This window comes from Helianthus annuus, chromosome 4 (genome assembly GCF_002127325.2).
Source record: "Helianthus annuus cultivar XRQ/B chromosome 4, HanXRQr2.0-SUNRISE, whole genome shotgun sequence".
Lineage (NCBI taxonomy): Eukaryota > Viridiplantae > Streptophyta > Magnoliopsida > Asterales > Asteraceae > Helianthus > Helianthus annuus.
The window spans coordinates 74,911,621-74,983,709 of NC_035436.2; positions in this window are offsets into that span (position 1 = coordinate 74,911,621).

The window sequence follows — 72,089 nt, forward strand, 5'->3', positions numbered from 1 at the left end:
CATCCTTGTTCACCACATGGCCTAAGAAGTGGACTTCACGAAGCCAGAAGTCGCATTTAGAAAACTTTGCATACAGTTGCTCCTTTCGAAGAAGTTCCAAGATAAGGCGTAAGTGCTGCTCGTGCTCCTCCTGACTCTTGGAGTAGATCAAAATGTCGTCGATGAAGACGATAACAAACTTGTCGAGATAGGGTTTGCACACCCTGTTCATAAGATCCATGAAGACTGCTGGCGCGTTCGTAAGCCCGAATGGCATGACAAGAAACTCGTAGTGACCATAACGAGTTCTGAAAGCAGTTTTGGAGACGTCCTCATCCCGGACTCTCAGCTGATGATACCCTGACCTCAAATCGATCTTGGAATAGTAACACGACCCTTGCAACTGGTCGAATAGGTCATCTATGCGCGGAAGAGGATAACGGTTCTTCACCGTCACCTTGTTGAGTTCACGGTAGTCTATACACATTCTGAACGTACCGTCTTTCTTCTTCACAAATAACACTGGAGCTCCCCAAGGCGAAGAGCTTGGACGAATAAAGCCCTTTTCCAAGAGCTCTTGCAGCTGTTTCGACAGTTCTTCCAGTTCGGTTGGAGCTAAACGATATGGTGCGCGGGCTATTGGCGCTGCTCCAGGTGCCAATTCGATCTGAAACTCGACTTGACGATGAGGCGGTAAGCCTGGTAAATCTTCAGGAAACACCTGAGGGAAGTCACGTACAACTGGGATATCCTCCAGCTTCTTTTCCTTTGCTGATGCATCAGTAACGAGAGCCAGAATGGCAGTATGCCCCTTTCGTAAACATTTCTGCGCCTTCAAGTAAGAGATGATGCCAACCACAGCACCACTCTTGTCGCCCTGAACTTCGAGAGGTTCTTGACTGGAGCGAGGAATACGAATAACTTTTTCCTTGCATAAGATCTCTGCGTGATGTTGAGATAACCAATCCATGCCGATGACGACGTCGAAGCTACCCAAGACTATGGGTATAAGATCAATCGTGAAAGTCTGACCCGCTAGAACAATGCTACAACCCTTGACTACATGTGCGGCTTCTACACTTTTACCATTTGCTAGTTCTACGACGTGTTTAGTGTCTAGAGGTGTTGGTGTACGTTTTAATAAGTTACTCATTTTCATGGACATATAACTTGTATCAGCACCCGAATCAAATAAGACAGTAACGTAAATATCGTCGAGAAGGAACTTACCCATAACTACGTTAGGATCATTCACTGCATCTCCTCGACCCAACACAAATGCTCGACCACGAGCTTCATTGCCGTTGTTGTTGTTGTTGTTGTTGTTGTTGTTGCCCCCATTATTGTTGTTATGGTTCCCGTTGCCCTGATGGTTGTTGTTGCGGTTCTGGTTCAACTGTGGGCAATCGCGTTTGAAGTGACCTTCAGCCCCACACTTATAACACCCCCTGTTGCCCTGTTGCTGATTCTGCTGGTTCTGTGGAGCTGGTTGCTGAGGCTGCTGATTCTGATTTGCAGGGCGAGCGCTTCTACAATCTTTGGCCTCGTGACCCATCTTTAAACACCTTTGACAATGGCCCTTATTGCACTGGCCGCTGTGATGCCTGTTGCAGTTGTTACACTTTGGAAGGTTTCCTCGATACCCTCCCTGTCTGTGGCTGCTCGATGAGTGCTGACTGGGACTTTGGTAACTATCCGTCTTTCGCTGCTGAGACTGTGACTGTACCGATGCTGATCCCTTGCTAGAATCCCCCTCCCATTTTCTCTTACTTTCGCTGGGAGTGGCAAGTGTAGTAGTAGCAGTAGCGGTAGCGGTAGCACTGATACGCTTTGGCAGTTTGCCCTGGTCTACTGCCTGATCTGTGATGCGATGAGCGAGACGCTGGATTTCCTGGATGTTGTTGAGGTTAGCCGAGGTAACGTGGCTCTGTATTTCTGGTGCCAAACCTTTGAGATACAACTCGATTCGCTTGTATGGAGGGTCCACCATAGTTGGACATAACACAGCCAACTCATTCGATCTTTTGGTGTAAGCTTCGATTTCCGAACCAACCATTTTCAAGTTATACAACTCATCCTCCAACTTGTGGATGTCTTCTCTAGTGCAGTATTCCCTCTTGATCAATTCTTTGAAATCATTCCAGGGTGTGGCGTTAGCAGCTGCCAACCCTAAGATCTGCACTTGTGCGTTCCACCAAGTGAGCGCAATCCCTTCAAGTGTGCCAGTGGCGAACTTCACCCTGCGAGCCTCAGGGCATTCACACATTTCGAAAACCGACTCGAGCTTTTCAAACCAGTGGAGGAGTCCAACTGCCCCCTCCGTGCCACTGAACGAGCTAGGACGACAGTCCATGAAATTCTTGAATGTGCACCCAGGTTGTTGCTGAGCGGGTTGACCTATTGTGTACGAATAGGGCAAAGTTAAGTACGAGAATTAATGTAGGATCTAAAGATCCTAGTGTCTATACTGCAGGGTATACTACCTGCTTGGGCGGCTGCAACTGCCGCAGCAACGAGAGCCTCTAGCTGGGCTTGAGTCATGGTAATTCGTGCGGCCATTGATCTTCACATCAAAGGCAACATAAGTGAGAAAGGTTCGCGAATAGTGCGATGACAGAAGAGTGTAAGCACATAAGTATTCTCATGCAATGTCAAGTTGTGAGCAAGTAATGTAAGCATACTACGAGCAAAGTTCTATGCAAATTCTAGCATGTAGGCAATAAACATAAACCTTATTACCTAGGGAGTTGAGTCTTGCACGTGGAGCGAAGCGTCGTTGTGGATCGTTGAGAGCACTGTTCTGGTTATAGTCTGGTTTTAATAAAAACGTGTTCCCATATTAAAACCAAGTTCTCTATAACCAATGGCTCTGATACCAATCTGTCACACCCCCAAAATCCACACGCGGAGTATCACCGCTTGGGAGCGTGACTGACCAGGATCAAGCCACCAATCATATTGAACATGCATATAGTATTAAGTAAGATAAAAGAAAACCATCCGTTCAATACAAAAGGTGTTCAAAACATGTTATTGTTTTAAAGTGTAGCGGAAGCATAGTAATAATCCAACCATAGTAAATAGTTCAAATGTTATAATAGTTCAGCATAGAAACCACGAATCCTTGTCCACAACGACCCGCTTCTCCAGTGCAAGCTCCAAGTACCTAACGATCTGCAAGGCATGTAACAGAATGATCAACAAACTAGTTGAGCGAGTTCACAGTAAGTAAATGTGTAACAGTAAGTAACAGGTGGCTCTACAGGGCCGATAGTAAGTTATGCTGGTGGGGGCTTCCCATGTTAAGTTACCACTAGACTATTCGTATTATTATCCCTGTTCTTCGTCCGAGAACAGAAGTGTGTATAAAGTGTGCGTAGGTTTTACGCACGTATCCTTCGTAACCTGAGGATAGGAGTAAGTAATGCGTACACGTAGGTTTTACGTGCGTATCCTTCGTAACCGAGGATAGAATGGCATGTGAACCCGTAGGTGTTATCCCAACCTACGTAACCGTCCTGACATCCGAGGACATGATAGGTGACAGTCTAGTAAAGCATATGTACGTTCCTTTCAATAACAACCTTTAACCCATTCCCACAACCCGGGAATCCCATGCCTTAGTAGGAGTGTGAACTCACCTTGGTTTGCTCGGTATGCTAAGTTATGCACTCACAAGTAATTAATCACGTCCTAGTGTATGCACGTATAACGAATCAGTTCATGTTCACAATTGTACGCATGCAGTTAATTGTTCACATAGCAGTCAGTTTGCATATCGGCACAACACGTAGTATTACACGAATATGTTCATCACCAAGCATGGCATGACTATTAATACAACATATGTTCTACTGTTCAAAGCATTATCAAAACCCTAATATCTTTCGATTCATAATTCATCCTTCGACAGTCCATTATCACCATTTTCCTTCGGACCGAAGGTTATGCTTCGGACCATGTCTATCTTTCGGTCCAACTATCTTTCGGTCCAACTATCTTTCGGTCCAACTATCTTTCGGTCAAACTATGGTTCGGTCAACAAGTATCCTTCGGTCAAATAATGGTTCGAACAGCTAATATCTTTCAGTCAATATCAGTTATGTTTATCCATTAACACAATTTTCACAATTTAGTAAATATCAACCAGATCAAACAAGCATGATTCCCACGTTTATCAAGAACCCTAATCTGATTAACAAGCATAACACTTTATCCTATACGATTCCGTTTTCAAGAACAGTGAACAATAACAATCCGTAGTGTATACATCACAACCAATCCACAAGCTTTATCATTAACCCTAATCACAACAGATCCAATTTGCATACAAATCCGATGAACATCCAAATCCTACCAATCATGCACAACCGATTAACATACAACCCTAGCATCTTTCAAAACATCCATACTAACCGATCACGATATGAACAATTCGATTAACATATATCCGATTAGTATACGTATCCGGTTAATCATACAGTCAACATATTGCAAGTAAATTGGTAAATCATGAAATCACATACACCTTAAATACTAACCGGAATTGAAAGCAAAAAGGGAATCGTTCAGCAAGAAATCTCCGGTTGGTTGTGATTGCCGTCACACACACAATGAAAACTAGGGTTCTTAGAAAAACTGCCGACTTGCATGTAATACTCGTATATAAACATTTTACATGAATGGGCCAAGCCCATTAGAATAACTGGGCCGAAGGATATGTTTCGAGATTCATCATTCCGAAGGATGATCTTTCGGATCGAAGGATGTGTTTCGACATCCTTCGATTCATGCATCATGTTTCGTGGGACATCCTTCGAAAGTTGGGCCATGTTTCACACTAACTAGTTAACACATAATACAAGTTTCACAATATGGCAATCAAATGTGCAATTAAACAATTAGTCAATACATGTTCGTGTAATACATATGAAATCAAATCTTGGAATTTCGAGTTGTCACAGGATACGCCTACTACTCCTACTGAGGTTCGTTCTTTTCTTGGTCTTGCGGGTTATTACCGCCGCTTCATCGAGAACTTCTCAAAGATTGCAGTTCCTCTAACTGCTCTAACTCAGAAGAATAAACCCTTTGAATGGGGTTTTAAGCAAGAAGAAGCATTTCAGACCTTGAAGCAGAAGCTTTGTGATGCACCTATTCTGACTTTGCCTGAGGGCAATGATGATTTTGTTGTTTACTGTGATGCATCGAAATCGGGTCTTGGCTGTGTTCTGATGCAAAGGAACAAAGTCATAGCCTATGCATCAAGGCAATTGAAGGTACATGAGAGAAACTACACCACTCATGATCTTGAGTTGGGTGCAGTTGTCTTCGCTCTCAAAATCTGGAGACACTATTTGTATGGCACAAAATGTGTGGTTTTCACTGACCACAAAAGTCTCCAGCATATCTTCAACCAGAAAGAACTCAACATGAGGCAAAGACGTTGGGTCGAACTCCTAAACGACTATGATTGCGAGATTCGCTACCATCCTGGTAAAGCGAATGTTGTGGCTGACGCATTAAGTCGTAAGGAACGTACTGTGCTTCATTTTGTTTGTGTTCAATCTGCTATTCAAGCTCGATCTGATATCCAAGCACGCATTACTCAGGCTCAACAGGCTTGTGTTTCACAAGACATGATGGGTAAGGAATTACCCTATCACATTAAGCCTGATCTTGTGCTGAAGGAAGATGGATCGTATTATTTCATGGACCGTTTGTGGGTCCCAAGCAAAATGATCTTCGCACTTTGCTTATGGATGAGGCCCATAAGTCTCGTTATTCTATTCATCTTGGCTCAGATAACATGTATAAGGATCTTCGTACTCAGTATTGGTGGCCTGTTATGAAGAAAGACATTGCCTTGTACGTTTCCAAATGCCTTACGTGTCTCAAGGTTAAGGCTGAACACCAACATCCTTATGGTCTTTTGGAGCAACCTGAGATCCCAGTTTGGAAATGGGAAAACATTTCTATGGATCTCATTACTAAACTTCCGCGCACTAAGAAAGGTCACGATGCCATTTGGGTAGTTGTTGATCGTCTTACAAAGTCAGCGCATTTCCTGCCGATCCGTGAGAATCTATCTGCTGAAGATCTGGCTAAAATCTATGTGGATGAAATTGTATCTCGACATGGTGTTCCTTTGAACATTATTTCTGATAGAGATGCTCGCTTCTCTTCTCGATTTTGGAGAACCATGCAATCTGCTATGGGGACCCAACTCAATTTGAGCACAGCTTATCATCCACAAACAGATGGCCAAACTGAAAGAACAATCCAGCCTTTGGAGGATATGCTTAGTGTCACACCCCCAAAATCCACCTGCGGAGTATCACCGCTTGGGAGCGTGGCTGACCAGGATCAAGCCACCAATCATATAGAACATTGTATAAAGTAAAGATAATTGTAATTAAACCAAACCAAAACCATATGAAAGGTGTTCTAAAACATAAGTAAGTTATCACTGTTTAGCGGAAGCGTATAATAAAAACCCAACATAATTGAGTACGAAAAGTCATAAGTGTTTAATAAGACAATCACGATCCAAGCCCACAACGACCAGCTCCTCCCTGTGCAAGCTCCATGTACCTAACGACCTGCAAGGCATGTAACAGAGGATCAACAACTAGTTGAGTGAGTTCACAGAAAGTAAGTGCGTAATAGTAAGTTCGTTGGTAACATGTGGCTCTACTGGGCCGATAGTACGTTCTATAAGTGGGGGCTTCCCATGTTGTATAACCACTAGACTATTCGTAACCATAAGTGTTCTACATATCCCGAGAACAGTAATACGTACAAGTTTACGTAGGTTTTACGTAAGTAATCCTTCACAACCGAGGATAGGGGTACGTGGGGGTTTACGTAGGTTTTACGTAAGTGCCCGACACAACCGAGGCAGTAGCGAGTATAATTTCACGTAGGTTTTACGTGAGTATCCTTCACAACCGAGGATAGCGAGTAGCATAAGTATACGTAGGTTTTACGTATGTGTCCTGCACAACCGAGGACGATGGTATGGTAGTCTAGTAACAGTGTATGTACGAATCCAGTCAATCCCATTCCTTCAATCCCATTCCCAAGCCCTTGGGAATCCCATGCCTTAGTAAGGGTGTGAACTCACCTTGGTTTGCTCGGTATGCAAAAGAAATACACACGCTCACAGTTAATTAATCACGACCTATAGTACGCACGTATGTATAATAAGTTTCGAACTCGAAATGTTTCACAGGCAAATCTATGTCATAAGGTGCTTAGCAATTAATATCATATGTCACGTAAGCAGTTAAATCAATTAACAGGTTTAACAGAGTTAACATACCACAGAATTAACGTATCAACAGAGTTATCTTTCTAACAGGGTTATACAACTTAACCGAGTTTAACCGAGTTAACAGAGTTACTAAACTAGAAATGTTATGTACCTAACAGTGTTAACATGTTTGTCAAAATCAAATAACCTAACCGGAGTTAACAAGTTAACAAGGTTAATGACTTAACAGAGTTTGTACAATTAACAGGGTCGACAACTAACAGAATTAAAAAAACTAACTGAGTTAAATAGATTTACATAGACTACAGACATTAAATCGAAAACACTTTTGGGCCGAAAACAACATTGGGCCGAAATCACTTGGAGCCGAAAACACTTTTGGGCCGAAACACTTGGGCCACGAAATCCCCAAGGTGTTTTCGTCGGGCATGAGTGTATGGCAAAAACACTCCTTGTGTTTTCGTCTGGCCCTTGTTTTCGTCTACATCACAGCAACAAACATGACAGTTACACAAAGCCGAAACCCTGATCATCACCTACAGTTACATCATCAATCATCACGAAATCATTGAATCAAGTCATCAACGTATTCACAAAACAGTAGCACAATATCATACAATACTCAAATAACGTAACCCTCAAACATTAACTAGCCTGAACAGTTGCTTAACAATCCTCAGACCTGTTCATACAACCAACCTCCCTAGCATGTATTACAAGTTAACAGATCGTTGTTTCACATAAACCGTATCATTCAGTCAAATATGATTAGTGGTGCAATAAAATCAGATCTGGCCTAATGATTCACAACAGCAAATGTCACCCTATCAACAACCCAATAATTTATCAATCTGATATAGCAACCTCGTCATCTAAACGAACATAATACACAGCCATGCATTGATTTTCTAAGAAACCATACAAGAATCCGGCAACAGTGTGAACTAACCGAGATGGGAAAACTAATTGATGGATCGAAAACGAAGGCTCCGTAGGCTTGCAGTTGCCGTCAAAGTCAAAGAGGTGCTCTAGGGTTTTGCCGATCCCGAGTTATCACGTAAAGTCTCAAATCAAAACATATATACTAAATCGGAAGTGGGCCAAGGCCCATTTGGTTTTCGTTGGCCACCATTTGGGACGAAAACACTTAGGTGTATTCGTGAGGTGTGTGTTTTCGACAGTAGCAGTGGGCGAAAATAGTTAAAGTGTTTTCATCACTTGGGTTTACGTGGGTAGGGGGTTGGGGCATTTGGCTATGGCTCCACTTTATTATTAAATCTAGTTATTGAGTGAACTAACAATATAACCATACAAACATATATCAACAAATGCAGTTATGTTGCACCACAAATACTCAAATCAAACACAATACGATTGAACGTATTACAAACGTGTACAGTTGTGAAACAAACCAGTCGTGCAAACAAACAAACAATTAGTGTGCGATTAACGCAAAGTGTAAATCTTGGAAACTCGAGTTGTCACATTATCCCCAATTTGAAAGAAATTTCGTCCCGAAATTTAACACGTGGTTACTGAGGAAGCTAGGTGAGTTGTATCGTTCACTGGTTTTCCTGGGGTGTCACATCATCTCCCCGTTGATTTGGAATTTCGTCCCGAAATTCAGTAGTAGTAGCTTCAGCCTCAGTAGTGGTTGTATTGGTTTCGAATAACTGGGGATACTTATCTGTCATCTGGTCTTCGCGTTCCCAGGTGTACTCTGGGCCACGACGGGAGTTCCAACGAACTCGAACAAGAGGGATTCTCTTGCTTTTGAGGACCTTAACATCCCGGTCCGTGATTTCAACTGGTTCCTCGACGAACTGCAACCGCTCATCAATAGTGAGTTCCTTAAAAGGAACTATGAGAGTCTCATCTGACAGACATTTCTTTAGATTCGACACGTGGAATACGTTGTGAACTGCACCGAGTTCAGCTGGTAAGTTTAGCTTGTAGGCCACCTTGCCTATTTTCTCAATGATCTCGAACGGTCCGACATATCGCGGATTCAATTTGCCCCTTTTGCGAAAACGAACCACACCCTTCCAGGGTGAGACTTTAAGTAAAACCCGGTCCCCGACCTGAAATTCCAAAGGCTTCCTACGCTTGTCTGCGTAGGCTTTCTAACGGTCGCGTGCTGCCGCCATGCGTTGTCGTATCTGTGCAATCTTTTCCGTGGCGTCCACTACAATCTCTGGACCCGTGATCTGACTATCCCCCACCTCTGCCCAACAGAGAGGTGACCGGCATTTACGTCCGTACAATGCCTCGAATGGAGCGGCTTGTATGCTAGTGTGATAGATGTTATTGTATGAGAACTCCACCAAAGGGAGGTGCTTTTCCCAGCCGTTGCCGAAATCAATAACACATGCCCGAAGAATGTCTTCAAGAGTTTGGATCGTTCGCTCAGACTGCCCATCCGTCTGAGGATGATATGCTGTGCTCATGTCTAATCGTGAGCCAAAAGATTTGTGCATCGCTTGCCATAGCTCTGACGTGAATCGTGCATCCCGATCCGAAATGATGCAGGTGGGCACCCCGTGCCTCGAAACAACTTCTTTAAGATAAACGTCTGCGAGAGTGGAGAACTTATCCGTTTCCTTAATAGCCAGGAAGTGTGCAGACTTGGTGAGTCGATACACGATCACCCATATAGTGTCATTCCCACGCTGGGATCTGGGTAGGCCTGTAACAAAATCCATGGAAATTTCTTCCCATTTCCATTGCGGTATCTTGGGTTGTTGAAGTAGGCCCGCTGGTTTCTGATACTCCACTTTGACTTTTGCACATCTCAAACACTTGCCGACGTAAGTAGCGATGTGGGCTTTCATGCTAGGCCACCAGTATGTAGTTCTGATGTCGTGGTACATTTTATCCGAACCTGGATGTACCGAGTATTGGGACTTGTGAGCTTCGTCCATTACCAGCTCGCGTAAACCGCCAAAAAGTGGGACCCAAATACGCCCCGTTACATAGTAGGCGCCGTCTTCCTTTTGTTCTAATCGTTGCCTTGAGCCATGTAAAGCTTCAGCCTTTACGTTTTCCGGTTTCAATGCTTCCACCTGAGCATCTCGTATCTGTGCAGGAAGTTCAGACTGAATAGTGAGCTGCAAAGCTCGCACACGCCTAGGTAGAGTGTCTTTTCGACTGAGAGCATCCGCCACAACATTGGCCTTGCCTGGATGGTACTTGATGGCGCATTCGTAGTCGTTAAGTAGCTCGACCCATCGTCGTTGACGCATGTTCAATTCCTTCTGCTTGAATATATGCTCGAGACTCCTGTGATCGGTGTAAATAGTGCACTTGGTACTGTACAGGTAGTGTCGCCATATCTTGAGCGCGAAAACAACAGCTCCCAGCTCTAAATCGTGCGTCGTGTAATTCCGTTCATGCATCTTGAGTTGACGAGAGGCGTAGGCAATAACTTTGTCCCGTTGCATCAATACACAACCAAGCCCCTGTATCGATGCGCCACAATAGACCACAAAATCATCCGTGCCCTCTGGCAATGAGAGAATAGGTGCGCTGCATAGTCTATCCTTCAGGTACTGAAAAGCAGTTTCCTGTGTATTACCCCAACGATAGGTAACACCTTTCTGTGTCAGCATAGTAAGTGGCTGTGCGATCTTGGAAAAGTCTTTGATGAATCGTCTGTAGTATCCCGCCAAACCTAAGAATTGGCGTATTTCTGTTGGTGTACGCGGTGCTGGCCAGTTCCTGATCGAATCTACCTTGGATGGATCGACATGAATCCCATCCCTGTTCACCACATGGCCCAAGAAGTGGACTTCACGAAGCCAGAAGTCGCATTTTGAAAACTTGGCGTACAGTTGTTCCTTTCGAAGAAGTTCCAAGATAAGACGTAAGTGCTGCTCGTGTTCCTCCTGACTCTTGGAGTAGATCAGGATGTCGTCGATGAAAACAATGACGAACTTGTCTAGATAGGGTTTGCACACCCTGTTCATAAGATCCATGAAAACTGCAGGCGCGTTCGTAAGCCCAAATGGCATGACCAGAAACTCGTAGTGACCGTAGCGAGTTCTGAATGCGGTTTTGGAGACGTCCTCATCCCGGACTCTCAGCTGATGATAACCAGACCTTAGATCAATCTTGGAATAGTAACTCGACCCTTGCAACTGGTCGAATAAGTCGTCAATGCGAGGAAGAGGATAACGGTTCTTCAATGTGACCTTGTTTAGTTCGCGGTAATCAATGCACATTCTGAAAGTGCCATCCTTCTTTTTCACGAATAACACTGGAGCTCCCCAAGGCGAAGAGCTTGGACGAATGAAGCCCTTATCCAAGAGCTCTTGTAGTTGCTTAGACAGTTCTTCCAGTTCAGTTGGAGCCAAACGATACGGTGCGCGAGCTATAGGTGCTGCTCCTAGGGCTAGCTCGACTTGAAACTCGACCTGGCGATGAGGCGGTAGACCAGGTAAATCTTCAGGAAACACTTGAGGAAAGTCGCGTACCACTGGGATGTCCTCAATTCTTTTCTCTTTCGTCGATGCATCAGTAACTAGTGCCAAAATGGCAGTATGACCCTTTCGTAAACATTTCTGAGCCTTCAAGAAAGAGATGATGCCAACCACAGCACCACTCTTGTCGCCTTGAACTTCGAGAGGTTCCTTACCCGAACGAGGAATACGAATGATCTTCTCCTTACAAAGGATCTCTGCCTGCTGCTTGGATAACCAATCCATCCCAATGACTATATCGAAGCTACCCAAAACTATGGGAATGAGATCAATCGAGAAGGTCTGACCCGCTAGAACGATGTTACAACCCTTGACTATGTGTGTGGCTTCTACACTTTTACCATTTGCTAGTTCTACTACATGTTTGGTGCTTAGGGGTGTTGGTGTACGTTTTAGCATTTTACTCATTTTCAAAGACATATAACTCGTATCCGCACCCGAATCAAACAAAACAGTAACATAAATATCGTCGAGAAGAAACTTACCCATAACTACATTGGGATCATTTCTGGCATCACCCTGCCCCAACACAAATGCACGACCCCTTGCTTCATTGCCATTGTTGTTCCCACCGTTGTTGTTGTTGTTGCCATTTCCCTGATTGTTGTTATTGTTGTTGTTGTTCTGGTTCCTGTTTAGCTGAGGGCAGTGCCTTTTGAAGTGCCCTTCTGCGCCGCAATGAAAACACCCCTTGTTGCCCTATTGCTGATTCTGCTGTGCTTGTGGCTGCTGCTGATTCTGGTTCGCAGGCCGAGGGCTTCTACAATCTTTGGCCTCATGACCCATCTTGAGGCATCTTTGACAGCGACCCTTGTTACACTGGCCACTGTGGTGTCTGTTGCAGTTGTTACACTTTGGGAGGTTCCCCCGATATCCGCCCTGCTTGTGACTGCCTGAAGAGTGCTGACTGGGACTCTGATAACTGTCAGTCTTTCGCTGCTGAACCTCTGACTGAACTGAAGCTGATCCCTTGCTAGAATCCCCATCCCATTTTCTCTTGTTGTCACTGGGAGTAGCAAGTGTAGTAGCAGTGGTAGCGGTAGCAGTAGCGCTGATACGTTTAGGCAGTCTGTTCTGATCCACTGCCTGATCTGTGATACGATGAGCGAGGCGCTGAATAGCCTGAATGTTGTCAAGATTAGACGATGTCACATGGATCTGTATCTCTGGCGCTAATCCCTTGAGGTACAACTCAATGCGCTTGATTGGAGGGTCCACCATAGTTGGACACAGCACAGCCAGCTCGTTCGACTGTTTAGTGTAAGCTTCGGTTTCTGACCCAGTCATTTTCAAATGATAAAACTCATCCTCCAGCTTGTGGATGTCTTCCCGAGTGCAGTATTCACGTTTAATCAGTTCCTTGAAGTCATTCCATGGGGTGGCGTTAGCAGCTGCCAACCCTAAGATCTGCACTTGCGCGTTCCACCAAGTTAGAGCAATCCCCTCTAAAGTACCAGTGGCATACTTGACCCTGCGAGCCTCAGGGCATTCACACATCTCGAACACAGACTCGAGCTTTTCAAAACAGTGGAGGAGTCCAACTGCCCCTTCCGTGCCACTGAATGTGCTAGGACGACAATCCATAAAGTTCTTGAAAGTGCAGACGGGCTGCTGAGCGTGTTGACCTATTGTGTACGAATAGGACAAGGTTAAACACAAGAGTTAATGTAGGATCTAAAGATCCTAGTGTGAGTCTAAACTACAGGGTATACTACCTGCTTGAGCAGCTGCAAGTGCCGCATCAACTTGTTCATTAACGAAAGCCGTCAGCTAGGCTTGTGTCATGTTAATTCGTCCGGCCATTGATCTTCACATCAAAGGCAACATAAGTGAGAAAGGTTCGCGAATAGTGCGATGACAGAAGAGTGTAAGCACACAAGTGTTTTCAAGCAATAACAAGTAACGAGCATTGAAATCTTAGCATACTACGAGCAATGTTCTATGTAGTTCTAGCAAGCAGGTAATAAACATAAACCTTATTACCTAGGATGTTGAGTCTTGCACGTGGAGCGAAGCGTCATTGTGGATCGTTGAGAGCACTGTTCTGGTTATAGTCTGGTTTTAATAAAAACGTTTTCCTATATTAAAACCAAGTTCTCTATAACCAATGGCTCTGATACCAATCTGTCACACCCCCAAAATCCACCTGCGGAGTATCACCGCTTGGGAGCGTGGCTGACCAGGATCAAGCCACCAATCATATAGAACATTGTATAAAGTAAAGATAATTGTAATTAAACCAAACCAAAACCATATGAAAGGTGTTCTAAAACATAAGTAAGTTATCACTGTTTAGCGGAAGCGTATAATAAAAACCCAACATAATTGAGTACGAAAAGTCATAAGTGTTTAATAAGACAATCACGATCCAAGCCCACAACGACCAGCTCCTCCCTGTGCAAGCTCCATGTACCTAACGACCTGCAAGGCATGTAACAGAGGATCAACAACTAGTTGAGCGAGTTCACAGAAAGTAAGTGCGTAATAGTAAGTTCGTTGGTAACATGTGGCTCTACTGGGCCGATAGTACGTTCTATAAGTGGGGGCTTCCCATGTTGTATAACCACTAGACTATTCATAACCATAAGTGTTCTACATATCCCGAGAACAGTAATACGTACAAGTTTACGTAGGTTTTACGTAAGTAATCCTTCACAACCGAGGATAGGGGTACGTGGGGGTTTACGTAGGTTTTACGTAAGTGCCCGACACAACCAAGGCAGTAGCGAGTATAATTTCACGTAGGTTTTACGTGAGTATCCTTCACAACCGAGGATAGCAAGTAGCATAAGTATACGTAGGTTTTACGTATGTGTCCTGCACAACCGAGGACGATGGTATGGTAGTCTAGTAACAGTGTATGTACGAATCCAGTCAATCCCATTCCTTCAATCCCATTCCCAAGCCCTTGGGAATCCCATGCCTTAGTAAGGGTGTGAACTCACCTTGGTTTGCTCGGTATGCTAAAGAAATACACATGCTCACAGTTAATTAATCACGACCTATAGTACGCACGTATGTATAATAAGTTTCGAACTCGAAATGTTTCACTGGCAAATCTATGTCATAAGGTGCTTAGCAATTAATATCATATGTCACGTAAGCAGTTAAATCAATTAACAGAGTTAACATACCACAGAATTAACGTATCAACAGAGTTATCTTTCTAACAGGGTTATACAACTTAACCGAGTTTAACTGAGTTAACAGAGTTACTAAACTAGAAATGTAATGTACCTAACAGTGTTAACATGTTTGTCAAAATCAAATAAACTAACCGGAGTTAACAAGTTAACAAGGTTAATGACTTAACAGAGTTTGTACAATTAACAGGGTCGACAACTAACAGAATTAAAAAAACTAACTGAGTTAAATAGATTTACATAGACTACAGACATTAAATCGAAAACACTTTTGGGCCGAAAACAACATTGGGCCGAAATCACTTGGAGCCGAAAACACTTTTGGGCCGAAACACTTGGGCCACGAAATCCCCAAGGTGTTTTCGTCGGGCATGAGTGTATGGCGAAAACACTCCTTGTGTTTTCGTCTGGCCCTTGTTTTCGTCTACATCATAGTAACAAACATGACAGTTACACAAAGCCGAAACCCTGATCATCACCTACAGTTACATCATCAATCATCACGAAATCATTGAATCAAGTCATCAACGTATTCACAAAACAGTAGCACAATATCATACAATACTCAAATAACGTAACCTTCAAACATTAACTAGCCTGAACAGTGGCTTAACAATCCTCAGACCTGTTCATACAACCAACCTCCCTAGCATGTATTACAAGTTAACAGATCGTTGTTTCACATAAACCGTATCATTCAGTCAAATATGATTAGTGGTGCAATAAAATCAGATCTGGCCTAATGATTCACAACAGCAAATGTCACCCTATCAACAACCCAATAATTTATCAATCTGATATAGCAACCTCGTCATCTAAATGAACATAATACACAGCCATGCATTGATTTTCTAAGAAACCATACAAGAATCCGGCAACAGTGTGAACTAACCGAGATGGGAAAACTAATTGATGGATCGAAAACGAAGGCTCCGTAGGCTTGCAGTTGCCGTCAAAGTCAAAGAGGTGCTCTAGGGTTTTGCCGATCCCGAGTTATCATGTAAAGTCTCAAATCAAAACATATATACTAAATCGGAAGTGGGCCAAGGCCCATTTGGTTTTCGTTGGCCACCATTTGGGTCGAAAACACTTAGGTGTATTCGTGAGGTGTGTGTTTTCGACAGTAGCAGTGGGTGAAAATAGTTAAAGTGTTTTCATCACTTGGGTTTACGTGGGTAGGGGGTTGGGGCATTCGGCTATGGCTCCACTTTATTATTAAATCTAGTTATTGAGTGAAATAACAATATAACCATACAAACATATATCAACAAATCCAGTTATGTTGCACCTCAAATACTCAAATCAAACACTATACGATTGAACGTATTACAAACGTGTACAGTTGTGAAACAAACCAGTCATGCAAACAAACAAACAATTAGTGTGCGATTAACGCAAAGTGTAAATCTTGGAAACTCGAGTTGTCACATTATCCCCAATTTGAAAGAAATTTCGTCCCGAAATTTAACACGTGGTTACTGAGGAAGCTAGGTGAGTTGTATCGTTCACTGGTTTTCCTGGGGTGTCACATCATCTCCCCTTTGATTTGGAATTTCGTCCCGAAATTCAGTAGTAGTAGCTTCAGCCTCAGTAGTCGTTGTATTGGTTTCGAATAACTGGGGATACTTATCTGTCATCTGGTCTTCGCGTTCCCAGGTGTACTCTGGGCCACGACGGGAGTTCCAACGAACTCGAACAAGAGGGATTCTCTTGCTTTTGAGGACCTTAACATCCCGGTCCGTGATTTCAACTGGTTCCTCGACGAACTGCAACCGCTCATCGATAGTGAGTTCCTTAAAAGGAACTATGAGAGTCTCATCTGACAGACATTTCTTTAGATTCGACACGTGGAATACGTTGTGAACTGCACCGAGTTCAGCTGGTAAGTTTAGCTTGTAGGCCACCTTGCCTATTTTCTCAATGATCTCGAACGGTCCGACATATCGCGGATTCAATTTGCCCCTTTTGCCAAAACGAACCACACCCTTCCAGGGTGAGACTTTAAGTAAAACCCGGTCCCCGACCTGAAATTCCAAAGGCTTCCTACGCTTGTCTGCGTAGGCTTTCTAACGGTCGCGTGCTGCCGCCATGCGTTGTCCTATCTGTGCAATCTTTTCCGTGGCGTCCACTACAATCTCTGGACCCGTGATCTGACTATCCCCCACCTCTGCCCAACAGAGAGGTGACCGGCATTTACGTCCGTACAATGCCTCGAATGGAGCGGCTTGTATGCTGGTGTGATAGCTGTTATTGTATGAGAACTCCACCAAAGGGAGGTGCTTTTCCCAGCCGTTGCCGAAATCAATAACACATGCCCGAAGCATGTCTTCAAGAGTTTGGATTGTTCGCTCAGACTGCCCATCCGTCTGAGGATGATATGCTGTGCTCATGTCTAATCGTGAGCCAAAAGATTTGTGCATCGCTTGCCATAGCTCTGACGTGAGTCGTGCATCCCGATCCGAAATGATGGAGGTGGGCACCCTGTGCCTCGAAACAACTTCTTTAAGATAAACGTCTGCGAGAGTGGAGAACTTATCCGTTTCCTTAATAGCCAGGAAGTGTGAAGACTTGGTGAGTCGATCCACGATCACCCATATAGTGTCATCCCCACGCTGGGATCTGGGTAGGCCTGTAACAAAATCCATGGAAATTTCTTCCCATTTCCATTGCGGTATCTTGGGTTGTTGAAGTAGGCCCGCTGGTTTCTGATACTCCACTTTGACTTTTGCACATGTCAAACACTTGCCGACGTAAGTAGCGATGTGGGCTTTCATGCTAGGCCACCAGTATGTAGTTCTGATGTCGTGGTACATTTTATCCGAACCTGGATGTACCGAGTAGTGGGACTTGTGAGCTTCGTCCATTACCAGCTCGCGTAAACCGCCAAAAAGTGGGACCCAAATACGCCCCGTTGCATAGTAGGCGCCGTCTTCCTTTTGTTCTAATCGTTGCCTTGAGCCATGTAAAGCTTCAGCGTTTACGTTTTCCGGTTTCAATGCTTCCACCTGAGCATCTCGTATCTGTGCAGGAAGTTCAGACTGAATAGTGAGCTGCAAAGCTCGCACACACCTAGGTAGAGTGTCTTTTCGACTGAGAGCATCCGCCACAACATTGGCCTTGCCTGGATGGTACTTGATGGCGCATTCGTAGTCGTTAAGTAGCTCGACCCATCGTCGTTGACGCATGTTCAATTCCTTCTGCTTGAAGATATGCTCGAGACTCCTGTGATCGGTGTAAATAGTGCACTTGGTACCGTACAGGTAGTGTCGCCATATCTTGAGCGCGAAAACAACAGCTCCCAGCTCTAAATCGTGCGTCGTGTAATTCCGTTCATGAATCTTGAGTTGACGAGAGGCGTAGGCAATAACTTTGTCCCGTTGCATCAATACACAACCAAGCCCCTGTATCGATGCACCACAATAGACCACAAAATCATCCGTGCCCTCTGGCAATGAGAGAATAGGTGCGCTGCATAGTCTATCCTTCAGGTACTGAAAAGCAGTTTCCTGTGTATTACCCCAACGATAGGTAACACCTTTCTGTGTCAGCATAGTAAGTGGCTGTGCGATCTTGGAAAAGTCTTTGATGAATCGTCTGTAGTATCCCGCCAAACCCAAGAATTGGCGTATTTCTGTTGGTGTACGCGGTGCTGGCCAGTTCCTGATCGAATCTACCTTGGATGGATCGACATGAATCCCATCCCTGTTCACCACATGGCCCAAGAAGTGGACTTCACGAAGCCAGAAGTCGCATTTTGAAAACTTGGCGTACAGTTGTTCCTTTCGAAGAAGTTCCAAGATAAGACGTAAGTGCTGCTCGTGTTCCTCCTGACTCTTGGAGTAGATCAGGATGTCGTCGATGAAAACAATGACGAACTTGTCTAGATAGGGTTTGCACACCCTGTTCATAAGATCCATGAAAACTGCAGGCGCGTTCGTAAGCCCAAATGGCATGACCAGAAACTCGTAGTGACCGTAGCGAGTTCTGAATGCGGTTTTGGAGACGTCCTCATCCCGGACTCTCAGCTGATGATAACCAGACCTTAGATCAATCTTGGAATAGTAACTCGACCCTTGCAACTGGTCGAATAAGTCGTCAATGCGAGGAAGAGGATAACGGTTCTTCACTGTGACCTTGTTTAGTTCACGGTAATCAATGCACATTCTGAAAGTGCCATCCTTCTTTTTCACGAATAACACTGGAGCTCCCCAAGGCGAAGAGCTTGGACAAATGAAGCCCTTATCCAAGAGCTCTTGTAGTTGCTTAGACAGTTCTTCCAGTTCAGTTGGAGCCAAACGATACGGTGCGCGAGCTATAGGTGCTGCTCCTGGGGCTAGCTCGACTTGAAACTCGACCTGGCGATGAGGCGGTAGACCAGGTAAATCTTCAGGAAACACTTGAGGAAAGTCGCGTACCACTGGGATGTCCTCAATTCTTTTCTTTTTCGTCGATGCATCAGTAACTAGTGCCAAAATGGCAGTATGACCCTTTCGTAAACATTTCTGAGCCTTCAAGAAAGAGATGATGCCAACCACAGCACCACTCTTGTCGCCTTGAACTTCGAGAGGTTCCTTACCCGAATGAGGAATACGAATGATCTTCTCCTTACAAAGGATCTCTGCCTGCTGCTTGGATAACCAATCCATCCCAATGACTATATCGAAGCTACCCAAAACTATGGGAATGAGATCAATCGAGAAGGTCTGACCTGCTAGAACGATGTTACAACCCTTGACTATGTGTGTGGCTTCTACACTTTTACCATTTGCTAGTTCTACTACATGTTTGGTGCTTAGGGGTGTTGGTGTACGTTTTAGCATTTTACTCATTTTCAAAGACATATAATGTCACACCCCCAAAATCCACACGCGGAGTACCACCGCTTGGAGGCGTGACATGACCAGGATCAAGCCACCAATCATATTGAACATGTAATTAAATAATAAAAATCAATACGAAAGGTGTTTATCAAAACCAACATAAGTAATGTAGCGGAAGCAATTATATAAGTCCCAACATAAGTATTAATGTTGAAATGTCATAAGTGTTTAATAAGTAATCACGATTCCATCTGCCCACAACGACCTGCTCCTCCTTGTGCAAGCTCCAAAAGTACCTATGGTCCTGCAAGGCATGCATCAGAGAGTCAACAACTAGTTGAGCGAGTTCACAGAAAGTAAATGCGTAACAGTAAGTTCATGAGTATCAAGTGGCTCTACTGGGACAGTATCGGTTTCTATTGGTGGCGGCTTCCCATGTTATTAATCCACTAGACTATGCGTAACCATATGTGTTCTTCACAACCGAGAACAGTAATACGTACAAATTTACGCAGGATTTACGTAAGTATCCTTCACAACCGAGGATAGGGTACGTGGGGGTTTACGTAGGTTTTACGTAAGTGCCTGACACAACTGAGGTTGTAATGAATATCCGTTCACGCAGGTTTTACGTGAGTATCCTTCACAACCGAGGATAGCGAGTAGCTTAGTTATACATAGGTTTTACGTATGGGTCCTGCACAACCGAGGACGGCGGTGTGGTAGTCTAGCAACAGTGTCCGTATGAATCTATTCAACCGTATCCTTATCAATCCCATTCCCAACACCCCGGGAATCCCATGCCTTGGTAAGAGTGTGAACTCACCTTGGGTTGCTCGGCAGATACACATTAAAGGGTTCTTGAACTAAAGTGGTCAACCACGTCCTACCAGGGTTACCATACAAGTCAGGTTTTGACATCTAGTTATGCACGTATGTATCACATAGGTTAACACGTTACAAACACATATAGCTCATGGCAACAGTTTATAATCAAAGCGGATCCATTCAACTTGTGCAAATAATCATTAGCCCAAAAGTACCCCGGCCCAACATATAAACAGTCCAATCAGCAGATACGTAAACAAGTCCAAATACTTGGCCCAAATCAATTGGGCCTGTGATAGTGTAGGTCCAAAACAGTGTGCGTGTATAACTGGTCTCGAGTCACAACCAGCGATCTCGAGTCGCAACAGGAGGTTTTGAGTCGCAAGAGCTGGTTTCGACTCGTCATGGTCCGGTCTCGAGTCGCAACAGGACTCGCAACCGTGGTCTCGGCTTGTCATGGTCCGGTTACGAGTCGCAACGGGACTCGCAACTGTGGTCTCGGCTCGTGCTGCTGTGTCGGTGTGAGGTCCTGAGTCGCAACTGGACTCTCAACCCTGATTTCGGGTTATGCTGCTTGTGGTCTCGAGTCGAGATTATGAGGTCTCGACTCGCAATCTATGTCGCAACTAGGTGTGTAACTGGTTTCCATAATTCATGCAACAATTATTCCATGATTCTAGCAAACATCTTTGGCAGTTTCGAAAATCAGATCAAATCAATTAGTATTCCATAATCAAACATGTTCATGATCATCATCAATCAACAATTTACAGTTTCATAGCATGCTAATACCCGATCAAATAATCAATGATATTACTAACTCGTATGAACCCTAATCAATTCATGAACAAGATCTTAACAATTCGAATGAACATGCAACCGATTAATCCCTATAACCCGAATCACTAGCACGATAACAAGTTAACAATACCAATCCTTCAAACAAACGGTGGTTCGATATCTAAATCTAACCAGTTCATATCATAGCCGATTGCTTATTTATTCGGTAATATCACAAGATCATCAATCCTTATGTAATTCATACATGACATTTAAGCAATCCAAATAGCAAGAACATCAACAGAACTCAAACATCATCACTCGCATGCAAGGCATAGCAACATCAAACCGGTTTTAATAAAATCATGCAATCACAACATCATTTAACAAGACATCAATATCAACACTAACCGATAACAAAGAGGGTGAGCAAGGATTGATCCAACTTGTGATCTTGTGCCGTCGGCTTTCAAGCAAAACGAGAGAGGGAGAGAAAATCGTCTAGGGTTTCTTGTGTGTGTTGTGATTTTGTAAAAAGTGGAGAATGGTTACAACTCTCCTAATTGTTATTCGGTTAGGAGAAGTGGGCCGAACCCACTTGGGCTTCCCTAATGGTCCGCATGCAAATGTAACCCACTTGTGCAATCGGGCCATAACATACATACATATAATATATACACAACACACGTAACACATCATTAAATCACATAATTTAGCTCACATAAGAATGTAACGTTACACGAAGTAAGTCTAAAGTACGAGTTGTCACATTATCCCCAACTAAAAAGAAATTTCGTCCCGAAATTTGGTATGCACTCACTGAGGAAGCTAGGTAGATTATAACGTTCACTGGTTTTCCTGGGGTGTCACATCCTCCCCCCGTTGATCTGGAATTTCGTCCCGAAATTCCGAAGTAGTAGCTTTAGCCTCAGTAGTGGTTGTATTGGTTCCGAAAACTGGGGGTACTTTTCTGTCATCCTATCATCGCGTTCCCAGGTGTACTCTGGGCCACGTTTGGAGTTCCAACGTACTCGAACAAGAGGGATTCTCTTGTTTTTGAGGACCTTTACATCCCGGTCCGTGATTTCAACTGGTTCCTCGACGAACTGCAACCGCTCGTCGATCGTGAGTTCCTTAAAAGGAATGATGAGGGTTTCATCTGATAGGCACTTCTTTAGGTTCGACAAATGAAATACATTGTGAACTGCACCGAGTTCAGCTGGTAGGTTCAACTTGTAGGCTACCTTGCCTATTTTCTCAATGATTTCGAACGGTCCGACATACCGCGGATTTAGTTTGCCCCGTTTGCCAAAACGTACCACACCCTTCCAGGGTGAGAATTTATGTAAAACCCGGTCCCCGACCTGAAATTCCAATGGCTTTCTACGCTTGTCCGCGTAGGCTTTCTGACGGTCGCGTGCTGCCGCCATGCGTTGTCGTATCTGTGCTATCTTTTCTGTGGCGTCCACTACAATCTCTGGACCCGTGATCTGACTATCTCCCACCTCTGCCCAACAGAGAGGTGACCGGCATTTACGTCCGTACAATGCCTCGAATGGAGCGGCTTGAATGCTGGTGTGATAACTGTTATTGTACGAGAACTCCACCAAAGGGAGGTGCTTTTCCCAGCCGTTGCCGAAATCAATAACGCATGCCCTAAGCATGTCTTCAAGTGTTTGAATCGTTCGCTCAGACTGCCCATCCGTCTGAGGATGATATGCTGTGCTCATGTCTAACCGTGAGCCGAAAGATTTGTGCATTGCTTGCCATAGTTCTGACGTGAATCGTGCATCGCGATCCGAAATAATGGAGATGGGCACTCCGTGCCTCGAAACAACTTCTTTAAGATAAACGTCTGCGAGAGTGGAGAACTTATCCGTTTCCTTTATAGCCAGGAAGTGTGCAGACTTGGTGAGTCGATCCACGATTACCCATATGATATCATTCCCACGCTGGGATCTAGGTAGGCCTGTAACGAAATCCATGGAAATTTCTTCCCATTTCCATTGAGGTATCTTAGGCTGCTGAAGTAGGCCCGCTGGTTTCTGGTATTCAACCTTGACTCTTGCACAGGTCAAGCACTTTCCAACGTATGTAGTGATGTGGGCCTTCATGCTAGGCCACCAATAAGTGGTTTTGATGTCGTGGTACATTTTATCCGACCCTGGGTGTACCGAGTAGCGAGACTTGTGTGCTTCGTCCATCACAAGTTCGCGTAGACCTCCATAAAGTGGGACCCAAATACGCCCCGTTACATAGTAGGCGCCGTCTGCCTTCTATTCTAACCGCTGTCGTGAGCCGCGTAGGGCTTCTGCCTTAGCGTTTTCTGGTTTCAATGCTTCTACCTGAGCATCTCGTATCTGTGCAGGGAGGCTAGACTGAATCGTAAGCTGTAGCGCTCGCACGCGCCGTGGTAGAGTGTCTTTCCGACTGAGGGCATCAGCCACAACATTGGCTTTGCCTGGATGGTACTTAATAGCGCATTTGTAATCGTTCAGTAGCTCAACCCATCGTCGTTGACGCATGTTCAAATCCTTCTGCTTAAGAATATGCTCGAGACTCCTGTGATCGGTGTAAATCGTGCACCTGGTACCGTACAGGTAGTGTCGCCATATCTTAAGCGCGAAAACAACAGCTCCCAGCTCTAAATCGTGCGTCGTGTAGTTCCGTTCGTGAATCTTAAGTTGGCGTGAAGCGTAAGCAATAACCTTGTCGCGCTGCATCAATACACATCCAAGACCCTGGATGGATGCATCACAATATACTACGAAATCGTCTGTGCCCTCTGGCAAAGAGAGGATAGGTGCACTGCAAAGTCTATCCTTTAAGTACTGAAAAGCAGTTTCCTGCGTGTTGCCCCAACGGTAGGTGACACCCTTCTGTGTCAGTAGTGTAAGTGGTTGCGCGATCTTGGAGAAGTCTTTGATAAACCGTCTGTAGTAACCCGCCAAACCCAAGAATTGGCGTATTTCCGTTGGCGTACGCGGTGCAGGCCAGTTTCTGATCGAGTCTACCTTGGTTGGATCGACATGGATCCCATCCTCGTTCACTACGTGGCCTAGAAAATGGACTTCACGAAGCCAGAAGTCGCATTTCGAGAACTTAGCGTATAGCTGTTCCTTCCGAAGGAGTCCAAAATAAGGCGTAGGTGCTGCTCGTGCTCCTCCTGACTCTTGGAGTAGATCAGAATGTCGTCGATGAAAACAATGACGAACTTGTCAAGATAGGGTTTGCACACCCTGTTCATAAGATCCATAAATACGGCAGGCGCGTTCGTTAACCCGAACGGCATGACAAGAAACTCGTAGTGGCCGTAGCGAGTTCTGAATGCTGTCTTGGAGACGTCCTCTTCCCGGACTCTCAGCTGATGATAACCTGACCTCAGGTCTATATTCGAATAGTAACACGACCCTTGCAACTGGTCGAATAAATCATCTATGCGTGGAAGAGGATAACGGTTCTTCACCGTCACCTTGTTCAGTTCCCTGTAGTCTATGCACATTCTGAACGTACCGTCTTTCTTCTTCACGAAAAGTACTGGAGCTCCCCATGGCGAAGAGCTTGGACGAATGAAGCCCTTTTCCAAGAGCTCTTGTAGCTGCTTTGACAATTCCTCCAATTCTGATGGAGCTAGACGGTATGGTGCGCGAGCTATGGGTGCTGCCCCTAGAGCGAGCTCGATTTGGAATTCGACTTGGCGATGTGGCGGTAAACTGGGTAAATCTTCAGGAAACACCTGAGGGTAGTCGCGTACAATTGGAATATCCTCCAATTTCTTTTCCTTCACTGATGCGTCTGTGACGAGTGCCAGAATGGGAGTGTGCCCCTTTCGTAAACATTTCTGCGCCTTTAAGAAGGAGATGATGCCAACCACAGCACCACTCTTGTCGCCTTGAACTTCGAGAGGTTCTTGACCAGAACGAGGAAAGCGAATTATCTTCTCACTGCATAAGATTTCTGCCTGGTGTTGGGACAGCCAATCCATCCCAATCACGACGTCGAAGCTCCCCAAGACTATGGGAATAAGGTCGATGGAGAAAGCCTGACCGGCTAAGACAATACTACAACCCTTGACTATCTGCGTGGCTTCTAAACTTTTACCGTTAGCTAACTCTACTACATGTTTGGTGGGTAAAAGTGTTGGTGCACGTTTTAGCAGTTGACACATTTTCACAGACATATAGCTTGTATCCGCACCCGAATCAAATAAAACAGTAGCGTAAATATTATCGAGGAGAAACTTACCCATAACTACGTTGGGATTGTTCACTGCGTCGCCTCGACCTAGTACGAATGCACGACCCCTTGCCTCGTTGCCGTTGTTGTTTCCCCCGTTGTTGTTGTTGCCGTTGCCCTGATTGTTGTTATTGTTGTTGTTGTTCTGGTTCCTGTTTAACTGAGGGCAGTGCCTTTTGAAGTGACCTTCTACCCCACACTGAAAACATACTTTGTTGCCCTGTTGCTGATTCTGCTGTGCTTGTGGCTGCTGCTGGTTCTGGTTCGCAGGACGTGGGCTTCTACAATCCTTAGCCTCATGACCCATCTTGAGGCATCTTTGACAGCTACCCTTGTTACACTGGCCACCGTGGTGTCTGCCGCAGTTGTTACACTTTGGGAGGTTCCCTCGATATCCGCCCTGCCTGTAACTACCTGAGGAATGCTGGCTGGGACTCTGATAACTGTCAGTCTTCCGCTGCTGGGCCTGAGACTGAACTGAAGCTGATCCCTTGCTGGAATCCCCATCCCATTTTCTCTTACCGTCACAGGGAGTAGTAGGAGTAGCTGAAGTAGTAACGGTAGTAGTAGCGCTGATACGTTTAGGCAGTTTGTTCTGATCCACTGCCTGGTCTGTGATGCGGTGAGCGAGGCGTTGAATATCCTGGATGTTATCAAGATTAGCCGAAGTAACATGGCTCTGGATCTCTGGCGCCAACCCTTTGAGATACAACTCAATGCGCTTAATTGGAGGGTCCACCATAGTTCGACACAGCACGGCCAGTTCATTTGACCTTTTGGTGTAAGCTTCAATCTCTGATCCAGTCATCTTCAGATGGTAAAACTCATCCTCCAGCTTATGGATGTCTTCCCGAGTACAATACTCCCTCTTGATCAGTTCCTTGAAATCATTCCAGGGTGTGGCGTTAGCAGCTGCCAACCCTAAGATCTGAACTTGGGCGTTCCACCAAGTTAGTGCTATTCCTTCTAGCGTGCCAGTGGCGTATTTCACCCTGCGAGCCTCAGGGCATTCACACATCTCAAACACAGACTCGAGCTTCTCAAACCAGTGGAGGAGTCCAACTGCTCCTTCAGTGCCACTAAAGGTACTTGGACGACAGTCCATGAAGTTCTTGAAAGTGCAGACAGGTTGCTGCGCGTGTTGACCTATTGTGTACGAATAGGACGAGATTAAATACGAGAGTTAATGCAGGATCTAAGGATCCTAGGATGAATCTATACTGCCGGGTATACTACCTGCTTGAGCAGCTGCAAGTGCCGCAGCAACTTGAGCTTGAACGAGAGCCTCTAGCTGGGCTTGAGTCATGTTGATTCGTCCAGACATGATCTTCATAGTAAAAGTAACGTAAGTGAGAGTGGTTCGCGAGTAGGGCGATGACAGAAAAGCGTAAGCACGTAGGTATTCTCATGTAATAGTATCATGTGTATCTAAACGTAATGCGAGCAAGTTCTATGTAGTTCTAGCATGCAGGCAATAAACATAAACCTTATTACCTAGGATGTCGAGTCTTGCACGTGGAGCGAAGCGTCGTTGTGGATCGTTGAGAGCACTGTTCTGGTTATAGTCTGATTTTAATAAAAACGTTTTCCCATATTAAAACCAAGTTCTCTATAACCAATGGCTCTGATACCAATCTGTCACACCCCCAAAATCCACACGCGGAGTACCACCGCTTAGAGGCGTGACATGACCAGGATCAAGCCACCAATCATATTGAACATGTAATTAAATAATAAAAATCAATACGAAAGGTGTTTATCAAAACCAACATAAGTAATGTAGCGGAAGCAATTATATAAATCCCAACATAAGTATTAATGTTGAAATGTCATAAGTGTTTAATAAGTAATCACGATTCCATCTGCCCACAACGACCTGCTCCTCCTTGTGCAAGCTCCAAAAGTACCTATGGTCCTGCAAGACATGCATCAGAGAGTCAACAACTAGTTGAGCGAGTTCACAGAAAGTAAATGCGTAACAGTAAGTTCATGAGTATCAAGTGGCTCTACTGGGCCAGTATCGGTTTCTATTGGTGGGGGCTTCCCATGTTATTAATCCACTAGACTATGCGTAACCATATGTGTTCTTCACAACCGAGAACAGTAATACGTACAAATTTACGCAGGATTTACGTAAGTATCCTTCACAACCGAGGATAGGGTACGTGGGGGTTTACGTAGGTTTTACGTAAGTGCCTGACACAACTGAGGCTGTAATGAATATCCGTTCACGCAGGTTTTACGTGAGTATCCTTCACAATCGAGGATAGCGAGTAGCTTAGTTATACATAGGTTTTACGTATGGGTCCTGCACAACCGAGGACGGCGGTGTGGTAGTCTAGCAACAGTGTCCGTATGAATCTATTCAACCGTATCCTTATCAATCCCATTCCCAACACCCCGGGAATCCCATGCCTTGGTAAGAGTGTGAACTCACCTTGGGTTGCTCGGCAGATACACACTAAAGGGTTCTTGAACTAAAGTGGTCAACCACGTCCTACCAGGGTTACCATACAAGTCAGGTTTTGACATGAAGTTATGCACGTATGTATCACATAGGTTAACACGTTACAAACACATATAGCTCATGGCAACAGTTTATAATCAAAGCGGATCCATTCAACTTGTGCAAATAATCATTAGCCCAAAAGTACCCCGGCCCAACATATAAACAGTCCAATCAGCAGATACGTAAACAAGTCCAAATACTTGGCCCAAATCAATTGGGCCTGTGATAGTGTAGGTCCAAAACAGTGTGCGTGTATAACTGGTCTCGAGTCGCAACCAGCGATCTCGAGTCGCAACAGGAGGTTTTGAGTCGCAAGAGCTGGTTTCGACTCGTCATGGTCCGGTCTCGAGTCGCAACAGGACTCGCAACCGTGGTCTCGGCTTGTCATGGTCCGGTTACGAGTCGCAACGGGACTCACAACTGTGGTCTCGGCTCGTGCTGCTGTGTCGGTGTGAGGTCCCGAGTCGCAACTGGACTCGCAACCCTGATTTCGGGTTATGCTGCTTGTGGTCTCGAGTCGAGATTATGAGGTCTCGACTCGCAATCTATGTCGCAACTAGGTGTGTAACTGGTTTCCATAATTCATGCAACAATTAGTCCATGATTCTAGCAAACATCTTTGGCAGTTTCGAAAATCAGATCAAATCAATTATTATTCCATATTCAAACATGTTCATGATCATCATCAATCAACAATTTACAGTTTCATAGCATGCTAATACCCGATCAAATAATCAATGATATTACTAACTCGTATGAACCCTAATCAATTCATGAACAAGATCTTAACAATTCGAATGAACATGCAACCGATTAATCCCTATAACCCGAATCACTAGCACGATAACAAGTTAACAATACCAATCCTTCAAACAAACGGTGGTTCGATATCTAAATCTAACCAGTTCATATCATAGCCGATTGCTTATTTATTTGGTAATATCACAAGATCATCAATCCTTATGTAATTTATACATGACATTTAAGCAATCCAAATAGCAAGAACATCAACAGAACTCAAACATCATCACTCGCATGCAAGGCATAGCAACATCAAACCGGTTTTAATAAAATCATGCAATCACAACATCATTTAACAAGACATCAATATCAACACTAACCGATAACAAAGAGGGTGAGCAAGGATTGATCCAACTTGTGATCTTGTGCCGTCGGCTTTCAAGCAAAACGAGAGAGGGAGAGAAAATCGTCTAGGGTTTCTTGTGTGTGTTGTGATTTTGTAAAAAGTGGAGAATGGTTACAACTCTCCTAATTGTTATTCGGTTAGGAGAAGTGGGCCGAACCCACTTGGGCTTCCCTAATGGTCCGCATGCAAATGTAACCCACTTGTGCAATCGGGCCATAACATACATACATATAATATATACACAACACACGTAACACATCATTAAATCACATAATTTAGCTCACATAAGAACGTAACGTTACACGAAGTAAGTCTAAAGTACGAGTTGTCACATTATCCCCAACTAAAAAGAAATTTCGTCCCGAAATTTGGTATGCACTCACTGAGGAAGCTAGGTAGATTATAACGTTCACTGGTTTTCCTGGGGTGTCACATCCTCCCCCCGTTGATCTGGAATTTCGTCCCGAAATTCCGAAGTAGTAGCTTTAGCCTCAGTAGTGGTTGTATTGGTTCCGAATAACTGGGGGTACTTTTCTGTCATCCTATCATCGCGTTCCCAGGTGTACTCTGGGCCACGTTTGGAGTTCCAACGTACTCGAACAAGAGGGATTCTCTTGTTTTTGAGGACCTTTACATCCCGGTCCGTGATTTCAACTGGTTCCTCGACGAACTGCAACCGCTCGTCGATCGTGAGTTCCTTAAAAGGAATGATGAGGGTTTCATCTGATAGGCACTTCTTTAGGTTCGACACATGAAATACATTGTGAACTGCACCGAGTTCAGCTGGTAGGTTCAACTTGTAGGCTACCTTGCCTATTTTCTCAATGATTTCGAACGGTCCGACATACCGCGGATTTAGTTTGCCCCGTTTTCCAAAACGTACCACACCCTTCCAGGGTGAGACTTTATGTAAAACCCGGTCCCCGACCTGAAATTCCAATGGCTTTCTACGCTTGTCCGCGTAGGCTTTCTGACGGTCGCGTGCTGCCGCCATGCGTTGTCGTATCTGTGCTATCTTTTCTGTGGCGTCCACTACAATCTCTGGACCCGTGATCTGACTATCTCCCACCTCTGCCCAACAGAGAGGTGACCGGCATTTACGTCCGTACAATGCCTCGAATGGAGCGGCTTGAATGCTGGTGTGATAACTGTTATTGTACGAGAACTCCACCAAAGGGAGGTGCTTTTCCCAGCCGTTGCCGAAATCAATAACGCATGCCCTAAGCATGTCTTCAAGTGTTTGAATCGTTCGCTCAGACTGCCCATCCGTCTGAGGATGATATGTTGTGCTCATGTCTAACCGTGAGCCGAAAGATTTGTGCATTGCTTGCCATAGTTCTGACGTGAATCGTGCATCGCGATCCGAAATAATGGAGGTGGGCACTCCGTGCCTCGAAACAACTTCTTTAAGATAAACGTCTGCGAGAGTGGAGAACTTATCCGTTTCCTTTATAGCCAGGAAGTGTGCAGACTTGGTGAGTCGATCCACGATCACCCATATGATATCATTCCCACGCTGGGATCTAGGTAGGCCTGTAACGAAATCCATGGAAATTTCTTCCCATTTCCATTGAGGTATCTTAGGCTGCTGAAGTAGGCCCGCTGGTTTCTGGTATTCAACCTTGACTCTTGCACAGGTCAAGCACTTTCCAACGTATGTAGCGATGTGGGCCTTCATGCTAGGCCACCAATAAGTGGTTTTGATGTCGTGGTACATTTTATCCGACCCTGGGTGTACCGAGTAGCGAGACTTGTGTGCTTCGTCCATCACAAGTTCGCGTAGACCTCCATAAAGTGGGACCCAAATACGCCCCGTTACATAGTAGGCGCCGTCTGCCTTCTGTTCTAACCGCTGTCGTGAGCCGCGTAGGGCTTCTGCCTTAGCGTTTTCTGGTTTCAATGCTTCTACCTGAGCATCTCGTATCTGTGCAGGGAGGCTAGACTGAATCGTAAGCTGTAGCGCTCGCACGCGCCGTGGTAGAGTGTCTTTCCGACTGAGGGCATCAGCCACAACATTGGCTTTGCCTGGATGGTACTTAATAGCGCATTCGTAATCGTTCAGTAGCTCAACCCATCGTCGTTGACGCATGTTCATATCCTTCTGCTTAAGAATATGCTCGAGACTCCTGTGATCGGTGTAAATCGTGCACCTGGTACCGTACAGGTAGTGTCGCCATATCTTAAGCGCGAAAACAACAGCTCCCAGCTCTAAATCGTGCGTCGTGTAGTGCCTTTTGAAGTGCCCTTCTGCGCCGCAATGAAAACACCCCTTGTTGCCCTATTGCTGATTCTGCTGTGCTTGTGGCTGCTGCTGATTCTGGTTCGCAGGCCGAGGGCTTCTACAATCTTTGGCCTCATGACCCATCTTGAGGCATCTTTGACAGCGACCCTTGTTACACTGGCCACTGTGGTGTCTGTTGCAGTTGTTACACTTTGGGAGGTTCCCCCGATATCCGCCCTGCCTGTGACTGCCTGAAGAGTGCTGACTGGGACTCTGATAACTGTCAGTCTTTCGCTGCTGAACCTATGACTGAACTGAAGCTGATCCCTTGCTAGAATCCCCATCCCATTTTCTCTTGTTGTCACTGGGAGTAGCAAGTGTAGTAGCAGTGGTAGCGGTAGCAGTAGCGCTGATACGTTTAGGCAGTCTGTTCTGATCCACTGCCTGATCTGTGATACGATGAGCGAGGCGCTGAATAGCCTGAATGTTGTCAAGATTAGCCGATGTCACATGGCTCTGTATCTCTGGCGCTAATCCCTTGAGGTACAACTCAATGCGCTTGATTGGAGGGTCCACCATAGTTGGACACAGCACAGCCAGCTCGTTCGACCGTTTAGTGTAAGCTTCGATTTCTGACCCAGTCATTTTCAAATGATAAAACTCATCCTCCAGCTTGTGGATGTCTTCCCTAGTGCAGTATTCACGTTTAATCAGTTCCTTGAAGTCATTCCAAGGGGTGGCGTTAGCAGCTGCCAACCCTAAGATCTGCACTTGCGCGTTCCACCAAGTTAGAGCAATCCCCTCTAAAGTACCAGTGGCATACTTGACCCTGCGAGCCTCAGGGCATTCACACATCTCGAACACAGACTCGAGCTTTTCAAACCAGTGGAGGAGTCCAACTGCCCCTTCCGTGCCACTGAATGTGCTAGGACGACAATCTATAAAGTTCTTGAAAGTGCAGACGGGCTGCTGAGCGTGTTGACCTATTGTGTACGAATAGGACAAGGTTAAACACAAGAGTTAATGTAGGATCTAAAGATCCTAGTGTGAGTCTAAACTGCAGGGTATACTACCTGCTTGAGCAGCTGCAAGTGCCGCAGCAACTTGTTCATTAACGAAAGCCGTCAGCTAGGCTTGTGTCATGTTAATTCGTCTGGCCATTGATCTTCACATCAAAGGCAACATAAGTGAGAAAGGTTCGCGAATAGTGCGATGACAGAAGAGTGTAAGCACACAAGTGTTTTCAAGCAATAACAAGTAACGAGCATTGAAATCTTAGCATACTACGAGCAATGTTCTATGTAGTTCTAGCAAGCAGGTAATAAACATAAACCTTATTACCTAGGATGTTGAGTCTTGCACGTGGAGCGAAGCGTCATTGTGGATGGTTGAGAGCACTGTTCTGGTTATAGTCTGGTTTTAATAAAAACGTTTTCCTATATTAAAACCAAGTTCTCTATAACCAATGGCTCTGATACCAATCTGTCACACCCCCAAAATCCACCTGCGGAGTATCACCGCTTGGGAGCGTGGCTGACCAGGATCAAGCCACCAATCATATAGAACATTGTATAAAGTAAAGATAATTGTAATTAAACCAAACTAAAACCATATGAAAGGTGTTCTAAAACATAAGTAAGTTATCACTGTTTAGCGGAAGCGTATAATAAAAACCCAACATAATTGAGTACGAAAAGTCATAAGTGTTTAATAAGACAATCACGATCCAAGCCCACAACGACCAGCTCCTCCCTGTGCAAGCTCCATGTACCTAACGACCTGCAAGGCATGTAATAGAGGATCAACAACTAGTTGAGCGAGTTCACAGAAAGTAAGTGCGTAATAGTAAGTTCGTTGGTAACATGTGGCTCTACTGGGCCGATAGTACGTTCTATAAGTGGGGGCTTCCCATGTTGTATAACCACTAGACTATTCGTAACCATAAGTGTTCTACATATCCCGAGAACAGTAATACGTACAAGTTTACGTAGGTTTTACGTAAGTAATCCTTCACAACCGAGGATAGGGGTACGTGGGGGTTTACGTAGGTTTTACGTAAGTGCCCGACACAACCGAGGCAGTAGCGAGTATAATTTCACGTAGGTTTTACGTGAGTATCCTTCACAACCGAGGATAGCGAGTAGCATAAGTATACGTAGGTTTTATGTATGTGTCTTGCACAACCGAGGACGATGGTATGGTAGTCTAGTAACAGTGTATGTACGAATCCAGTCAATCCCTTTCCTTCAATCCCATTCCCAAGCCCTTGGGAATCCCATGCCTTAGTAAGGGTGTGAACTCACCTTGGTTTGCTCGGTATGCTAAAGAAATACACACGCTCACAGTTAATTAATCACGACCTATAGTACGCACGTATGTATAATCAGTTTCGGACTCGAAATGTTTCACAGGCAAATCTATGTCATAAGGTGCTTAGCAATTTATATCATATGTCACGTAAGCAGTTAAATCAATTAACAGGTTTAACAGAGTTAACATACCACAGAATTAACGTATCAACAGAGTTATCTTTCTAACAGGGTTATACAACTTAACCGAGTTTAACCGAGTTAACAGAGTTACTAACTAGAAATGTTATGTACCTAACAGTGTTAACATATTTGTCAAAATCAAATAACCTAACCGGAGTTAAGAAGTTAACAAGGTTAATGACTTAACAGAGTTTGTACAATTAACAGGGTCGACAACTAACAGAATTAAAAAACTAACTGAGTTAAATAGATTTACATAGACTACAGACATTAAATCGAAAACACTTTTGGGCCGAAAACAACATTGGGCCGAAATCACTTGGAGCCGAAAACACTTTTGGGCCGAAACACTTGGGCCACGAAATCCCCAAGGTGTTTTCGTCGGGCATGAGTGTATGGCGAAAACACTCCTTGTGTTTTCGTCTGGCCCTTGTTTTCGTCTACATCACAGCAACAAACATGACAGTTACACAAAGCCGAAACCCTGATCATCACCTACAGTTACATCATCAATCATCACGAAATCATTGAATCAAGTCATCAACGTATTCACAAAACAGTAGCACAATATCATACAATACTCAAATAACGTAACCCTCAAACATTAACTAGCCTGAACAGTGGCTTAACAATCCTCAGACCTGTTCATACAACCAACCTCCCTAGCATGTAATACAAGTTAACAGATCGTTGTTTCACATAAACCGTATCATTCAGTCAAATATGATTAGTGGTGCAATAAAATCAGATCTGGCCTAATGATTCACAACAGCAAATGTCACCCTATCAACAACCCAATAATTTATCAATCTGATATAGCAACCTCGTCATCTAAACGAACATAATACACAGCCATGCATTGATTTTCTAAGAAACCATACAAGAATCCGGCAACAGTGTGAACTAACCGAGATGGGAAAACTAATTGATGGATCGAAAACGAAGGCTCCGTAGGCTTGCAGTTGCCGTCAAAGTCAAAGAGGTGCTCTAGGGTTTTGCCGATCCCGAGTTATCACGTAAAGTCTCAAATCAAAACATATATACTAAATCGGAAGTGGGCCAAGGCCCATTTGGTTTTCGTTGGCCACCATTTGGGACGAAAACACTTAGGTGTATTCGTGAGGTGTGTGTTTTCGACAGTAGCAGTGGGCGAAAATAGTTAAAGTGTTTTCATCACTTGGGTTTACGTGGGTAGGGGGTTGGGGCATTCGGCTATGGCTCCACTTTATTATTAAATCTAGTTATTGAGTGAACTAACAATATAACCATACAAACATATATCAACAAATGCAGTTATGTTGCACCTCAAATACTCAAATCAAACACAATACGATTGAACGTATTACAAACGTGTACAGTTGTGAAACAAACCAGTCGTGCAAACAAACAAACAATTAGTGTGCGATTAACGCAAAGTGTAAATCTTGGAAACTCGAGTTGTCACACTTAGAGCTTGTGTGATCGATTTTGGTGGTAGTTGGGATTCACATCTTCCATTGATTGAATTCTCCTACAACAATAGTTATCACTCCAGCATCAACATGGCTCCTTTCGAGGCTCTCTATGGTCGAAAATGTCGTTCACCGGTCTGCTGGAATGAAATAGGTGAGGCTCAGCTTACTGGACCTGACCTCATTCTAAAGACAACTGACAAGGTTAAGAAAGTTCGTGATAACTTACAGGCAGCTCGAAGCCGTCAAAAGAGTTACGCAGACCAACGACGCAAGCCCTTAGAATTCCAAGTCGGTGATCGTGTATTACTTAAGGTCTCACCTTGGAAAGGTGTGATCAGATTTGGAAAGAAAGGAAAACTTGCACCTAGATACGTTGGACCATTCAAGATCGTTGAAAGAATCGGTAAGGTAGCCTACAGTGTAACATTTGTGCTTGTAATCATCATGAACAGTTCTATTATCAATAAAATAATGTTATTTGATCCCAATGTTTGTTTGGTTGTGTTTTACATTTTTCATATTTTGACTTTTGTTCAGTTTCAAACTCTACATCGCTTTCTGGAGAGTTATACGCTAACTGGTGCTTAAACTTACTCAGTTTAATGCGACAAATACTCCGGAACATCAACATATACTCAACATACCTTAAATAACATTTACATAACTTAGAAATAAGTTTTGAAGGCTTTGGTATGGCAAAAACAAGTTAATTCGCTTACAGGGACTAAACTTGACAAACTGCGAAAGTATGCCAATTTGAACTGTAACGAACATTCCGAAACATGTCCATAAGTTAAACATACCATAAATATCCTTTACATAGCTTAGAAATAGGCTTTGAGGTGTTTGGTATGCTAAAACAAACTTTTGGATCATTCAGGGACTAAAAGTGTCAAAAAGTGCACAAGTTTGCACTTTCGCGCATAACTTACGTTCTGAATACATCCGGACATCCAAAAATATATGTAAGCATCCTTATATTATGCCTTAGTGTTTGGCATAAGAAAAATCCATTCGTCGCGTCATTTGGATCGTTTTTCGCGCTTATGCGCATTCCGTCGTGATTAAGCGAACATCGCGTTCGTACGACCAAACGAACCAACATTCGGAACATTTTTGAGCATGTTTCATGTCCACAATGCTTAGGCATCATTTTAGGGCCTTAAAGTTGGCTTTACGGGCCTTAGAAGTGTCGGAAATGGCTTAAATACGCAACAGGGACCAAAACTGCCATTTTTGAAAGTATGTGCAGATCAGAAGCTTCAGGCGGCCCGCGTGAGTTTTGCCTAAATGTTGAGGCGGGCCGCGTCAGACTGTCAGACCAGATTCAATGTTTCTAATCAATGCAGTTGGCCTTTCGTTCGATCAAGGGGCAATGCCCTTTCACCCAATCAAAGGCCAAAGGCCATTTTCAGTAACCACCACATTTTTTACAAGTGTACGCACCCGATCGTGGCACGATATTCGATAAACGATCCTAACGGTTCCACTTTTCCTATAAATACCCCCCCCCTTTTGTGTAAAAATCACAAGAATCAGATCTAAAAGCTCTAAGTTGAAGTTTTGCTTCATACCTGAGTTTCTCTGATCTAGATTAGCATTCGGGGACCCTCCGTAAGTATTCTTTCGTTGTTTTATCGCTTTTCGAGTCCGAAAGTCAAGGTTTTGTTGACTTTCTGCATTGGCCAGCTTATGGTCGATGCGAAGTTCATGGAACTTCATAACGTGAGCGTGATCACAATGGTTATAGTCCGTAGTGACTATACCTACTGATTTCCACGTTATCTAGGCTCAGTGACGAGTCGTAGTTTCGGCCAAAATGCGCATTCTTGCGTATTTTGTAACCAAACTACTCGTGAGCATTAAAACCGTTTGTTTTGATGCCAAACCTGTTTTCTAAACTTAGTTAACCATGTTCTAACATGCTTAGCTCGTCACTTTTAGTTTAGTGCTTATATAGGGTCGTAAGGTAAGCGATCTAAACCATCGCTTATACTTTCGAACCCGACCCATTTGGTTGATCATTAGGATCCGACCAAACACATTAGGTGACCATAGCTATAACCTTCCGAGGTTATACCTTGTGGTCGCGATGTTATGCGTTCCGAACGCGTTCTACGCGAACGACGCGTTAGGGAAGCATAAGCCACCTAAACGGGTCGTGATGGACCGCAAGCACTTAGGTTAAGTTTCATTTTAGTATGTAGGCTTTGTTAAACCATATTACACGAGTCTCCATACTCGTTTGGTTTACGAACCCGCGTACTATCCGATCCTTCCGATTTGGTCCGGTATATTAACATAGCTACCTATTAGGTGCCGTTTGATATCCCGTGATCTTTAGCATTATCTGGTTATTATACAAGAACTCCAAAGCAATCTCAGGTGAGTACATTGAACCCCTCTTTTACTGTTTTCCAAACTGTTTTGGGGTGAAACACATGTGCCTATCTGTTACATTTATGCTTTCCATGTTTTCACATCATATGCCTGCTATGTTGTTAGTACATTATAGTACACGATTTCATTACATTTCATGCTATGTATGCCCATTGTGTGCGTACTTAGTACATTGATTTACACTACATTTCTGTTGCATATGTTTACTCAGCATACGGACACATTGATTTACATGAACATTTCTGTTGCATATGCTTACTCAGCATATGGACACATTGATTTACATGAACATTTCTGTTGCATATGTTTACTCAGCATATGGACACATTGATTTACATGAACATTTCTACTGCATATGTTTACTCAGCATATGGGCACATTGATTTACATGAACATTTCTGCTTCGTATGTTTACTTAGCATACTTAGTACAATTGTTTACATCACATGCCTTCATTTTGTTATGACATTTGGTTTGTTTAACGTGGGACAATACATTCATTAACATTAGCTACGCCGTTCGTTAGTAGGTAGTGGTACCATAGGAATTGACAACTCCCGTTTCTGAAATCCTGGGTTTGATAGGATTGGAAGGAATGACCGAATTCGATATACATAACTTAGATAAACCTTTAATTTGTTTAAGGGTTTATCGCCACAGTCTCAAGGCTTGGATGTATGCATAGTTTACAATACCGCATAAATGTTAATATCAATAGAGCATGCATTTTTTCATAGAACATAACGTTGATTTAAACCACGTGTTACTTCAACGACTTGTTTTGTGCATTTCACATATGGTTTAAGTTGATACGTTTCGCTTACCATACATGATACATTTTGGGATACACATTACATGGTTTACATTGAACATAAACATTTGACATGATTTACATAATAACACTTGACATTTGGTTTATACATGAACAATTTACATGGTGGTTGGTTTGGGTAAATGATTTGAGTAACGTGGCGTATGTAATATGATACAAACATGGTGGATACGCCGCTGGTACTCCTATATATAAATGTTTGTATAATATTACATATCGTGGCGTTATATAAGTCATTTCAGTTTAGACACATTACATTTTACAAGAATAACATATTCTTCACAAGACATTATTTTCACAAACAACTTATCTTATTCAACCCATTTTACTTGGTTACTCGTCTAACCTTGCACTTATCTATACATATCATCTGATGTTATCGTTTTTCAAATGGTTTACAAAGCAAGACAAATTACAAGGTTCATGACTGACTGTTATTAAACATTCTTTAAACTCAAGTCATGAATCTCATTTTCACAAAACCTATGTATCTCACAGGCATTTTTATGCTGACGTACCTACTTTCACATGTGTTTCAGGAGCTGTTCCATAGGACGATGAACACGATACTAGGGCGGACTTGTGCCTTAGAGACTAAAACTGAAGATAGACTTAGTTAACTATGTTATAAACTCTTTGTTTCCTGTTTAAGACGATGTACTACCCTTGTTTAATAAATAAAATGTAACTTTAATTTCCATGGTTGTATAACAATTAATTCTGTCCACAACACTCCCCGACGTTTTCCGCCGCGGTTGCATGTTATACGCGGTCGGGGTGTGACATACAGACTTGCATTACCTCCCGAACTTGGAAATGTTCATCCAACTTTCCACGTATCCAATCTCAAAAAGTGTTTAGCTGATGAGAACCTCCACATACCACTTGACGAAATCCGTGTTGATAAAACACTACATTTTGTTGAGAAACCTGTGGAAATTATGGATCGTGAAGTCAAATGGCTTAAACGCAAGCGCATTCCGTTGGTTAAAGTTCGCTGGGAATCTAAACGTGGACCTGGGTTTACTTGGGAACGTGAAGATCAAATGAAGGCGAAGTATCCACATCTATTCTCACGAGTTTCCTCTAAACAAATTTCGGGACGAAATTTCCACAAGTAGGGGAGACTGTGACATCTGTGCTTGTAATCATTGTAAACAGTTCAGTTATCAATGAAATAAAGTTATTTGATCCCTATGTTTGTTTGTTTATATTTGATGTTTTTCATGTTTTGACTTTTATTCGATTTCAAACTCTATATCTCTTTCTTGAGAATTATACACAAACTGGTGCGTAAACGTAGTCAGTTAAACACGACAAATACTCCGGAACATCAATTTATGCTTAACATACCTTAAATAACCTTTACATAACTTAGAAATAAGTTTTGAAGGCTTTGGTATGGCAAAATCCAGTTAATTCGCTTACAGGGACTAAAATTGACAAACTGCGAAAGTATGCCGATTTGAACTGTAACGAACATTCCAGAACATGATCATAAGTTAAACACACCCTAAATATCCTTTACATAGCTTAGAAATAGGCTTTGAGGGGTTCGGTGTGCTAAAATAAACTTTTGGGTCATTCAGGGACTAAAAGCGTCAAAAAGTGCATAAGTTTGCATTTTCGCGCATAACTTACGTTCTGAATACATTCGGACATCCAAAAATTTATGTAAGCATTAAAATATTATGTTTTAATGTTTGGCATGAGAAAAATCCATTCGTCGCGCAATTTGGATCGTTTTTCGCGCTTATGCGCATTCCGTCGTAATTAAGCAAACATCACGATCGTACGGCCAAATGAACCGACATCCGAGATATTTTTGAGCACATTTTAAGTTCCCTATACTTTAACTTCATTTTTGAGCTTTGAAATGGGGTTAACGGGGCTTAAACGTGTCAAAAATGGGCCGAAATGCATGTTTCTCAAGTGCAGGGACCATTTTGCAATTTCTGGAAAGTATCAGACCTGCAAGGTCCTTACGGACCGTAAGACCTACTCCATACAGTCCGTAAGCAGGTCCCAGTTCAGCAGAAATCATTTTTAATAAAACCCAGCTGCTCCTTGGTTTTGCAAATGGTTTTAAGGTTCCTATGGGCTGGTTTTAAGGTCCCATGGTTTCACAAATCAGTGGGCATGAGGTGTATGGCTAAGATTGAAGCTCGGTTTTCGATAAACGATCCTAACGGTTGTGCGAAAACTATAAATACCCCCACCCATTTCATTCTTTCCCCACTTGAATTCTGAGATTTTCTGTAAGTTGAAGTGTAGAACACTTCATACCTGAGAAATACTTGGAATATCAATCTTGCGGGGACCTTCTGTAAGTATTCTTTCGCGTTTTTCGTTCGTTTTAGCGTTAAAGTCAAACTGCGTTTGACTTTCTGCATTGACCAGTTTATGGTCAATGCGAAGTTCGTTTGAACTTCATAACGTGAGCGTAATCACGATGGTTATAGTCCCTAACGACTATACCTACTGATTACCACGTTATCTAGGCTCAGTGACGAGTCGTAGTTTCGGCCAAAATGCGTTTTCTCACGTATTTTGTAACCAAACTACTCTAGGGTATTAAAACCGTTTGTTTTAATACCAAACCTGTTTTCTAACTTTACTAAACATGTTCTAGCATGTTTAGCTCGTCGCTTTTAGATTTGTGCTTGTTTAGGGTCGTAAAGGTAAGCGATCTAATCAATCGCTTATGCTTACGAACCCGACCCATTTGGTCAATCATTAGGATCCGACCAAACATTTTAGGTGACCATAGTTGTGTAGGGAATAACCTTCTGAGGTTATACCTTATGGTCACGACGTTTAAGTAGTTGTATGATAAGTAGTTCTTATGCCTTCGGTAAATTACCAAAATACCCTCTTTGCGCCAAAATTCATTTTAAGCCTATGTAACATAAATTTTGACATCTAAACTGATTTAGCAACAATATTAAGCATGTTAAGGCATAACTTGCTTGTCATAGGACTAGTTAAGCATTCCGAACGCGTTTTACGCGAGCGACACGTTAAAGTAGCATAAGCTACCTAAACGGGTCGTAACGGGTCAAAAGCACTTAGGATAGGTTTTGTTTTAGTACGTAGGCTTTGTTAAACCATGTTACATAAGTTCCCCTACTTATTTGGTTTACGAACCCTCGTACTACCCGATCCTCCGATAGGTCCGTTTATTAATGTAGATACCTATATAGGTGCCGTTTGATTCCGTGATCTTCTAGCATTGCTTGGTGGTTATCCTACGACTTCTAAGCAATCTCAAGTGAGTACATAGACCCCTCTTTTACTGTTTTTCAAACATTTTGGGGTGAAACACAGGTGCCTACTTGTTACTTTCGTGCTTTCTTGTTTTCACATCTTATGCTTGCTATGTTCTTAGTACGCTTATAGTACATGATTTCATTACATTGTTTTGCTATGTATGTTAACTTAGCATGCTAGCACATTGATTTACATTACGTTACTTTGCTATATATGTTTACATGGCATATTAGCACATTGTTTTACATGACTTTTTCTGCTTTGTATGTTTACTTAGCATACTTAGTACATTGTTTTCACATAACTTGTTTACATTTGGTATGACATTTGGTTTGCATAAACGGTTCTTTACTACATTCATTAACATTAGCTACGCCGCTCGGTAGTAAGTAATGGTACCATAGGACTTGACAAATCCCGTTCCTAACATCCTGGGTTGGTTTGGATGAAAGGAATGACTGAATCCGAAAACATTTTACTTTGATAACCTTTACTCTAAGGTTATCCTGCTGTCTCAAGGCTTGAATGTAATGCGTTAACTTACCACATAAATGTTTGTATCAATAAAACAAGCTTTTACTTGGCAAAACATAACTTTTTGATTTATTCAAAATACTTTGTTTTGTTCCTTTTTACTTATGGTTAAGTATCTCATTTTGTTACTTACCATACATAACTTTTGTTTACACTTAACTACATGACTACATTTTGGGTTTTAAACATTGACAATGGTTTAGACAAGAAAATTTGATGATTGGTTTGAACATGAACTATATGCTTTGGTGGTTTGTTTAAGTGACTTAAGTAACGATATGTGTGTAGTATGCTACAAGCATGGTGGATACGCCGCTGGTACTTCCTATATATAAGTGCTTGTATTATATTACATGACATACCGTTATTTAAATCATTCAATTTTGGACTTATACATTTTTGCAAATAACATATTTTTCACAAGACTTTGTTTTACAAACAATTTACTCCATACAACTTATTTTTACTTGGTTATTCTTTTAACCATACATCATTCTTTTATACATACATATTAACTGATTTGTTATGGCTTTTCAAACATTTTATAAGCAAACACTTAAACTAGATTCATGACAAGTTTTCATTAAACATTTTCTTAAACCTAAGTCATGAATCCTATTTTCATAAAACCTATGTTACTCACAGGCATTTTTATGCTGACGTACCTATTTTCACATGTGTTTCAGGAGCTAATGCATAGGATGATCGTGACACGCTAGGGTGGACTTGGGCCTTAGTGACATAAAACAGAGCTAGACTTAGTTTAATTACGTTATGTACTCCTTAATTCTGTGGTTTTAAGACAATGTAACATGTTGGTTCTTGTTTCGAACGATGTATTCCACCCTTGGGTGATGAATAAAATATTATTTTAATTACCTTGGTTGTGGAACAATAATTCTGTTACAACACTCCCCGACGTTTCCGCCACGATTTGATGTTTTACGTGGTCGGGGTGTGACAGAAGAGTTGGTATCAGAGCCAATGGTTATAGGGAATTAGGTTATTAGTAATGCTCTGACCTAGACTATAACCTTTCTAGGACCCCAACACAAGTTGTCTTGTGTTTAGATCTTAAAACATGCACTTCACCTATCCTTAGGTGATCACCAAAACAAGAACCCAGTTTTCTAAAACGATTTTTGAAAAACAATCCTCTGTTTTCAAATGATTTATTATATGGTTTTGAACCCTTTTGATTTTTCAAATTGATTTTGAAATTTTATCATTTGTTTTTGAATGATTCTTTTGGGCCTTGTGCCTTCCAAGTTTTCAAAATCTCGTCAAAGTTTTGGGTTCTAAATAGTGTGAACACGTGCAAACTGGAAGGGTGAATGCCTGTACCCTGGGTTTTCTGTCTAAGGCTAGAGTGTTCGTACAAATCCACATAATCGGACCAGTCACTCTTACCTGGGAACTCTTGGGGTGAGTGTTCACTTATAGGCGAGCATGTCTTCGCTAAGCATTATTTATGGACCCATTTACTTTGATTAGTCACTGTGTGTCATTTGTTTGCTTTGTGATACGGACGAATGACCACCATCCTTGCTTTGTTGATTTTGTTTCGTCTCGTTCTTTTCATCTAATCATCTCACTCGTTTCCTCTCATGTTTTCCTCTTTTTAGCATGCCTCATCGACGCGAAAATCAGCTACCTAATGCCGAACTGGCAGAAATCATCGCACAGCATATGGCTGATGCGTTCCCGAATCTTATTGCTCAGTTTAACCAAGCCAACATCAATCAGAACGCTCCTTGTAACTTCAAGAGCTTCAATTCGGCTAAACCACTCAAGTTCAGTGGTACTGAGGGGGCAACTGGGCTCCTTCAATGTTTTGAGAGCAGTGAGAATACTTTTCGTCATGTTCAGTGTCCTGATAATCGCAAAGTCGAGTTTGCTTCTAGTGTTTTTCAGAAGAGGGCGTTGACATGGTGGAACGGGGTTATGAGAGATCGTGGTGCTGAAGTTGCTTTAGCACAAACATGGGCTGAGTTGAGGACTCTCATGATGAGTGAGTTTTGTCCTCGTCATGAACTGCGAGCATTGGAAAGGGAGTTTGATGATCTGAAACAAGTAAGTGGTGAGCACCGGGCGTATACTGATAGGTACGAAGAGTTGAGTTTGTTATGCCCAACAATGGTTACCCCACTTGATAAGGCTATCGAGAGGTACATCGATGGTCTACCTGACTCTGTGCAAGACATAGTTACTGGTAGTAAACCTACCACTGTTCGTCAGGCAATAGAACTATCTGCAACGTTGACTGAGTCGCAGATTCGAAAGGGTAAGTTGCACAGGAAGGGTGATAAGAAGGGTAAGAAGCAGGATTCTGACAAGAAGGATAGCAAGAAAGGTAAAAACAAGAAGGGGAGTGATGCAGGTTCTTCGAAGGGTTCGAGGAAGCGGAAGGCTTCCCAGAATTATGCCGTTACTACTCAGGCTCAAGCTGCTCAAAATCAGCCTGCGCAACCTCTTGCCAAGAAACCATACTTTGGCAATGCACCTCTGTGCAATAAGTGTAACGGACATCATCAACCACACCACCAATGCCGTCAATGCACCAACTGCGGAAGACCTGGTCATCTTGCTGCCACCTGCCGTATTCCTGCTAATTTGAATCGGGCAGCTCAGAACCCGGCTCAACAAGTTGCTAAGCCTCTTGCTCAGCAACAAGGTCAAGCAGCACGACCTCACTTCCCACCAGGCTCTTGTTACAACTGTGGGGATCTGACCCACTACCGTAACCAATGTCCAAGGTTGATAAATGCAAACCCGGTTCAAGCTCAGGCTCGTGGACGAGCTTTTAACATGAATGCTGTTGAGGCGCAAGCAGACAACGAAGTGGTAAACAATACGTTCTTTGTTAATAATCAACCTGCATCTGTTCTTTTTTATTCAGGGGCCGATAAGAGTTTTGTGTCGTTATCTTTTGAGCCCTTGCTTCGCGTGTCTAGAACGAAACTAGGTAAGCCTTTGACAGTTGAAGTTGCGAGTGGTGAACCCATTGTTCTTAATTCTGTTCTTCGCAACTGCCAGTTGAACCTTAACGACCATCTTTTTCCCATTGACCTCACACCTATGCAACTTGGGAGCTTCGACATTATTGTGGGTATGGATTGGCTAGCAAAGCATCGCGCAGAGGTAGTGTGTTTTGAGAAGATCGTTCGTGTGCCGCTTTCGTCAGGTAAGACACTACAGGTTCGTGGTGAGAAACCTGTTAGTAGCCTCAAGCTTATGTCTTGTTTTCAAGCTCGGAAGTATCTACGAAAGAACTATGTGGCCTTCTTGGCACATGTTACAGCAGATAAAGACCAAGGTAAGTCTATGCAAGATATCCCTGTTGTTCGGGATTATCCGGAGTTGTTTCCTGAAGAGTTGCCTGGTCTACCTCCACCACGCCAAGTCAAGTTCCGTATCGATCTTGTACCTGGTGCAAATCCTACTGCCAGAGCCCCATATCGTCTTGCACCGTCTGAGATGCAAGAGCTATCTAAGCAGCTTCAGGAGCTTTCTGACAAAGGTTTTATCCGTCCTAGCTTTTCTCCTTGGGGTGCTCCCGTTCTTTTTGTCAAGAAGAAGGATGGATCCTTCAGAATGTGTATCGATTATCGTGAGCTGAATAAGCTTACTATCAAGAATCGATATCCCCTACCTCGCATTGATGATCTCTTTGACTAGTTACAGGGTGCTACTTGCTTTTCGAAGATTGACCTTCGTTCTGGGTATCATCAACTTCGTGTGCATGAAGAGGATATTCCCAAAACAGCTTTCCGCACTCGATATGGGCATTATGAGTTCACTGTCATGCCATTCGGTTTGACCAATGCTCCTGCTATTTTCATGGACTTAATGAATAGGGTCTGCAAGCCTTATTTAGATAAGTTCATCATCGTTTTTATTGATGACATCTTGATTTACTCTAAGACGCGAGCTGATCACGAGCGCCATCTTCGTCTTACTCTGGAACTCCTAAAGAAAGAGCAACTTTTTGCCAAGTTCTCCAAGTGTGAATTTTGGCTTAAGGAAGTTCAATTTTTAGGACATATTGTCAACGAACAAGGTATTCATGTAGATCCCTCCAAGATAAGTGCGATTAAGGATTGGGATACGCCTACTACTCCTACTGAGGTTCGTTCTTTTCTTGGTCTTGCGGGTTATTACCGCCGCTTCAGAAGAATGGGGTTTTAAGCAAGAAGATTGCAGTTCCTCTAACTGCTCTAACTCAGAAGAATAAACCCTTTGAATGGGGTTTTAAGCAAGAAGAAGCATTTCAGACCTTGAAGCAGAAGCTTTGTGATGCACCTATTCTGACTTTGCCTGAGGGCAATGATGATTTTGTTGTTTACTGTGATGCATCGAAATTGGGTCTTGGCTGTGTTCTGATGCAAAGGAACAAAGTCATAGCCTATGCATCAAGGCAATTGAAGGTACATGAGAGACACTACACCACTCATGATCTTGAGTTGGGTGCAGTTGTCTTCGCTCTCAAAATCTGGAGACACTATTTGTATGGCACAAAATGTGTGGTTTTCACTGACCACAAAAGTCTCCAGCATATCTTCAACCAGAAAGAACTCAACATGAGGCAAAGACGTTGGGTCGAACTCCTAAACGACTATGATTGCGAAATTCGCTACCATCCTGGTAAAGCGAATGTTGTGGCTGACGCATTAAGTCGTAAGGAACGTACTGTGCTTCATTGTGTTTGTGTTCAATCTGCTATTCAAGCTCGATCTGGTATCCAAGCACGCATTACTCAGGCTCAACAGGCTTGTGTTTCACAAGACATGATGGGTAAGGAATTACCCTATCACATTAAGCCTGATCTTGTGCTGAAGGAAGATGGATCGTATTATTTCATGGACCGTTTGTGGGTCCCAAGCCAAGATGATCTTCGCACTTTGCTTATGGATGAAAGGAATGACTGAATCCGAAAACATTTTACTTTGATAACCTTTACTCTAAGGTTATCCTGCTGTCTCAAGGCTTGAATGTAATGCGTTAACTTACCACATAAATGTTTGTATCAATAAAACAAGCTTTTACTTGGCAAAACATAACTTTTTGATTTATTCAAAATACTTTGTTTTATTCCTTTTTACTTATGGTTAAGTATTCTCATTTTGTTACTTACCATACATAACTTTTGTTTACACTTAACTACATGACTACATTTTGGGTTTTAAACATTGACAATGGTTTAGACAAGAACATTTGATGATTGGTTTGAACATGAACAATATGCTTTGGTGGTTTGTTTAAGTGACTTAAGTAACGATATGTGTGTAGTATGCTACAAGCATGGTGGATACGCCGCTGGTACTTCCTACATATAAGTGCTTGTATTATATTACATGACATACCGTTATTTAAATCATTCAATTTTGGACTTATACATTTTTGCAAATAACATATTTTTCACAAGACTTTGTTTTACAAACAATTTATTCCATACAACTTATTTTTACTTGGTTATTCTTTTAACCATACATCTTTCTTTTATACATACATATTAACTGATTTGTTATCGCTTTTCAAACATTTTATAAGCAAACACTTAAACTAGATTCATGACAAGTTTTCATTAAACATTTTCTTAAACCTAAGTCATGAATCCTATTTTCATAAAACCTATGTTACTCACAGGCATTTTTATGCTGACGTACCTATTTTCACATGTGTTTCAGGAGCTAATGCATAGGATGATCATGACACGCTAGGGTGGACTTGGGCCTTAGTGACATACAACAGAGCTAGACTTAGTTTAATTACGTTATGTACTCCTTAATTCTGTGGTTTTAAGACAATGTAACATGTTGGTTCTTGTTTCGAACGATGTATTCCACCCTTGGGTGATGAATAAAATATTATTTTAATTACCTTGGTTGTGGAACAATAATTCTGTTACAACACTCCCCGACGTTTCCGCCACGATTTGATGTTTTACGTGGTCGGGGTGTGACAATTTTGACCCCGTCTTTCCACCTAGTTTTGATCCAGACCAGGAGATTGAGTTTATTCACCTAGATCAGCCCATGGAGGATCCCGTGGCTCCCGTTGATCCCATGTTTGCTGATCCTGCAGATTTTGAGATGGAGTTTGATGACTTGGAGCCTGCTATGGCCCCCGAGCCAGTAGTTGCTCCAGACCCCGCATTCGAGCATGACCCTATTCATGCTGATGTACCCGATGTTGATCCTTTGATTGCTGATGTACCTATCGATGATCATACTGTTATGGCTCTACAGGTGGTGGATGATCATGCTGCTATTGATGTTCAGGTTGATGCTCCTCATGTTGCTGACTTACTTGCTGATCCTGTTGTTGCCCCTCTTTTTGATCCTGTGCCTGTGCAGCCTGAGCATGCTCTTTTTGCGACCCATGTTAACCCTCGTTATGCGCACACCCGAAATGGGTGGATAGACGATGATGATGACTACCCACCCTTTGTGGTACATGTTACACCTGTTTTAGCGCCTGCTTCAGCTCCTAGTGATGCACCTTTGTTTCCTGCACACACCACTGATGCGCATCGCGCAGACCTGCCTATCACATTTCTCCAGGAGATCCCTCACCCACGTCCTGGAGAGGGCTCTTCTCATCAGCCTTTTGGCCATGCACCTTTTATGACTGGAGGAGATCAGTTTGTACCACAGGTCTCTCATCACACTGCTATACCCCCTGTTGCACCGTTTGCTGTGCCATCCTTTGCTCCATCTAGTGAGCCTTTTCTCTGGACTTCACCACCCATCATGCCACCATCTGATCCTTATCACATGGGTTATTCTGTAGAGGATATTCTCAGGTCATTCATGATCCAGCAGGAGGCACTGACACGTCGCGTGCAAGAGCTTGAGAGAGCACAGCGACCACCATGCAAGTGTCAGGGCCAGACTCACCCTGCGATATCGCACCCTCCTCGTCCGTTATCTCCCGATTCTGCTGCTCGATTTTGGACTCAGGAGCAGCAGCTAGCATATCTGTTACGTTCTCATCGAGCCATGGAGGAGGATTGGCTTCACTTGCGACGTTTGTTCTATTCCCGTTTTCCCCCTCCTCCACTGCCATCAGCGTAGGGCTATTTTGTACGACACGGGTGGACTTTTGTTGAGAAGACGGCGATTGCACAGATTGCACAGCTTTTGGGAGACTGCATATTGATCCTGACTTTTGGTTGTTATGTATATTGGATATTGTTGACACTGATTTGATATTTTGGACTGGGGTGATGTAGCCCTTAGTCGTTGATGTTGTATGATTCAGTACGTACTTGTAAAGTTTACATTGTGGTCCCGATTTATGGCAATGCAATCGCAGTATTCTCATCACATGTGATGTTTGATTGATTATTTATGTTCTATAACATGAGATGTTATGTGGTTGAATTATTTGTAACATGGGATGTTATGTGTTTGGTTTATTTTAACATGAGATGTTATGTATTATTACTATCGTTATATACGTACACTTTACTTACTATGGCCTTACCTACGTGAACACATCTTTTAGAAGATGCCACCGAGACGCCAAGCACGCATGCCTACCAACGAGGCAGAACTTCAGCAGGTCATCGCTGCCGCCATTGCGCAGTACGCAGCCTCACAAGGAGGGACTAGCGGGAGCAATTCAAACAACAATGGCAACAACAATCCGCCTCATGGGTGCACCTACAAGCAATTCCTAGACTGCAAACCTATAAACTTTGACGGCACCGGAGGTACTGTTGCTTTTATGATTGACGGATACTAATACAAATGCCTTTAATTGGAATGATTTGAATACGAAAGAATTAGTATATTTTATTTCAAACTAATATATTCTTATTTTAAAAAGTGTTATCAAAGCAGAAGATGGAATAGAATTACTTCATGATCTAAGATTCTATTAAACATACGTACATACATACGTACATACATACCTACATACATACATACATACATACATACATACATACATACATACATACATACATACATACGTACATACATACGTACATACATACGTAACATACATACATACATACATACATACGTAACATACATACATACATACGTAACATACATACATACGTACATACATACGTACATACATACGTACATACATACGTACATACATACGTACATACATACGTACATACATACGTACATACATACGTACATACATACGTACATACATACATACATACATACATACATACATACATACATACATACATACATACATACATACATACATACATACATACATACATACATACATACATACATACATACATACATACATACATACATACATACATACATACATACATACATACACACACACACACATACATACATACATACATATATATAGGGTGGGGTTCTAGAGTGAACACTAGTGTAATTGCGAACTGAATGAACAAATCATGGCCATTTATCTACACACGTGTATGGCCAGGATTAGTTCACTCAGTTCCTAAGCTACACTAGTGTTCACTCTTGAACCTAATCCTCTATATATATATGGATGGGTTAAAATAGAAACCACCCTTAGTTGCGAGAAATATAGGAACCACTTTTCCACCATTGATCTTTTGTGTTGGATGCTTGAGATTAAAAGTGTATATAGCACATTCCAATTTTTTTTGTTTTATTATATTATTAATATTTTATTGTGATAATGGGTATTTTGATAAATTGTCTATTGTCAAATCAAATCACAAGTCTTTATCTCTCTCCTCTTCCTACAAATCAGACTTTTTTACAAAAAAAAAAAAAAAAAAAAAAAAAATTAGATTTTTACAAAGCATATTTTTATTGATTTTTTTAAAAGACAGGTTTTTACCCAGTTATAAACTCTTTTTTACACCGAGGTTGTAAATTTTACGCCCTGGTTATAAAAATTTTTTTCTAACACACACCCCAGGTTGAAAATTATTTTACGCACCGGTTTTAAACTTATTTTTACGACCTGGTTTTAAACTTTTTTTACGCCCCGGTTTTTAAACTTTTTTTGCGGCTCGATTTTAATCTTTTTTACACCCCAGTTTTTAAACTTTTTTTACGCCCGGGTTTTTAAACTTTTTTACGCCCCGGTTTTAAACTTTTTTTACGGCCCGGTTTTAAACTTATCCTCATAGACATTCAGAATCAACAAACATCAGTATCAAACTCCAAACCCGACCTAATTTCGGGTTTACGAAATTTCAGAATCTTAACAAACAAAGTCAACCAAAATCACGACTCATAGATGTCTCAGATAATAAGTTGATGCTTATCATCATCGACTGAAATATAGAAACCAACAACAAAAATTGAAACATCTGTGGATCTTGAAAAAAAACAGGGTTTGGCTCAAAGTTTTCAAAATCATGGCTGCAAAGTGGGGTTGCAGGTCAAAAACCTACCCTCCACCAGCCATGCCATGCCATCGTCATTAATTGTCGGAAAAAATGTTTTGAACTATCACTGCTAAGAAAAAAATGTTTTCAACTATTACCGCATATGAAGAAAGTTCAAATTGCATTTGGGTCTCAACGTATGGATCTCAACACAACCAACTGAATAGAGCTAATCATAGAAACAAACAGTGAGCTTTCAGCAAACTCAACCCATATCTTTATTTCAACACAAAAGTTCAAATAACAAAAACAAATAACAAAAAAAACGTAGTTTCAAATAAAAAAAAAACAAAAGAATGGCATTTTACCGATGATATAAAAAATCAGCACCACTGGCACCACCGGGAGTAAACAAAGACCACCGGCACCACCGGCACCACCGGGACCACCGACACCACCGACTAAAATATAAAAACCACCAACACCATCGACATCACCTGTGACAACCCGAACTTTCAAGGTTGGTGTCATCTAACCTCGTAACTTTTAATCTTGTATTATTCCTTTTACACTCTATTTTATTACACGTTGCGGTGAATGCTTGTTATATGTTACTTGTTAAACCTAAAAGCAAACGAGAGTCATCGTTTGAATGTTTGGGCCACACACGCAATTAGATCATATTTGGGCCGCACTTATTACACACCCCTTCGGCCCACACACACACACAAGTTATTCTAGGCTGAGTCACACGAGCCCAATCTCTAAAACGGAGCCTAAACCGAGCACACGTGTACACCGGGCCAATGTTTAGGCCTAGTAGAGTCCAAGTGGAAGTTAGATTTGGGCCGACTCCTTTCATCAGTTTATATACACAGAAATTGGGCCCAACCTCTTTTAGGTTATATTTACTTGTAGGGATAAGGGTTTATGAGTACGTATTATTGTGGTTTGGAAATCTCATAGATCGGAAACATAGTGCACCCCATTCGAAGTTTACGTACACGAATATTGTTGCTTGTTCCATACTCGATCGGTATAACCTATCTTCGGGTTAGTATAATATTACTTCCTTATGATTTAGATTCTTTTATCATGCCTAGTTGCATTAATACATGACTATGATTATTGGATTATGTGCGTTTAGGTGGCTTTGTGGGTTATTTGTTTGCATGATACTCGATGTTATGTAGTGATAATAGGTCCTCGATGAATACAAGATTCATGTAATGTCAAGTGATTGCGTAGCATGTTTAGATGACTGATTACTTGATGATAATTCTTGATTATAGATTATATTTGTATCATAATATATGATGAACATATGATCTCAGTTTCTTGTCAATTATTTATAATCACCGGTAGATTGTATGACTTGATAAGGAAGTCACTAAGGCATAAACTAATGAACAGATTATTGAAAAGAATTATGTGGTGAGTTATGATGTTAAACCATGTATGATAATTAGGGTGTGTCATGCATACTGTGAAGGATTGTTGTGTGTACATTCATGATTTTATAGAATGTGATGCTTAGATTAGGTATGTTAACTTTGTTAATCATAGAAAGGAATGAACGATTTATGTGATCACAAAAAAGGGATATTAATAATATGAATAATTAGGAGGTGAAGGGGGTTAAAAATACACTGGAAGCACACCAGTTCGAATGCATATTTTAAACTATGGGGTTTCACCTGTGCACGTTATACATTCTGATTAATCATTCATATCATAAATGGTTGGGCCGAGGGTTATATTAAATAGTGGGCCGAGATCCAATAAAAGAATTGGTTGTTATGATAATGTGAGTCCAATAAAGGATGGGTTACAACCTGAATTAAGGGTTAACATGGGCTGGTAACACTGGGTCGATTAAATGGAAATGGGCCACACATTGAAGAGGGTTTGGGCTCGATTGGTTAAGTACTAATTAAGGGGCCAGCAACTGATATGAGTGTATGATGGGTTTCGCGTTACAAATTGTGCACTTGGGTTTGGGGCTTGGTCTAGCACAAGTGTTCATTTATATAATAGACGTTTAGTGTTGTAAATTGATATTTAAAGTGAAACCCGGTGAACACCAACATGGTGGGGATTCAAAACACTTAGTAATGGAAACATGGTGTTTGTTGAAAATTGTTTAGTTGCATGATTCGACAAGCTTCCATTCGAGGATTGGCTAGCAAACGAACTATCATCAGAAGGAAGTCCAAGAGGATAATGCTCTTAGGACAGCATGTCGAACACAATGCGGTCATTTCAACTTTGTACACCATGATCATTGAGTTGATCAACACACCAGCAGCTTCAGGGATCACATGAATCGACCGTATTTGTTGATGACGTTCTGAATCATGACCAGGAGAAAGGAACACCATGGGTGGCATATGTATCCTATTTTAGCACTCCTGTGGGAGGAGCCATTACGTGCGAAGTCTTGTTAAATGTCACATCTAGATTCGAGAGATGCATTTTGATCATGTAACCAACGGAGTGGGAATACACGTGGATCTCGCTAAGATGCATCTTGTTAGAAACTGATCGACACCAAAGATTCCTTCGGGGATGCAGCAATTCCTTGGTTTCGCTAGATACTATCGCAGCTTACTCACAGGATTTTCGAAGGTTGCACAGCTTAAATCTCTATAGCACAGCAGGGTGCTGTGTTCGTGAAAGACGAAACATGAGGACGTCTTTTCAGCTTTCGAATTCTAGCTCTGCAATGCACTGAGCATCGTCATTACATGAGGGTGCGGGTGATTTAGTGGTATGCCATGATGGTCCGTATCAGAGTCCCAGTTAAACACCGACGCAACACGAGAGAGTGATGACTTACGTGATGGATTACAAAGAGGAACCGCACGACACACAACTGGCGGTGAAAACTGTGGTCTTGAGATTTTAGATGGAGGCATAACTTGGATGGTACCAGGTGCGTTATTTAGACCGATCATAAGGGCCTCCCGTGTACCTTGGCTTCGACAGAGCTAAATCAGTTAATGGCATCGCTGGAGGGAACTTTTTGATGATTACAACTATGAAACTTGAACGTACACGAGCTTTGCAGCTCACTATCGACTCTAACTTACCTGATCCGACTCGCCCTGTTCTAACTAGAGAACTGAAGGAAGAGGATTTTCCAGTTGAACCCATGCGGGGTATGGAGAAGCAACCTTGGCAGGACAGACGATACTTGCTACCTCGTGGAACGAACATGGATCTCATTATAAGACAATTTTAGAGAATTTGTGTTGAGCAAAGCACACCGGCCTCAATATTCCAGTCGTCTGAGTTTTGATGAGAGATTTTAGGGTCTATGAATCTTGTACTGGTGATCAGGCATGAAGGCCCACCTGGCAAGGTATATGAATAATGTTTGGCTTGTGGGAAAGTCAAGGGGAGTATCAGCAACCAAAAGCATCGAAGCAGAAGCAATAACACTTGGGTGATCGTTGATTGTCTCACGCTACCAGCATGCCTTCTTGCAACCAAGGAAACTGACGAGTCTTCTCAGCTTTGAACGTTCCTCTGAGAGAGGCGGCTTCTAGGCACGAGGTGCCAAATCCCGTTACTTCTGATTTTGAGGTATACCTGATTTATGACAGGCAATACACGATACCCTGGGCTCACGTCTAGACATGGGCATTGCTTATCACCGTAGGACAACTGGACAGAGTAAGCGAACCATCCCGACACTCGAAGACATGCTGCGAGCATGTGTGTGGATGAATTTAGTGAAAATTGGAAGGACACGTAACCATTCTAGTATTTAGACGGCTCTGTTTGAGGCATTGCATGGACAGTAACGCTAATCTCCTTGTTGGATTAAGATGGATGGCAACCTAATCACAGGTCCAGGACTTGTGCTCGAAACTCTTGGAGATTGCTTAGATCGGAAATTGTTTGACGGTAACACGTGACTGCCAGGAAAGCTGTTAAGCTTTAGGAAACACTGGGAGCTCGCTGTGGGCGAACATATCATAATCAAAAGTCTCACCCTAGGAAGTTGCGGTACGCTATGGGAAACGTGGTCAGCTTAGTTTGCGGTACACTGGGATATTTGGATTTCTGGAACGGATTGATGATATGACTCACGAACTCGAGTTACCTGACGAATTAGGTAACGTACACGATGTCATTTATGTCTCGAACCAAAAGAAGCGTCTGTTCGATGCAACACTTGTGATACCCTTGTTGAGGAACCCACCGTTAACACAGTCGAATTTCAATCGTGAGAGTTTGTTGGAACTCAAGACGTGGATCAGAGTTCACGTGGGAACGCGAGGATAAGATGAAGCTCTAGTATCCTTAGTTGGTTGAACAGTTGAATCATTTCTGATATCATTATCCAATTTCTGGATGAAATTCCCTTTCAAGTTGGGGATGATGTAACAACCCGAACTTTCAAGGTTGGTGTCGTCTAACCTCGTAACTTTTAATCTTGTATTATTCCTTTTACACTATGTTTTATCACACGTTGCGGTGAATGCTTGTTATATGTTACTTGTTAAACCTAAAAGCAAACGAGAGTCATCGTTTGAATGTTTGGGCCACACACGCAATTAGATCATATTTGGGCCGCACTTATTAAACACCCCTTCGGCCCCCCCCCACACACACAAAAGTTATTCTAGGCTAAGTCACACGAGCCCAATCTCTAAAACGGAGCGCAAACCGAGCACACGTGTACACCGATCCAATGTTTAGGCCTAGTAGAGTCCAAGTGGAAGTTAGATTTGGGCCGGCTCCTTTCATCAGTTTATATACACATAAATTGGGCCCAACCTCTTTTAGGTTATATTTACTTGTAGGGCTAAGGGATTATGAATACATATTATTGTGGTTTGGAAATATCATAGATCGAAAACATAGTGCACCCCATTCGAAGTTTACGTTCACGAATATTGTTGCTTGTTCCATACTCGATCGATATAACCTATCTTCGGGTTAGTATAATATTACTTCCTTATGATTTAGATTCTTTTATCATGCCTAGTTGCATTAATACATGACTATGATTATTGGATTATGTGCGTTTAGGTGGCTATGTGGGTTATTTGTTTGCATGATACTCGATGTTATGTAGTGATAATAGGTCCTTGATGAATACAAGATTCATGTAATGTCGACTGATTGCGTAGCATATTCAGATGACTGATTACTTGATGATAATTCTTTATTATAGATTATATTTGTATCATAATATATGATGAACATATGATCTCAGTTTCTTGTCAATTATTTATAATCACTGGTAGATTGTATGACTTGATAAGGAAGTCACCAAGGCATAAACTAATGAACAGATTATTGAAAAAAATTATGTGGTGAGTTATGATGTTAAACCATGTATGATAATTAGGGTGTGTCATGCATACTGTGAAGGATTGTTGTGTGTACATTCATGATTTTAAAGTATGTGATGCTTAGTTTAGGCATGTTAACTTTGTTAATCATAGAAAGGAATGAACGATTTATGTGATCACAAAAAAAGGGATATTAATAATATGAATAATTAGGAGGTGAAGGGGGTTAAAAACACACTGGATGCACACCAGTTCGAGTGCATATTTTAAACAAAGGGGTTTCACCTGTGCATGTTATACATTCTGATTAATCATTCATATCATAAATGGTTGGGCCGAGGGTTATATAAAATAGTGGGCCGAGATCCAATAAAAGAATTGGTTGTTATGATAATGTGAGTCCAATGAAGGATGGGTTACAACCTGAATTAAGGGTTAACATGGGCTGGTAACAGTGGGTCGATTAAATGGAAATGGGCCACACATTGAAGAGGGTTTGGGCTCGATTGGTTAAGTACTAATTAAGGGGCCACCAACTGATATGAGTGTATGATGGGCTTCGCGTTACAAATTGTGCACTCGGGTTTGGGGCTTGGTCTAGCACAAGTGATCGTTTATATAATAGACGTTTAGTGTTATAAATTGATATTTAAAGTGAAACCCGGTGAATCACCAACATGGTGGGGATTTAATACACTTTGTAATTGAAAGCATGGTGTTTGTTGCAAATTGTTTAGTTGCATGATTCGATAACTTGCATGATATTATACGGTGCCTACTTTGTTGGGTCTAATCTTTATTCTTGTACAAAATCAGATTTCTAGCTCACTTTGATCCTACATACTTGTGTAATGTGTGCGTAGAATATAAAGGTTAAGCGATACCCGACTGATTGTTAATGGTATCCATGTTAGGATCGTTTAGAGCAATTTGATCACGTAACTTGTCTTACCGAGCAAAACCAAGGTGAGTTCACTGCTCTTTTTCCAAGCATGCTTCCCAGGGAGGGATATCGGGTAACGTTCCGGGGAGGAACGTCAGGTTAATGGGATGTTTGTTATTACACTTATTGTCTATCACATAAGACCCCTTACATCTACCGATAGTTGCCGGGGAGGCAACGAGGTTATTAGTTGATAGCGCTATTAGGTTTGGCACCCTCACACCGTACCGGGGAGGACGGGCGTGAACTAATTTCCTTAAAGCATGACCAATGTTTTGATAGAGACATTGGGGTTGGGCAAATACATCTTGTAGCCATCTGCGGTAATCGAGTTAATAACAACATCAAATCAAATTATTGAACTGTTGAACTGTTTTATACACATACCTGGTAACTAAACACGTTAAGAAAACTTTGAACTCACCAGCGTCGTCTGACACACTTGTGTGACAACTGTCACTTTTCCGTACATTCTGTACACTAAATGAATAGTAATTTGTGCTTTAATAACTGTGCATGATCTAGTTTACAAGACAAATGAATTTTTTATTACTGTTATATACATCCAATGGCATTTCACATTACAAGACTTAATTCGTTGCTACATGCAACACGAGATAGTTCAAATGATACACAGAACAGAATTGGCACCGTTACCAGACAAACTAAAAATGCTGACGAAGTTTAGTACATAGACAGACAGTATTTTGAGGCCCAGTATAAGCCAGAGATGATATATTACACAAGTATAGTGTGTAGGGAAATGAGGACCACAGAACTGCATGCCTAAGTGATAGACAAAGTGCCGGAAAGTGCCTAAAACCCACATAAAGTGCAGAATTCTGCACAAATCAGCAAAAATTCAGCATTTAACAAGATTATTACATGCAAAAATATGGCAAAATGGTCCTGTACGTTTTCCTAAGTGTCGGGAATTAAAAGTGTCACAAAAAGTTACATAAAGGACACTATACGGTATAACTTGACACTTTAACGAATCGGTATCCAACCGAACAACCGGACATAACCCAGAACACCAAAATATTTCTAGAAGCATTGTTTTTATTTTACTGAGCCAGTTATGGTTCCCGAACACTTAAACTCTCTATATAAAGCATCCTATGCATAAAACACTAGACTTAACATTTAACTTCCACTAATTACCATCATTTACCATCAAGTTACAAATTACCCCCCCCCATATACATTTTACGGCCCCATGTAGGTGGCCCCACCAAAATCCTCCATATTATACCTAAGATTTCCTAATCTTTTCTTGGATTTAGTTAGATTGTGCATGTACTTGGTGGAACATAAGGACCATTAGACAATACTCAAACTTTGGTTATAAGTAGCAACACATAAGCACCATCATCTTCATCACCTACATCTCCTCTCCTTGCCTCCATTCACGGCCGTAAGCTACTCCCACCACCACCACCATTTTCGTTTCAAGCTCAAGCATTCCAAGTGCTCACAAAGGTGTTCAAGGGTGATTAGTGAAGTGTGGAACTCTCGGAACTTGAAGGACCTCCTTTACAAGCTTTTATCCACCATAATTTCAACCTTGTTCTCCCCTAGCTTTAAGCTAGTTGTAAGATTCTTGAAAACCCTTGGTTACTTCATATTGTTAGTGGATAAAAGTTATAGTTTGTTAATTTATACAAGAACACTAAAGAACATAAACTTGAATCATGAAACATAAGCTTACATAAGATGAAATATGATGAAAAATTGTTAGTATGATGATGTTTTGAATATGTTGATGTTTGCTTGATGATTACTAGAAATATTGATGTTGATCATTATATGGAACTTGCTAGATTATGATTAAAAACATGATTTAGCAAGATAAGGGATGATTATGTAACAACATGAAATAATCATCACCTTGATTAAACATGAACTTGAAAGTAAAATGTTTTTTCTTGAAAAGTAATAAACCAAATGAACTAGTAATCTTGTAATCCAAGACTTGTGAATGATTTTTCTAAAGGGACCAAGTTTAAAAAGGTGATTCTTGAAGGATCATGGTTTTTATTAAACCTACACTATTTTTAGTGGAAAGACAAGTAAATAAACACTAGAGAAACAAGAAGCTGTTATGGATAAACATGTTTGTAAATTATGTTTACTAGTTGTAAAAGAAGTAAACACACTTTGGAGGGTAACTAAAGCTACTAAACACTTTACCAAGTTATTACGCGTTTTTTGTGAAAGATCAAGTTCATGTTATATTGTAAAATGTATAATTTTTGCACTTGGTAAGTGCAAGATGATTAGGGTTTGATTGTTGATCATTGTGTGATGATTTTAAAAAGAAAATGATATGCTAAATAGCATGGATACCTCCACTTACAAAGGAAACTATGGCGAAATTTTCTAAAAATTCCAACACTTAGAAAATATTTTCTAAACAAATGTTCACAAGTGTGTTTTAAATTATGATTTATAACATAAATTTTGCCATAAATTTTTGTAACAAAAATACAAGTATTGGAGGTTGGTTTTTGTAAATAAAAATGGGTAAATATATATTTAGAATATATATTTTATAATAAAGACACTTGTGTGGATATGTGTATACTTTGTGTATAGTTATATTATTTTTGGGTTTAAAGTATTTACAATCCAAAATAATACCAAAAATCACAAAGAATAAATATATAAGTTACTGTCACACCCCCAAAATCCACCTGCGGATAACACCCGCTTTGAGGGCGTGACTGACCAGGATCCAGCCACCAATTATACTAAGCATTGGTTAATAGTAAAGTAAAATGTTATCTTGAATAGTTTAGCAACATCTTAGCTTAAGTTTGATAGTAAGTTTAAATAAAACAGCGGAAGCATAAACCAAATAATTTTAAAAGACAGTTCATGGTTCAAGATAAATAAAACCCAACACACGGGTTTTTGACGAACACTACTCATTCCCAAGCAGCAGCTCCACAGTCACTGGTTACCTGCAAAGCATGCAGTAAGGGGTCAACAATAATGCTGAGTGAGTTCACTAGTTGTCCAGTTTTAATTACCAAAAACTTGTTTCACCAGTTAATTTATCCGTTTATACATGCCATGGGGAGCTACCCCAAAAGTTAGCGACTAAACTGTTTTTCCAATACCGAACACTAGGTAACCGTTTGCGTTTCCGCAGGATGCCCCGATGTCAATGTTCTATCATCATTGACGGATGCCTGAGTACATTAGTTCACGACCGATCCCATACCATGGCACGGTGTGAGGCTGGTAAGACCTAAATAGCGCTATCAACTAATAACCCGTTCGCCTGGCCCCGGCGACTAATCGGTATTAAGTAGTAGGGACTTGAGTGATAGAGTTGCGTTTAGTGCCGTTTAGTTGCATTCCGTATAAACAGTAATTAACTAAAAGGTTTCCCAATGACAAGGGAAGGAAAAGTAAGTTTGTTCCCAGTAACTAGGGAAGGAATGTAAATGGTATCCCCTTTACAAGGGGATAGGGTTGTTTTAGTCTCGTGTCCCAAACCACCGGGACGCATGCTTTTAAGTTGTGAACTCACCTTGGGTTGCTCGGTAGATTATTTTACCCGGTCAGGTAAGTTGGTCACCACGTCCTAGCATGGTTACCAAGTATGGGTCAAGTTGGGCACAAATAAACACAAAGCGAACACGTATGGCAACACATATAGCAAACACGTATGACATGCGTAACAAACAGTTGGGTTATTGGGCCAGTCCTAAACATACAATCAGCAGCCACAACACGTAGTCCAGTCAACAGAAAGCCCAACAGTCAAAGCCCAATAACACCAAAATAGCCCAGTCGAGGCAAGGGTGGTTGCGACTCGCAACCGAGGTTACGACTCGCAACCGAGGTCTCGGTTCATCACGTTTTGGTTCCGAGTCGCAACCAGAGGTTACGACTCGCAACTAGCGGTTCCGACTTAGCAGCAGTGGTTACGACTCGCAACCGGATTCGACTCGTGTTGATTGCGACTCGCAACTGGGAGGTCTCGACAAAGCTTGATGTGGTTTCGAGTCGCAACCGAGGGTTCCGACTCGCAACCGCCGTTGCGTGCACCTGAATCCTTCTAGAACCTGTGCAGTGTACTATCCAATGGTATTGCATTTTCATGTAATTTGTGTACTATATCCACTAACATGTTTTGTTGTCTGAATATACACCAAAACAGATCAAACAAGCAGAATTTCAAATATTCATCATGTTCATAACATATTCAAATTGTTCATCAAAATCACCAAATGTTCATCATGTCTAGACTATCCTTTAACCGACCCAAAACAAGTATTTTCCACCTTTCATTTGCAATAATATCGGCATTTCTAGCAGCCCTACGTTACACACATCCCAAAACATTCGAAGCATGCCAAGTTACCCAACTAGATTTCATACTTGATCCTATTTCTACATAACATTTACCCTAGCTTCTATCTATATCATTTAGTTATTTCAAGTCATGCGTTTAGCTCACACAACACATTGTTTGATTTATCATAACAATTTATCACCTTTCAAGCAAAATAAACCAACATCCAACTACTCAAAATAGTTTAAGCATCAAGAACCATCATTTTGAGGCAAACAACTATAGTATACTAACCGGTTAGATGTAAGGGTGTGAAGATCCGATGAATCGACTTTCGGGTGGTGATCTTGAGCTCGATCCGGGGGTTTTGGTGTCTCAGGTTGGTTCCGAGTAGGAAGAGGAGATGAGAGGAGGTTGATGATCTTAGGGTTTTAGGGTTTAGTGAGAGGAGATGATGGTGAAAAATGGTAAAAGGGTGTGAGGGTTGGGTTATATAATGTTCCGAGTTGGGCTGGGGGGGGGGGGTTCCGGATTGGGTTTCTCGGTCACAAGGCCCGAACCGGCCTAACAGTTGCTGTTCACTCGAGACTAGGTGGTCTCGAGTCGGGTCTCGGGTTTGGTTGTGGTTTCGGCTCACTAATATAACACACGCATATATATATACATATATTATATACATTATTGGCACATAGCACAAGGAAATCACGACTTTCATTTAATAACACACATATACGCAAAAATGTAATTACAAGGTGTTTGCTCGGAAAACCTAGAGTGTCACATTATCCCCAAGTTTTAAGAACTTTCGTCCCGAAAGTTAAGGCAGTCACTGTCAAGCTAGTGTAAGTGAGAACGTTTCAACGGGGTGTCACATCATCCCCCCGTTAGTTTGGAATTTCGTCCCGAAATTCGGCTGTAGCTTCAGTGCTGGGGTTTTCGTTTGGGAACAACTGGGGATACTTGTGCTTCATCTGGTCTTCCCGCTCCCAGGTATACTCTGGGCCACGTCGCGAGTTCCAACGGACTCGTACAAGAGGTATCTGGCTACGTTTGAGGATTTTGATCTCTCGATCCGTGATCTCAATCGGTTCCTCAGTAAAGTGTAGCTGTTCGTCAATAGTTAGTTCCTTGAAAGGAATTACGAGCGTTTCATCTGACAGACACTTCTTCAGATTAGATATGTGGAAAACGTTGTGTACCGCACTCAGTTCTTCAGGCAGGTTCAATCTATAAGCAACCTTACCGATCTTCTCGGTAATTTCGAATGGTCCGATATAACGCGGATTAAGCTTGCCCCGTTTACCAAAGCGAACCACACCCTTCCAGGGTGAGACTTTAAGTAGAACCCGGTCACCGACCTGGAATTCCAATGGTTTCCTACGCTTATCAGCGTAACTCTTCTGACGGTCACGAGCTGCCGCCATGCGTTGTCTGATCTGGGCAATCTTTTCCGTTGTATCTACCACCATCTTTGGGCCCGTGATTTGACTATCACCGATTTCCGCCCAGCAGAGAGGTGACCGGCATTTACGACCGTACAATGCCTCAAAAGGTGCTGCCTGAATACTAGTGTGGTAACTGTTGTTGTAGGAGAACTCTACTAGCGGTAGATGTTTCTCCCAGTTCTTTCCGAAATCGATCACACATGCTCTAAGCATGTCTTCTAGAGTCTGGATGGTGCGTTCGAACTGTCCATCCGTTTGCGGGTGATAAGCAGTGCTCATGTCCAAACGTGAGCCAAAGGATTTGTGCATAGCTTGCCACAATTCCGAAGTAAAACGAGCGTCTCGGTCGGAAATAATTGAGGTTGGCACTCCGTGCCTCGAAACTACTTCCTTTAAGTAAATTTCCGCCAAGGTAGAAAACTTGTCTGTTTCCTTAATAGCCAGAAAGTGCGCGGACTTGGTCAATCGATCTACTATTACCCAAATAGTGTCATTTCCACGTTGAGACCTAGGTAGCCCTGTAACAAAATCCATGGAAATTTGCTCCCATTTCCATTTCGGGATTTCTGGTTGTTGGAGTAGACCTGCTGGCTTCTAGTATTCTGTCTTGACTCTTGCGCAAGTCAAACATTTGCTGACGTATGTTGCTATGTGGGCCTTCATACCAGGCCACCAGTATGTAGTCTTCAAATCGTGGTACATCTTGTCCGAACTAGGATGTACTGAGTAGCGGGATTTGTGGGCTTCATCCATCACGAGTTCACGTAAATCCCCATAGAGAGGGACCCAAATGCGCCCTGTTACATAGTAAGCGCCATCTTCTTTCTGTTCTAGTCGCTGTCTCGATCCTCGCAGAGACTCAGCCCTGATGTTTTCCGGTTTCAATGCTTCAGCTTGAGCATTTCGGATCTGGGTAGGGAGGTTAGACTGGATGGTAAGTTGTAATGCTCGCACGCGCTTCGGTACAGTGTCCTTTCGGCTGAGGGCGTCTGCCACGACATTGGCCTTGCCCGGATGATACTTGATGGCGCATTCGTAGTCATTCAAGAGTTCGACCCATCGACGTTGTCTCATGTTTAATTCCTTTTGCCTAAAGATATGCTCGAGACTCCTGTGATCGGTGTAAATAGTGCACTTGGTACCGTACAGGTAATGTCTCCATATCTTAAGAGCAAAAATCACTGCTCCCAGTTCCAAATCATGCGTAGTGTAGTTTCTTTCATGCGTCTTGAGTTGTCGAGAGGCGTAAGCGATAACTTTCTCGCGTTGCATTAACACGCAACCGAGCCCATGGATAGACGCATCGCAGTAAACCACAAAGTCGTCAGTGCCTTCAGGCAACGAGAGAATAGGGGCGCTACAGAGGTTATCCTTTAGCCTTTGAAAGGCCGACTCCTGAGCTTCATTCCACTTGTAAACAATGCCTTTCTGAGTAAGAGTCGTGAGGGGTTGTGCAATCTTTGAGAATCCCTGAATGAATCTGCGGTAGTAACCTGCCAATCCCAAGAATTGGCGAACTTCAGTGGGAGTCTTAGGCGTAGGCCAGTTCTTTATCGAGTCGATCTTAGCGGGGTCGACGTGAGTTCCGTCCTTGTTGACCACATGCCCAAGGAAGTGGACCTCTCGAAGCCAAAAGTCACACTTCGAGAATTTGGCGTACAATTGCTCCTTGCGTAAGAGTTCGAGGATAAGGCGTAGGTGTTGTTCATGCTCCTCTTGACTTTTCGAATAAATCAGGATGTCGTCGATAAACACAATCACGAATTTGTCGAGGTAAGGCTTGCACACTCGGTTCATGAGATCCATGAAAACCGCAGGTGCATTAGTCATTCCGAAAGGCATAACGAGGAACTCGTAATGACCATAACGAGTCCTGAATGCAGTCTTGGAAATATCTTCGTCACGTACTCTCAACTGATGATAACCTGACCGTAGGTCAATCTTAGAATAGTAGCTCGATCCTTGCAGCTGATCGAATAGGTCGTCGATGCGCGGGAGAGGGTAATGATTCTTGATGGTAACCTTGTTCAACTCACGATAGTCAATGCACATTCGGAATGTGCCATCCTTCTTCTTGACAAAGAGTACTGGTGCTCCCAGGGTGATGAACTAGGACGGATAAATCCTTTATCCAAAAGTTCCTGTAGTTGCGTAGAGAGTTCTTTCAGTTCTGCAGGGGCTAGACGGTACGGTGCACGAGCTATGGGTGCTGCTCCGGGAGCTAGCTCGATTTGGAATTCGACCTGACGGTGGGGAGGGAGTCCAGGTAGTTCCTCAGGGAATACCTCGGGATAATCACGTACTACAGGAAAATCTTCAATCCTCTTTTCCTTTTCGTGGGTGTTGGTGACGAGGGCTAGGATAGCGGTGTGCCCTTTCTGCAAACACTTCTGGGCTTTTAAAAGCGAGATAATGCCTGTGACTTCTCCACCTTTGTTGCCTTGGACGATGAGGGGTTGGCCAGAACGGCGAGGTATACGGACTGCTTTCTCTTGACAGAGGATCTCAGCGCGATGTTTGGATAACCAATCCATACCAATGACGACGTCGAAGCTTCCAAGTTTGACAGGGAAAAGATCGATACTAAACGTGTGGCCAGACAATTCTAGAGTGCAGTCGTGGATCATGTGCGTGGCCTCGATGTTCTTACCATTAGCTATCTCGACGAAGTGCTTAGAACTTAATAATGCAGGCGAGTGCTTAAGTTTCTTACTAATGCGAAGGGATACATAATTGGCATCGGCACCGGAATCAAATAACACAGAAACATAACGATCGTCAAGTAGGAACTTACCCGCCACGACGTTGGGATCGTTCCTTGCTTCTCCAGCTCCAATCACGAAAGCTCTTCCCCTTGCACCATTCCCAGCATTGTTGTTTTGCTCATTGTTCCCAGCTCCCTGATTGTTGTTGCGATTCTGATTCAGTTCAGGGCAATCCTTTCGCATGTGCCCTGTTGCCCCACATTTAAAACATGCCCGGTTGTTTCCCTGCTGCTGTTGCTGTGGAGGTTGTTGCTGATTCTGCCTTGCTGGGAACTGACTTCTGCAATCCTTGGCTTCGTGCCCCATCTTGTGGCATCGCTGACACTGACCCCTGTTACATGCCCCATTGTGGTGCCTGTTACACTTGTTGCACTTAGGGTAGCTTCCCCGGTAGCCACCCTGTTGCTGAGTGCCTTTGCTGTTGTCAGTTTTCCTTTGTTGAGCTGGGGCCTGAGTAGAGTTAGCATCTTTGCCCTGATTTCCATCCCACTTTCGTTTGCCATCACTGGAAGTTCCTTCCGCAGCACTGATCCTTTTGGGCAACCTGCCCTCCTCCACAGCCTGGTTGGTGAGTTTGTGGGCAAGACGAACCACGGGCTGTATGGCAGTGAGGTTGGCCGAGGTTACGTGGCTCCTGATTTCCGGGACTAAGCCCTTGATGTACAATTCGATCCTTCGATACATGGGTCGGGACATGTTTGGACAAAGAGCAGCATAGTCGTTAGACAGCTTGGTGTAGGTCTCAATCTCTGACCCAACCATCTTGAGTTCATAGTACTCGTCCTCGAGTTTGTGGATGTCATCCCTGTGACAGTACTCTTCCTTGATCATATCCTTAAAATCTTCCCATGCAGTAGCATTTGCAGTCTCCAAACCAAGCATTTGAATTTGCGCCTTCCACCACGAAAGCGCACTACCCTCAAGGGTACCAGTAGCAAACTTCACCCAGTTAGCAGGGGGACACTCGCAGACAGCGAAAACAGCTTCGACCTTCTCAATCCAGTGCAGGAGACCTATGGCACCCTCAGTGCCACTGAATGGAAGAGGCTTGCAATCCATGAAGGTCTTGAAGGTACAGACACGTGGTTGCACAGGCGCAGGCTGACCTGTTGTGAGGAGTGAAGCGAAATAGGTTTAGAAGCGAAAAGACGATGTGGCGGTAGGATCTAAACATCCTAAAACAACGAGTTTACCTATAGGGTGAGCTGCGAAAGCTGCAGCCACCGTGTTGAGCAGGTTAGTGAACTGAGCCTGAGTCATGTTGACGTTTCCTCGTCCGCGTCCACTCATTGTCTTCATAACCAGAAAACATAGTATGAGTGTGGTGTCGTAACATAGCGAGAATAAGATAGAAGAGAGGAGGCGTATCTATCTAATCAGGCAAACTAGTACGTATAGTAACGCAGAAAGCATAAGACAACAAGCAAGTAAATATGGGTCCGAGCTATGAGGTCAGATAAGTCGAGCCTTGTACTTGGAGTGTAGTGTCGTCACGAGTCACGGGTTATAGTCTGGTTTTTCTCAAAAAGATTTTCCCCCTTTTTAAAACCAAGTTCACTATAACCAATGGCTCTGATACCAATCTGTCACACCCCCAAAATCCACCTGCGGATAACACCCGCTTTGAGGGCGTGACTGACCAGGATCCAGCCACCAATTATACTAAGCATTGGTTAATAGTAAAGTAAAATGTTATCTTGAATAGTTTAGCAACATCTTAGCTTAAGTTTGATAGTAAGTTTAAATAAAACAGCGGAAGCATAAACCAAATAATTTTAAAAGACAGTTCATGGTTCAAGATAAATAAAACCCAACACACGGGTTTTTGACGAACACTACTCATTCCCAAGCAGCAGCTCCACAGTCACTGGTTACCTGCAAAGCATGCAGTAAGGGGTCAACAATAATGCTGAGTGAGTTCACTAGTTGTCCAGTTTTAATTACCAAAAACTTGTTTCACCAGTTAATTTATCCGTTTATACATGCCATGGGGAGCTACCCCAAAAGTTAGCAACTAAACTGTTTTTCCAATACCGAACACTAGGTAACCTTTTGCGTTTCCGCAGGATGCCCCGATGTCAATGTTCTATCATCATTGACGGATGCCTGAGTACATTAGTTCACGACCGATCCCATACCATGGCACGGTGTGAGGCTGGTAAGACCTAAATAGCGCTATCAACTAATAACCCGTTCGCCTGGCCCCGGCGACTAATCGGTATTAAGTAGTAGGGACTTGAGTGATAGAGTTGCGTTTAGTGCCGTTTAGTTGCATTCCGTATAAACAGTAATTAACTAAAAGGTTTCCCAATGACAAGGGAAGGAAAAGTAAGTTTGTTCCCAGTAACTAGGGAAGGAATGTAAATGGTATCCCCTTTACAAGGGGATAGGGTTGTTTTAGTCTCGTGTCCCAAACCACCGGGACGCATGCTTTTAAGTTGTGAACTCACCTTGGGTTGCTCGGTAGATTATTTTACCCGGTCAGGTAAGTTGGTCACCACGTCCTAGCATGGTTACCAAGTATGGGTCAAGTTGGGCACAAATAAACACATAGCGAACACGTATGGCAACACATATAGCAAACACGTATGACATGCGTAACAAACAGTTGGGTTATTGGGCCAGTCCTAAACATACAATCAGCAGCAACAACACGTAGTCCAGTCAACAGAAAGCCCAACAGTCAAAGCCCAATAACACCAAAATAGCCCAGTCGAGGCAAGGGTGGTTGCGACTCGCAACCGAGGTTACAACTCGCAACCGAGGTCTCGGTTCATCACGTTTTGGTTACGAGTCGCAACCAGAGGTTACGACTCGCAACTAGCGGTTCCGACTTAGCAGCAGTGGTTACGACTCGCAACCGGATTCGACTCGTGTTGATTGCGACTCGCAACTGGGAGGTCTCGACAAAGCTTGATGTGGTTTCGAGTCGCAACCGAGGGTTCCGACTCGCAACCGCCGTTGCGTGCACCTGAATCCTTCTAGAACCTGTGCAGTGTACTATCCAATGGTATTGCATTTTCATGTAATTTGTGTACTATATCCACTAACATGTTTTGTTGTCTGAATATACACCAAAACAGATCAAACAAGCAGTATTTCAAATATTCATCATGTTCATAACATATTCAAATTGTTCATCAAAATCACCAAATGTTCATCATGTCTAGACTATCCTTTAACCGACCCAAAACAAGTATTTTCCACCTTTCATTTGCAATAATATCGGCATTTCTAGCAGCCCTACGTTACACACATCCCAAAACATTCGAAGCATGCCAAGTTACCCAACTAGATTTCATACTTGATCCTATTTCTACATAACATTCACCCTAGCTTCTATCTATATCATTTAGTTATTTCAAGTCATGCGTTTATCTCACACAACACATTGTTTGATTTATCATAACAATTTATCACCTTTCAAGCAAAATAAACCAACATCCAACTACTCAAAATAGTTTAAGCATCAAGAACCATCATTTTGAGGCAAACAACTATAGTATACTAACCGGTTAGATGTAAGGGTGTGAAGATCCGATGAATCGACTTTCGGGTGGTGATCTTGAGCTCGATCCGGGGGTTTTGGTGTCTCCGGTTGGTTCCGAGTAGGAAGAGGAGATGAGAGGAGGTTGATGATCTTAGGGTTTTAGGGTTTAGTGAGAGGAGATGATGGTGAAAAATGGTAAAAGGGTGTGAGGGTTGGGTTATATAATGTTCCGAGTTGGGCTAGGGGGGGGGGGTTCCGGATTGGGTTTCTCGGTCACAAGGCCCAAACCGGCCTAACAGTTGCTGTTCACTCGAGACTAGGTGGTCTCGAGTCGGGTCTCGGGTTTGGTTGTGGTTTCGGCTCACTAATATAACACACGCATATATATATACATATATTATATACATTATTGGCACATAGCACAGGGAAATCACGACTTTCATTTAATAACACACATATACGCAAAAATGTAATTACAAGGTGTTTGCTCGGAAAACCTAGAGTGTCACAGTTACACACTTAATATTGCGAATTTGAACGCAAAAACATAACTTACAAGATATTCCAGAAACTACATTTGTAAGTATATTTTTGGTGAATATTATTTTGGACACATGAAATGAAAATATGATTTTCGTTATTAATACAAAGTATATCATATTTTCAACAAAGAGGAGTATATTACTTTTGGAAGTAAAAATATATTTCCTTAGAATATTTAGAAGATATATGATTTTTTGAAGAAAAATATATATTTTCTTGACGACACATTACTTTTTGACAAAACAAGTCTACATATATTTTCTAAGTGAAAATATATTATTTTGGAAACTACAAATACAAGAATACGAGAATACATGTCTGAAATACTCCCATCCTTGGGAAGAAAACACGAAAACAAATACGTGAAAAGTATTATAACTCTGGATGATGTAAAGACATAAAGGAAACGTAACTCAAAACATGAATACTAAGGTAAGGCACGGCCCGCTCGTCTAATAGACCCTAGCATATTGTAGGTAGTCATGTTTGCTGACGAGATTTGAGTTACGAGTACTGAAGACGCAAAACAGTGAGTTCATGCTCCCCCTTTTCTTTAACTGTTTTTGGTTTTATAACTCTCGGGGGTGGAATACATGTTACGAATGCTTAAAACGGTATGAAATGCCTAGATCATGTGAGCATAGACAAGATATCGAAATGCCATTAATACTTAATTAGGGACGAGGGTTAGATCTAACGGGTACGGCCGAACCCCACTCACGGTCACAACTAGTACCAAGTAGTGCTTCGGAGTCCCAGTCGAGGTTAATCGACACAGTCAAGGTAAATTGACACAGTCCTTGTAAAACAATTATGTTCATACACGCTTTTCATACCTGTTTACATTACAAAGGAGTCTCTCAAAAGATTTACAAGAATTACAGTACACAAACAAGACGCATGAACTCGCTCAACTTTTGTTGATGTTTTCCAAAATTACATGTATTTCAGGTGACAGGATGGATCTTGGGCGCGGGTGTCATAACTAGAAGTAGACTTCAAGTTTAGATGTCATCATCTTTTGTTGATTTGTAACCTAGTCGAAGGTTGTGTTTTAAAAACTTGGATAACCAATGTTTGTAATACTCAAATTTTATGAATGGATGAACATCGTTTTGATCATGTAGTTGTTTATTACGATTGAATGCAATGATATTAAACCAGTCACACATCATACGCTTCCGCAAAAGACAGGATGTGACAACTTGTCTGCATGCTTGCAGGTCTATAGGGTTGTAACATTGGAACTTGCTATCTGGAAGGCTGGAGTTGTCATGGGTCGAGATACATGGAATCGCAACACAAGACTAATGGTTTTTACATATGGTTTATAAACACTTAACAAAGGAATTATGCTTCTGCTATATACTGTGAATTAATTGTAACGTTGTAACACTTAATGTTAATCAATGAAAGTTTTATTCAAATATATCTATGAGTTTAATGTGATTGGTGGCTAGATCATTAAATGTCACATGCCCCGCGGTGCTTCCGCAAGTGGCATTTTGGGGGTGTGACATCACCCACCTTTGCCCATCATACAACCTCCAACGTTCACCACCCA